We start from the raw sequence: 72,089 nt of genomic DNA on the forward strand, positions 1-72,089 counted from the left end.
ATTTGATTGGATTTAATAGCCCATTGACATTAAAAGAAATGAATTTTACCTTGTCCTCAGCCATCTGTATTTATCTGTCAATGTATCATTGAAATTAGAATAAAACTTAATCGATGTACTCCCTGAACAAATAAGAACCAAGAAACGCAAATAATAACAAAAATGGCAACAAACGTGAGATTCCAAGGCTGAGGTCTCTGGTAGATGACCCTGCGTTGAGCTAGAGGAAATGTCTAGCTGTGAGGGATAACCCCTTGTGAGTTGAGGGCCCCCATTGCAGCATTCATAAAAGTCAGTGAACAAATCCATTACACAGAAAAGACTTCCCTGTGTACTACACACACACACATACATTACATATATATTCTAATTTTGGTGGGGAAAAAGGGGTAAGTGAGTAATTAAAGAAGTAATATAAAATCCACATTATAATACGTATTTCTCGAGATAGGTATATCACCGTCTACTTTTGCTTCCGTTTAGCTTCTCAACACTTTAAAAGTTAGCCAAACCTTACGAGCCGTAAGCTGAAGGGGGTGAGGACTGTCTTTGGGAAACTCCCAGTCTCTTCCTGATATATTTCTCTCAGCCTCCTCCCGTCTCCTGCCTTCTCGATTCTCACACAATTTCCCAAGCGGAGCGGGATAATTTCTCAGTCAGGCTTTCCTTCATTTTGGTCACACTGACGGGCAACCCTCTGGCCTTCATGTCTGTAGTCCCCTCTTCCACTGTCTGGTACAACCGCATCCCGTTGTCATAAAAGTTTAGCAGGGTACGGAGTTTGAAATTTAATCTTTTTTTGCTTTAGTACTCGCTTTACTTCAGAGTATTCTTTGTGTTTCTGCAAGACCATGGGGGGGGGGATAATCTTGGTCAAAATATATTAATTTATCGTCGAAAAACACTCTCTTCTTATCCCAGGCCCTTCGTAGAATCTCCATCTTGGTGCTGTACCGAAGGAATTTAATTATTATTGAGCATGACTTTCTATCCTGGGTAGGTTTCGGGACTAATGTGCGGTGAGCTCTTTTGACTTCCAGCTTCATAGCCGAGGGAATATCCAGCGCGTCCCGCAGTAACTCCGACAAACTCCATCATGGACGAGCCCTCCGCTTCATCGGGAACGTTGTAGATCTTCTGCCTTCTCAATTCGAGTCTCTGCCACTGCTATTTTTTGATTGACACTGGCGAGCTCTGACTTAGTATCCCAGAGCTGCTGCTTTATTTCTTTCTGGACCTCCACTATTTCTTTCAGGATTTCGAAGATATTCACCACTTCGCCTAAACGAGGCCCGACGGCCGCCTCACTAGCACGCGGTCGGGTAGGAGAGCTGCTCGCTGCATTCCTCTCGGACGCAGGCTCCGCATTGTCGCTTTTTTAATTTCCGTTCTTTTTTCCCATTCTTGCTCCTCTTTTCAGTTCAAATATTTTTCAAAAAATATTATATTTGATGGGATAACGGGGCTTAATACGCGTTTTTCCGGAGGAGCTAGTGACTTAAGCTGCCATTCTCGACAATGATGTCACCGGAACCCCAATGACGTAGTTTTTCAAAGTTTGCAGAGAGACTTAGGCCAGTTAGAAGAGTGGGCTGAACGATGGCAGATGGAGTTTAATGCTGATAAATGGTAAATGATTTTGGTAGGACTAATCAAAATAGGACATACATGGTAAATGGTAGGGCACTGAAGAATGCAGTAGAACAGAGTGATCTAGGAATAATGGTGCATAGTTCCCTGAAGGTGGAATCTCATGTGGATAGGGTGGTGAAGAAAGCTTTTGGTATGTTGGCCTTTATAAATCAGAGCATTGAGGAGAGGAGTTGGGATGTAATGTTAAAATTGTACAAGGCATTGGTGAGGCCGAATTTGGAGTATTGTGTACAGTTCTGGTCACCGAATTATAGGAAAGATGTCAACAACATAGAGAGAGTACAGAGGAGATTTACTAGAACGTTACCTGGGTTTCAGCACCTAAGTTACAGAGAAAAGTTGAACAAGTTAGGTCTTTATTCTTCAGAGCCTAGAAGGTTGAGGGGGGACTTGATAGAGGTATTTAAAATTACGAGGGGGATAGATAGAGTTGACGTGGATAGGCTTTTTCCATTGAGAGTAGGGGAGATTCAAACAAGAGGACATGATTTGAGAGTTAGGGGGCAAAAGTTTAAGGGTAACATGAGGGGGAATTTCTTTACTCAGAGAGTGGTAGCTGTGTGGAATGAGCTTCCAGTAGAAGTGGTAGAGGCAGGTTCGGTATTGTCATTTGAAGTAAAATTGTATAGGTATATGGACAGGAAAAGAATGGAGGGTTATGGGCTGAGTGCAGGTTGGTGAGACAAGGTGAGAGTAAGTGTTTGGCACGGACTAGAAGGGCCGAGATTGCCTGTTTCCGTGCTGTAATTGGTATATGGTTATGAACCCTTTGTTCTAGGGAGATACCAATCAATATTTGGGAAATAAAATCTCCAACCGCAACAACTCTGTTATTATTACACCTTTCCAGAATCTCCTCAATGTCCCTGTTACTATTGGGTGGTCTATAAAAAACACCCAGTAGAGTTCTTGACCCCCTCCTGTTTCTAACTTCCAGCCACAGAGACTCCGTAGACAACCCCTCCATGACTTCCTCCTTTTCTGCAGCCGTGACACTATCTCTGATCAGCAGTACCATGTCCCCCACCTCTTATGCCTTCCTCCCTGTCCTTTCTGAAACATCTAAAGCCTGGCATTCGAAGTAACCATTCCTGTCCCTGAGCCATCCAAGTCTCTGTAATGGCCACCACATCATAGCTCCAAGTACTGATCCACACTCTAAGCTCCTCCGCTTTGTTCATGATGCTTCTTGCACTAAAATAGACACTTCCTGTCATCTTACTATGTTTAGAACCACCTCGGTAATTTAAAGTTAAATTTATGTTCCTGTTGTAACATGTAGGACTTTATTATTATGTTTTGGTCTGTACTGCCATTGTAAAACAACAAATTTCATGACACAAGCCGGTGATACGGAAACTGCACTGTGATGAACAAGAAGGCTCTGCAACAGGGTAGTCAAAGCTGCCCAACGCGTCATCGGTACCAGCCTACACACCTTTAAGGACATAGATACAGAAAAGTGCCGGAAAAGAGGAAGTAATGTCAGGAAGGGTCCCACCCGCCCTGCGTCATCAAGAGTTTGTCCCACTCTCATCAGGACTACATATGGCTATGTACAAATGTTTGTTCTATCCATACCAGGACCACCAGACTCAAAAACAGTTCCTTTCCCCAACACCCCCAACCACCACTACTTTATCATTTCCTGTCAGTCACTCTACGTACAGACACTCCTGTGCTTGACATCAGCTTGTGGACCTACAATCAATCCCTGGATATAAGCTATCATATCTTGCAATGCCTATAAAATTTTATCCCCCCCCCCCCAGAAGTTTCCCTGTTTTATTGTTTCACAACATTGAATCACAGTGGATTTAATTTGTCTTTTTTTGACACTGATCAACAGTAAAAGATTCTTTCATGGGTGACTTCAATCTACATATAGATTGGGTGAACCAAATTGGTAAGGGTGCTGAGGAAGAGGATTTCTTGGAATGAATGCGGGATGGTTTTCTGAACCAACATGTGGAGGAACCAACTAGAGAGCAGGCCATTCTAGATTGGGTATTGAGCAATGAGGAAGGGCTAGTTAGCAATCTTGTCGTGCGAGGCCCCTTGGGTAAGAGTGACCATAATATGGTGGAATTCTTCATTAAGATGGAGAGAGACATAGTTAATTCAGAAACAAAGGTTCTGAACTTAAAGAAGGGTGACTTTGAAGGTATGAGACGTGAATTAGCTAAGATAGACTGGCAACTGATACTTAAAGGGTTGACAGTGGATTTGCAATGGCAAGCATTTAAAGATCGCATGGATGAACTACAACAATTGTTCATCCCAGTTTGGCAAAAGAATAAACCTGGGAAGGTAGTGCACCCGTGACTGACAAGAGAAATTAGGGATAGTATCAAGTCCAAAGAAGAAACATACAAATTAGCCAGAAAAAGCGGCACACCTGAGGACTGGGAGAAATTCAGAGACCAGCAGAGGAGGACAAAGGGCTTAATTAGGAAAGGGAAAAAAGATTATGAGAGAAAGCTGGCAGGGAACATAAAAACCGACTGTAAAAAGATTGGTTAAGACAAATGTAGGTCCCTTACAGTCAGAAAAAGGTGAATTGATCATAGGGAACAAAGACATGGCAGACCAATTGAATAACTACTTTGGTTCTGTCTTCACTAAGGAGGACATAAATAATCTTCCGGAAATAGTAGGGGATCGAGGGTCTAGTGAGATGGAGGAACTGAGGGAAATACATGTTAGTAGGGAAGTGGTGTTAGGTAAATTGAAGGGATTAAAGGCAGATAAATCCCCAGGGCCAGATGGTCTGCATCTCAGAGTGCTTAAGGAAGTAGCCCAAGAAATAGTGGATGCATTAGTGATAATTTTTCAAAACTCCTTGGATTCTGGATTAGTCCCTGAGGATTGGAGGGTGGCTAATGTAACCCCACTTTTTAAAAAAAGGAGGGAGAGAGAAACCAGGGAATTATAGACCAGTTAGTCTGACATCGGTGGTGGGGAAAATGCTAGAGTCAGTTATCAAAGATGTGATAACAGTACATTTGGAAAGAGGTGAAATCATCGGACAAAGTCAGCATGGATTTGTGAAAGGAAAATCATGTCTGACGAATCTTATAGAATTTTTTGAAGATGTAACTAGTAGAGTGGATGGGGAGAACCGGTGGATGTGGTATATTTAGATTTTCAAAAGACTTTTGACAAGGTCCCACACAGGAGATTAGTGTGCAAACTTAAAGCACACGGTATTGGGGGTATGGTGTTGATGTGGATAGAGAATTGGTTGGCAGACAGGAAGCAAAGAGTGGGAGTAAACGGGACCTTTTCAGAATGGCAGGCAGTGACTGGTGGGGTACCACAAGGCTCAGTGCTGGGACCCCAGTTGTTTACAATATATATTAATGATTTAGACGAGGGAATTAAAAGCAGCATCTCCAAGTTGGCAGATGACACGAAGCTGGGCGGCGGTGTTAGCTGTGAGGAGGATGCTAAGAGGATGCAGGGTGACTTGGATAGGGTAGGTGAGTGGGCAAATTCATGGCAGATGCAATTTAATGTGGATAAATGTGAGGTTATCTACTTTGGTTGCAAGAACAGGAAAACAGATTATTATCTGAACGGTGGCCGATTAGGAAAAGGGGAGATGCAACGAGACCTGGGTGTCATTGTACATCAGTCATTGAAGGTGGGCATGCAGGTACAGCAGGCAAATGGTATGTTGGCATTCATAGCAAAAGGATTTGAGTACAGGAGCAGGGAGGTTCTACTGCAGTTGTACAAGGCCTTGGTGAGACCGCACCTAGAATATCGTGTGCAGTTTTGGTCCCCTAATCTGAGGAAAGACATTCTTGCCATAGAGGGAGTACAGAGAAGGTTCACCAGATTGATTCCTGGGATGGCAGGACTTTCATATGAAGAAAGACAGGATCACCTAGGCTTATACCGGTACTCACTGGAATTTAGAAGATTAAGGGGGGATCTTATTGAAACATATAAAATTCTAAAGGGGTTGGACAAACTAGATGCAGGAAGATTGTTTCTGATGTTGGGGAAGTCCAGAACGAGGGGTCACAGTTCAAGGATAAAGGGGAAGCCTTTTAGGACCGAGATGAGGAAAAATTTCTTCACACAGAGAGTGGTGAATCTGTGGAATTCTCTGCCACAGGAAACAGTTGAGGCCGGTTCATTGGCTATATTTAAGAGGAAGTTAGATATGGCCCTTGTGGCTAAAGGGATCGGGGGGTATGGAGAGAAAGCAGGTACAGGGTTCTGAGTTGGATGATCAGCCATGATCATACTGAATGGCGGTGCAGGCTTGAAGGGCCGAATGGCCTACTCCTGCACCTATTTTCTATGTTTCTATGTCAAAGTGATCTAAATTAATTAGAAATATAAAACACAAAATAATTGATTGCACAAGTATTCACCCCCCCCCTTTAATCAGCACTGATACGGGCAATTGGTTTTAGAAGCCACAAAACACTCCAAGTAACTCTGTGGAAAGGTTATTGAAAAGCACAAGTCAGGAGATGGATACAAGAAAATTTCTAAGTTACTGAATATCATTTGGAGTACAGTTAAGATCATCAAGAAATGGGAAAAATACAGACCAGCTGTAAATCTGCCTAGAGCAGGCTCTCCTCAAAAACTGTGACCGTGCAAGAAGGGGAGTAGTGAGGTCGGCCACCAAGAGACCTATGACAACTCTGGAGGAGTTACAAACTTCAGTGGCTGAGATGGGAGAGACTGCGCATACAACAACTATTGCCCAGGTGCTTCACTAGTGGCAGCTTTATGGGAGAGTGGCAAAGTGAGAGCCACTGAACTCATATGAACTCAGACTAAACATTGCACATCATCAAAAACACACCATCCCTACCGTGAAGCACGGTGGTGGCTGCATCATGCTGTGGGGGTGCAGGCCCGAGAAGGCTTGTGAAGGAAGAGGGTAAAAAGAATGTAGCAAGGTACAGGGAGATCCTGGAGGAAAACCTGATGCAATCTGCAAGAGAACTGCGACTTGGGGAGATTTGTTTTCTAGCAAGACAATGACCCTAAGCATAAAGCCAAAGCTACGCAGGAATGGCTTAAAACAACAAACTTAATGTCCTGGAGTGGCCAAGTCAGAGTTCAGATCTCAATCCAATTGAAAATGTGTATAGGCTTGAAAAGGGCTGTTCACTGATGATCCCAGGCTGTCTTGTAAAGAAAAATGGGGAAAAATTGCAGTGTTCAGATGTGCAAAGCTGACAGAGAGCTATTCACGCAGCCTCTAGGCTCTCAATGCTGACAAAGGTGCAGCAAGTACCTGACTTGAAAGGGGTGAGTAATTATGCAATTATTTTGCGTTTAATAATTGTAATAAATTTAGACCAATTTGTAGAAATTTGTTTTCACTTTGACACGAAAGAGTCTTCTCTGTTGATCAGTGTCAAAAAAGCCAAATTAAATCCACTGTGACTCAATGTCGTGAAACAATAAAACATGAAAACTTCCAGGGGGGCGGGGGTTTGTGAATACTCTTCATAGGTTCTGTATATTTATTGTGTATTCATGATTGTTGTGTTTTTTTATCTTACTTTGTTTTTTTTGTGCTGTATCGGCTCTGGAGAGCAATTATTTTGTTCTCCTTTACATTTGTTCAAAGTTCAAAAGTAAATATATTTTCAAACTGCACATACATCACCCATATAAAACTCTTAAGATTTGTTTTTTACTTTGGCCACTCGTGTTTTTACCACATACAAGTCCATGTGGCTCTTTGGTTGTCGTATTTCACTGTTATGGATGTCATTCACACTGGAGTTGTTTTGTCCATATGAAGTTCTTAGTTGGATATCTGCAGACTTCAGTTTAGTACCTTTGAAATGTTGTTCAAACTCACTTTGTGGGATGACTGAAACAGCTGAACCAGCGTCCAATTCCTTTTTAATTAATTTGCCGTTCACTTCTGGTGTAAGGCATATTGCTTCTCTCTTTTTAGTTTTCACAACGCAAGTCTCAAGGCTACTTAGTCCTGTGTCAATCATTATCAATTTTTTTAAAATCAGATTAGTGCCCTTTTCAAAACTGCAACTTGACTTTTAAATCTATTTCTCCTCCCTGTGCAGTCTATTTACCTTTGTCAGTCCAGCATGCTCTTTGTATGTGATCTACTTTGTTGCATTTTCTGCAAGTTTTGCTTTTAAGCCTGCATTGGTCTGGTGAATGTGAGCTCCTGCCACAACAGTAACAGAGTTTGTTTGGCCAGGGCAGTTTCTGTTTAGACGTTGCAATTTTGTTCATGTTCCTTTTCATTCCTGACTGCAAATCAACTGCACCTCTGTCTGCTGTTTCCATTGATGCAGCAATTTCAACTGCTCTTTTCAGTGTGAGTTGTATTTCAGTTAGAAGCCATTTCTGAATGCTTTCTTGTAAGATTCAACAAACTAAATTATCTTACAGTGCATCATCTTCAATTCAGCCATGCATGCTGAAATGGGTGCCCCTTCCTTTTGTTCACACTTATAAGACCTAAAGTGTTATACAATTGACAATGGTTTCAATTCTAAATGTCCCTGATATCAGCAATGCTCATTTTGGCTAGTTTGGTTGGAGCAGTGAATCTTTGTACCATTCCATCACACACTCCTAGGGTCAGACACAGAGTGAAGTTTTCTCTACAATATCCCATCAAACACTCCCAGTCTCAGACATAGAATGAAGCCTTCTCCTCACCATCCATTACACATTTCCAAAGACAGGCAGGGGTTAAAACTCCTTTTAATGTCTTGCCACACACACCCCAGGGTTAACCACAGGGTGTTTAGGACTTAGACATTACCCTTCAGCCCACGACATAGTACTGACCTTTTAACCAATCAAGCTCTTCTGTTAAATGCCCCTAATTAATCTGTCGTTACTCTTGGCAGCAAATTCCACGCACCCACCACACTACGTGTGCAAAAACCTACCTGTGACAACCCCTCCAAACTTTCGTCCAATAAATTTAAAATCATTATTAAACAATCCTCGACTCCAGATTCAAGCAACGGTAGGTTCCAGCGCTTTTAATCTGCACGCCCACTTACCAGGCTCCCTGCGACGCTTGAGGGAGATTTTCGGAAAACAGGGCGGCGATGGCGCCATGCACTTCCCAGCAAGCAACGCGCAAGAGAAAGCCTACCATCCTGAATCAGGACGGGCGCTGCGCTTGCGCTTTGGGTGGGAGGGTACGCGCGTGCGCGTTGGAGGCTCGTCCCGCAGGAGCAGGAGGAGGTGAGGTGAGTGCGAGAGGATCGGGAGGGCGACCACCCACTCCCTCACTCCCTCCCTCCCTCCCTCCCTCACTCCCTCCCTCCCCGCCGCCGAGGGACCCCTTCACCCCCTCCACGCCCTCCTCATACACACCTGTCAATCACTTCTCACGAGCGCTTAGCACGGCCACCGTCCAATGGTAAGGAGGGGCGGAGCGTTTCCGTCAATAGGATTGGAGGAGAGCCATTCGGGAGGCGGGATGTTAATGAGGAAGGCCGCTCAGCCCGTCAAGCGGCTATCCCAGATCTGGGAAACAGGTTCAGCCCTCCCCTGGATAGGTTGAGGCAGTTCTACCACACTGGGGATAATTCGGTCCCTCTCGACACGAGGGAGCAGCTCAGCCCTCTGGGCGGGGGCAAGGAGAAAGACAGGGCAGGGAGATCACCGGGTGTCTCACCCACAGCTGTTGCCTCAAGATGGTGAAATGCTGAGGGTCACGGCACAGTTAAAGGCAGGACTCCCACCCCACTGCCCTCCCCCCACTCTCTCTCCCCTGTATCCCTCCCTCTCTCTCGTCTCTCTCCCCCGTGTCCCTCTCGTCCCACTCCCCTCTCTCCAACCACCCAGTCCAGTGTAGCTGATCCCCTGGTAGGCTCAAGAACAAGCTGCTCTAAAAAGTGGTCCATTAGCTGAGAGGGTGGGTAATGACTCTTTTGAATCAGTATGGGTGGAAGTCAGGAACAGGAAGGGAGCAGTTACTATATTGGGAATATTCTATAGGCCCCCTGGTAGCAGCAGAGATTGGGAGACAGATTTTGGAAAGGTGCAAAAATAACAAGGTTGTTATCATGCAAACACGAGGAAATCTGCAGATGCTGGAAATTCAAACAACAACACACACAAAATGCTGGTGGAGCACAGCAGGCCAGGCAGCGTCCATAAGGACCCATTAGTCCTGACGAAGGGTCTCGGCCCGAAACATCAACAGTGCTTCTCCTTATAGATGCTGCCTGGCCTGCTGTGTTCCACCAGCATTTTGTGTGTGAGGGTTGTTATCATGGGTGACTTTAACTTCCCTTATATTGATTGGCACTTGATTAGTTCCAAGGGTTTAGATGGGGCAGAGTTTGTTAAATGTGTCCAGGATGGATTCCTGTCACAGTATGTTGACAGACCAACTAGGGGGAATGCCATACTAGATCTAGTATTAGGTAACAAACCGGGTCAGGTCACAGATCTGTCAGTGGGTGAGCATCTGGGGGACAGTGATCACCGCTCCCTGGCCTTTAGCATTAAAATGGAAAAGGATAGAATCAGAGAGGACAGGAAAATTTTTAATTGGGGAAGGGCAAATTATGAGGCTATAGGGCTAGAACTTGCAGGTGTGAATTGGGATGATGTTTTTGCAGGGAAATGTACTATGGGCATGTGGCTGATGTTTAAGGATCTCTTGCAGGTTGTTAGGGATAAATTTGTCCCGGTGAGGAAGATAAAGAATGGTAGGGTGAAGGAACCATGGGTGACAAGTGAAGTGGAAAATCTAGTCAGGTGGAAGAAGGCAGCACACATGAGGTTTAGGAAGCAAGGATCAGATGGGTCTATTGAGGAATATAGGGTAGCAAGAAAGGAGCTTAAGAAGGGGCTGAGGAGGGCAAGAAGGGGACATGAAAAGGCCTTGGTGAGTAGGGTAAAGGAAAACCCTAGGGCATTCTTCATGTGAAGAACAAAAGGATGACAGGAGTGAAGGTAGGACCGATTAGAGATAAGGTGGGAAGATGTGCCTGGAGGCTGTGGAAGTGAGCGAAGTCCTCGATGAATACTTCTCTTCGGTATTCACCACTGAGAGGGAATGATGATGGTGAGGACAATATGAGTGAGGTTGATGTTCTGGAGCATGTTGTTATTAAGGGAGGGGAGGTGTTGGAGTTGTTAAAATACATCAGGACGGATAAGTCTCTGGGCCTGACGGAATATTCCCCAGGCTGCTCCACGAGGCGAGGGAAGAGATTGCTGAACCTCTGGCTAGGATCTTTATGTCCTCGTTGTCCATGGGAATGGTACCGGAGGATTGGAGGGAGGCAAATGTTGTCCCCTTGTTCAAAAAAGGTAGTAGGGGTAGTCCAGGTAATTATAGACCAGTGAGCCTTACGTCTGTGGTGGGAAAGCTGTTGGAAAAGATTCTTAGAGATAGGATCTATGGGCATTTAGAGAATCATGGCTGATCAGGGACAGTCAGCATGGCTTTATGAAGGGAAGACCATGTCTAACAAGCCTGATAGAGTTCTTTGAGGAGGTGACCAGGCATATAGATGAGGGTAGTGCAGTGGATGTGATCTACATGGATTTTAGTAAGGCATTTGAAAAGGTTCCACACAGTAGGCTTATTCAGAAAGTCAGAAGGCACGGGATCCAGGGACGTTTGGATTGGCTTGCCTGCAGAAAGCAGAGGGTCATGGTGGAGGGAGTACATTCAGATTGGAGGGTTGTGACTAGTGGTGTCCCACAAGGATCTGTTCTGGGACCTCTATTTTTCATGATTTTTATTAACAACCTGGATATGGGGGTAGAAGGGTGGGTTGGCAAGTTTGCAGACGACACAAAGGTTGGTGGTGTTGTAGATAGTGTAGAGGATTGTCGAAGATTGCAGAGAGACATTGATAGGATGCAGAAGTGGGCTGAGAAGTGGCAGATGGAGTTTAACCCAGAGAAGTGTGAGGTGGTACACTTTGGAAGGACAAACTCCCAAGGCAGAGTACAAAGTAAATGGTAGGATACTTGGTAGTGTGGAGGAGCAGAGGGATCTGGGGGTACATGTCCACAGATCTCTGAAAGTTGCCTCACAGGTAGATAGGGTAGTTAAGAAAGCTTATGAAGTGTTAGCTTTCATAAGTGGAGGGATAGAGTTTAAGAGATGCGATGTAATGATGCAGCTCTGTAAAACTCTGGTTAGGCCACACTTGGAGTACTGTGTCCAGTTCTGGCCGCCTCACTATAGGAAGGATGTGGAAGTATTGGAAAGGGTACAGAGGAGATTTACCAGGATGCTGCCTGGTTTAGAGAGTATGCATTATGATCAGAGATTAAGGGAGCTAGGATTTTACTCTCTGGAGAGAAGGAGGATGAGAGGAGACATGATAGAGGTGTACAAGATATTAAGAGGAATAGACAGAGTGGACAGCCAGCGCCTCTTCCCCAGGGCACCACTGCTCAGTACAAGAGGACATGGCTTTAAGGTAAGGGGAGGGAAGTTCAAGGGGGATATTAGAGGAAGGTTTTTCACTCAGAGTGGTTGGTGCGTGGAATGCACTGCCTGAGTCAGTGGTGGAGGCAGATACACTAGTGAAGTTTAAGAGACTACCAGACAGGTATATGAAGGAATTTAAGGTAAGGGGTTATATGGGAGGCAGGGTTTGAGGGTCGGCACAACATTGTGGGCCGAAGGGTCTGTAATGTGCTGTACTATTCTATGTTCTATGTATTCAATAAACTCGCTCTCAAGATCCTGATTTTCCCAGTCGACCTGCTGCAGCATCTTTGTGCTTTGCTTAGATTTCCAGCGTCTGCAGATTCTCTCTTCTGTGTGATAAGACCACAAAATTTAGGAGCAGAATTACACAATTTGGCCCGGCATTGCATTATGGCTGACCCATTTTCCCTCTCATCCTTAGTCCTAAGCCTTCTCCCTGTATCTCTTCTTGGCCTGACTAATCAGGAATCTATCAACCTGTCTTACGTACACCCAAAGGTTTGACCTCCACAGCCGCCTGTGGTAACAAATCCCACAGATTCACCTCCCTCTGACTAAAGAAATTTCTTCACATCTCTGTTTTAAATGAATAACTCTCTATCCTGAGGCTGTGCCCCCTTGTCCTAGACTATTCCACCATGGGAAACATCTTTTCCACATCTACACTGTCTAGGCCTTTCAACATTTGAAAGGTTTCAATGAATTCCCCTCTCATCCTTCTAAATTTCAATGAGTACAGACCCAGAGCCATCAAACTTTCCTCGTATGATAACCCTTTCATTCCCAGAATCATCCTTGTGAACCTCCTCTGAACCCTCTCCAATGCCAGCACATCTTTTCTTAGATGAGAAACTCAAAACTGTTCACAAAACTCAAGGTGAGGCCTCACCAGGGCCTTATAAAGCCTCAGCATCACATCCCCGCTCTTGTATTCTAATCCTCTTGAAATGAATACTAACATTGCATTTGCCTTCCTCACCACTGACTTATCTGCAAGTGTTCAACCTTTAGGATGTTCTTCACAAGGACTCCCAAGTCCCTCTGCGTCTCAGATTTTTGGATTTTCTCCCTGTTTGGAAAATAGTCTGCACATTTATTTCTACTACCAAAGTGCATGACCATGCATATCCCAACATTGTATTTCATTTGCCACTTTCTTGCCCATTGTCCTCATTTGTCACAGTCTTTCTGCAGCCTACCTGTTTCCTCAATACTACCTACCCCTCCACCAATCTTTGTATTATCTGCAAACTTGGCAACAAAGCCATCTATTCCATCATCTAAATCATTGATATACAGCATAAAAAGCAGTGGTCCCGACATTGACCCCTGCAGAACTCCACCAGTCACTGGCAAAATGGATTCTTTTATTCCCACTCGCTGTCTGCTACCAATCAGCCAATGCTCTAACATGTTAGTAACTTTCCTGTAATACCATGGGCTCTTAACTTGGTGAGCAGCCTCACGTGTGGCACCTTGTCAAAGGCCTTCTGAAAGTCCAAATATGCAACATCCACTGCATCCCCTTTATCTATCCTCCTTGTAATTTCCTGGAAGAATTTGAAAGGTTTGTCAGGCAGGAAATTCCCTTCTGGAAACCACGCTGACTTTGTCCCATCTTGTTCTGTGGCATGAAGTACTCTATCACTTCATCCATAATCATTGACTCCAATATCTTCCCAACCACTGAGGTCAGGCTAACTGGTCTGTAATTTTCTTTCTGCTGCCTTCCTCCTTTCTTAAGTGATATTTGCAATTTTCCAGTCTTTTGGCACCACTTTTGAAAGATCATTACTAATGCCTCCACAATCTCTGCCACGACCATGGAGGAATTATCTACTGAGTCAGTGTGGGTGGAAGTCAGAAACAGGAAAGGGGCAATAATTCTACTGGGTGTTTTTATAGACCCCCCAATAGTAACAGGGATGTCGAGGAGCAGGTGAGGAGGCAGATTCTGGAACAGGGCAACAATAACAGGGTTGTTGAGATGGGAATTTTTAACTTTCCTCACATTGACCGGCATCTCCTTAAAGCCAGGGGCTTAGATGGGGTGGAGGGGTTTGTCAGGTGTGTTCAGGAAGGTTTCCTAACACAGTATGTAGATAAGCCAGCTAGAGGACAGGCTGCACTTGATCTGGTGTTGGGAAATGAACCTGGTCAGGGGTCAGATCTCTTGGTGCGAGAGCATTTTGGAGATAGTGATCCCAACTTTATCTCCTTTACATGGCATTGAAGAGGGTTGGGAGCCGACAATTTGGGAAAACCTTTAATTGGGGTGAGGGAAATATGATGCTATTAGGCAGGAACTTGGGAGCAGATGGTCTCAGGGAAATGCACATCAGAAATGTGGCAAACGTTCAGGGAACATTTGCATGGCGTTCTGCATAGGTATGTTCCATTGAGGCAAGGGAAGGACGGTAGGTAAAGAACCATGGTGTAGAAAGGCAGTGGAAAGTCTAGTTAAGAAGAAAAGCTTACAAAAGGTTCAAAGGTACTGATGGAGTTCTGGAAAATTACAGAGTTGCCAGGAAGGAGCTTAAGAATGGAATTACGAGAGCCGGAAGGGGTCATGAGAAGGCCTTGGCGGGCAGGATTAAGGAAAACCCCAAGGCATTCTCCAAGTACGTGAAGAGAAAGAGGATAAGCCGAGTGAGAATAGGACCGATCGTGCAATAGTGGAAGCTTGTGCATGGCGACGGAGGAGGTAGTGGAGATACTTAATGAATACTTAACTTGTATTCACCAGGGAAAAAGACCTTGGCAATTATGGGGACGACTTACAGCAGACTGAAATGCTTGAGCATGTAGACATTAGGAAAGAGGATGTGCTGGAGCTTTTGAAAGTATTAAGTTAGATAAGTCGCCAGGACCAGACGAGATATACTCCAGGCTACTCTGGAAAGTGAGGGAGGAGATTGCTGAGCCTCTGGGGATGTTCCTTGCGTCATCAATAAGGATGGGGGAAGTACCAGAGGATTGGAGGGTTGCAAATGTTGTTCCCTTGTTCAAGAAAGTGAGTAGAGATAACCCAGGAAATTATAGACCAGTGAGACTTACTTCAGTAAGTTGTTGGAGAAGATCCTGAGGCAGGATTTATGAGCATTTGGAGAGACATAATCTGATTAGGGACAGTCAGCACGGTTTATCAAGGGCAGGTCGTGCCTTATGAACCTGATTGAATTATTTGAGGATGTAACATTAAGGTAGAGCAGTGGATGTAGTGTATATGGATTTCAGTAAGGTATTTAATAAGGTTCCCCATGCAAGGCTCAGTCAGAAAGTAAGGAGGCATGGGGTCCAAGGAGACCTTGCTTTGTAGATCCAGAATTGGCTTGTCCACAGAAGGCAAAGGGTGGTTGTAGATGGATTGTATTCCACTTGGAGGACGGTGACCAGTGGCGTTCTGCAGGAATCTGTTCTGGGACCCCTCCTCTTTGATTTTTATAAATGACCTGGATGTAGAAGTAGAAGAGTGGATTAGTAAGTTGCTGATGACACAAAAGTTGGGGATGTTGTGGATAGTCTTGAGGGTTATCAGAAGTTACAGCGGGACAGCTATAGGATGCAGAACTGGGCTGAGAGGTGTAAGATGGAGTTCAACCCAGATGTGAATGTCAGCTATCTCATTGGCTTTCAACAAACTCACTCTCTTGAGATGTGTTACCAGCCTGATTTTCCCAAACAACCTGCATGTTGAAATCTTTCATGACTATCATAACATTGCCCTTTTGACTCGCCTTTTCTATTTCCTGTTGTAATCTGTGAACCACATCTCAGTTACTGTTGGGAGGCCTGTGTATAACTGCCATCAGGGTTCGTTTACCCTTGCAGTTTCTTAACTCAACCCCCAAGGATTCAACATTATCCAATCCTATGTCACATCCTTCGACTGATTTGATGCCACACCACGCCCTCTGCCTACCTTCCTATCCCTCTGATACAACGTGTAGCCTTGGACATTCAGCTCCCAACTACGAAAATCCTTCAGCCTTAATTCAGTGACAGCCACAACATCAGACCTGACAATCTGTAATAGCACAAGAAGATCATCCACCTTATTCCTTACACTCCGTGCACTGAGATAATACACATTGAGTTCTGTATTTGCTGCCCTTTTTCATTCTGAAACCCTAACGCACCTTGCTGGCTGCAATTATGCCCTATCATCTGTCTGCCCTTTCTAATAGTCTGACTGCACGGTATCTTTGCTTTTTTACCATCTGTCCTATCCTGAGTCCCTTCACTCCAGTTCCCACCACCCCTGCCAAATTAGGTTAAACCCTAACCCTAACAAACCTGCCCGTGAGAATATTGGTCCCACTCAGGTTCAGGTGCAAGCTGTCATGCCTCCCCCAGAAAAGATCCCAATGATCCAAGAGCCTGAAGCCCTGTCTCTGCACCAGCTTCTCAGCCATGCACTAATTTGCCAAATCATCCTGTTTCCACCCTGGCTGGTGTGTGGCAGGGGCAGCAGTCAAGAAATTACTACCCTGGAGGTCCTGCTCCTCAGCTTTCTACCTGGCTCTCCAAATTCTCTTCTCAGGACCTCTCTACTTTCCTTTCTATGTCATTGGTACCAATAGCCAGACATCTGGCTACTCCCCTCCCTCTACAAAATGTTGTGGATGTGATCCAAGACATCCCTGACCCTGGCACCTGGGAGGCATCGTACCATTCAGGTGACACATTCACATCTACAAAATCTCCTGACTCTTCCCGTGACTATTGAGCCCCCTATTGCTACCACCCATTGTCTCCCTTCTGCACCACGGGCCCTCACTCAGTGCCAGTAACCCGGTCTCTGGGAGGTCGTCCCACACGATGGGATACTTATTACTGAGGGGAATGTCTACGGTATTCAATGCAGTATACTTATTACTGAGGGGAATGACAAGGGTATTCAATGCGGTATACTTATTACTGAGGGGAATGTCTACGGTATTCAATGCAGTATACTTATTACTGAGGGGAATGACAAGGGTATTCAATGCGGTATACTTATTACTGAGGGGAATGACAAGGGTATTCAATGCGGTATACTTATTACTGAGGGGAATGACAAGGGTATTCAATGCGGTATACTTATTACTGAGGGGAATGTCTACGGTATTCAATGCAGTATACTTATTACTGAGGGGAATGACAAGGGTATTCAATGCGGTATACTTATTACTGAGGGGAATGTCTACGGTATTAGACAATAGACAATAGGTGCAGAAGTAGACCATTCGGCCCCTCGAGTCTGCACCGCCATTCTGTGAACATGGCTGATCATTCACTATCAATACCCAGTCCCTGCCTTGTCCCCATATCCCTTGATTCCCCTATCCATCAGATATCTATCTAGCTCCTTCTTGAAAGCATCCAGAGAATTGGCCTCCACCGTCTTCTGAGGCAGTGCATTCCACACCTCCACAACTCTCTGGGAGAAGAAGTTCTTCCTCAACTCTGTTTTAAATAACTGACCTCTTATTCTCAATCCATGCCCTCTGGTACTGGACTCTCCCAACATCTGGAACATATTTCCTGCCTCAATCCTATCAAATCCTTTAATTATCTTAAACGTTTCAATCAGATCCCCTCTCAATCTCCTCAATTCCAGCGTGTACAAGCCCAATCTCTCTAATCTCTCTGCGTAAGACAGCCCTGCCATCCCAGGAATCAACCTAGTGAATCTACGCTGCACTTCCTCAATTGCCAGAATGTCCTTCCTTAAACCTGGAGACCAAAACTGTACACAATATTCCAGGTGTGGTCTCACCAGGGCCCTGTACAAATGCAAAAGGACATCCTTGCTCTTGTATTCAATTCCCTTTGTAATAAAGGCCAACATTCCATTTGCCCTCTTCACTGCCTGTTGCACTTGCTCATTCACCTTCATTGACTGATGAACTAGGACTCCTAGGTCTCTTTGCATTTCTCCCTTACCTAACTCGACACCGTTCAGACAATACTCTGCCCTCTTGTTCCTGCTTCCAAAGTGGATAACTTCACATTCAATGCAGTATACTTATTACTGAGGGGAATGTCTACGGTATTCAGTGCGGTATACTTATTACTGAGGGGAATGTCTACGGTATTCAGTGCGGTATACTTATTACTGAGGGGAATGTCTACGGTATTCAGTGCGGTATACTTATTACTGAGGGGAATGTCTACGGTATTCAGTGCGGTATACTTATTACTGAGGGGAATGTCTACGGTATTCAGTGCGGTATACTTATTACTGAGGGGAATGTCTACGGTATTCAGTGCGGTATACTTATTACTGAGGGGAATGTCTACGGTATTCAGTGCGGTATACTTATTACTGAGGGGAATGTCTACGGTATTCAGTGCGGTATACTTATTACTGAGGGGAATGTCTACGGTATTCAGTGCGGTATACTTATTACTGAGGGGAATGTCTACGGTATTCAGTGCGGTATACTTATTACTGAGGGGAATGTCTACGGTATTCAATGCGGTATACTTATTACTGAGGGGAATGTCTACGGTATTCAGTGCGGTATACTTATTACTGAGGGGAATGTCTACGGTATTCAATGCGGTATACTTATTACTGAGGGGAATGTCTACGGTATTCAGTGCGGTATACTTATTACTGAGGGGAATGTCTACGGTATTCAGTGCGGTATACTTATTACTGAGGGGAATGTCTACGGTATTCAATGCGGTATACTTATTACTGAGGGGAATGTCTACGGTATTCAATGCGGTATACTTATTACTGAGGGGAATGTCTACGGTATTCAGTGCGTTATACTTATTACTGAGGGGAATGTCTACGGTATTCAATGCGGTATACTTATTACTGAGGGGAATATCTACGGTATTCAATGCGGTATACTTATTACTGAGGGGAATGTCTACGGTATTCAATGCGGTATACTTATTACTGAGGGGAATGTCTACGGTATTCAGTGCGGTATACTTATTACTGAGGGGAATGTCTACGGTATTCAGTGCGGTATACTTATTACTGAGGGGAATGTCTACGGTATTCAGTGCGGTATACTTGTTACTGAGGGGAATGTCTACGGTATTCAGTGCGGTATACTTATTACTGAGGGGAATGTCTACGGTATTCAGTGCGGTATACTTATTACTGAGGGGAATGTCTACGGTATTCAGTGCGGTATACATTACTGAGGGGAATGTCTACGGTATTCAGTGCGGTATACTTATTACTGAGGGGAATGTCTACGGTATTCAATGCGGTATACTTATTACTGAGGGGAATGTCTACGGTATTCAGTGCGGTATACTTATTACTGAGGGGAATGTCTACGGTATTCAGTGCGGTATACTTATTACTGAGGGGAATGTCTACGGTATTCAGTGCGGTATACTTATTACTGAGGGGAATGTCTACGGTATTCAGTGCGGTATACTTATTACTGAGGGGAATGTCTACGGTATTCAGTGCGGTATACTTATTACTGAGGGGAATGTCTACGGTATTCAGTGCGGTATACTTATTACTGAGGGGAATGTCTACGGTATTCAGTGCGGTATACTTATTACTGAGGGGAATGTCTACGGTATTCAGTGCGGTATACTTATTACTGAGGGGAATGTCTACGGTATTCAGTGCGGTATACTTATTACTGAGGGGAATGTCTACGGTATTCAGTGCGGTATACTTATTACTGAGGGGAATGTCTACGGTATTCAGTGCGGTATACTTATTACTGAGGGGAATGTCTACGGTATTCAGTGCGGTATACTTATTACTGAGGGGAATGTCTACGGTATTCAGTGCGGTATACTTATTACTGAGGGGAATGTCTACGGTATTCAGTGCGGTATACTTATTACTGAGGGGAATGTCTACGGTATTCAGTGCGGTATACTTATTACTGAGGGGAATGCTCGACACATTTCCGTTTCTCCTAACAGTCACCTGACTCCTGCTACTTCCCGGTAACCCCCATTGATGGTCTCCTCGCTGTTCTGTTCAAGCCGAAAGTCATCCAGCTGCTGCAGCTGGAAACCTTCACGCAGATGTAGTTCCGTCGGAGACTCTGGGCCTCCCAGTACTCCAACCGCCACTATGAAGAACACACAACTTAACTAGGAACAGTGAGAGGAAAAGGGAACCTTAACAGAAGCTTGCACAGAGCCAATGCTTCTTTTATACCAAAGCTTGACGCTCCTACTCCCAACAATGGCCGCCCTGCTTGTCCCTTCTGTACCTTTAAACCAACATTGCTGGCCTGCAGGAAACCTTATCTCTGTGACCTGCCTTTGCTGCTGATGGTGCTGTCTCCCTCCCCACCTCCTGCCCCTCCGCCTGTCTCTGTCTGATGGAGTGTCCGGAGATTGACCTCCTTCTCCCTTCTCTCTGGTGTTGGGGGGAAAGGCAGAAATCTCTCCCCCGCCCCTCCCGCCTGCTGCAGACTGATCAATCCCTACCCCCCCACCCAACCGCATTCCTGCTGACGTCTCCTCCCATTGCCACAGACAAAAGATCTGGAAATGTCGAGCCACAAGGTGGGCAAGCTGGTGGCGAGGACGTGCGCCCTCTTCCTCTGTGACATGCAGGAGAAATTCCGTCAGAGCGTGGTGTATTTCCCGCAGATAGTCTCTGTGGCTGCCAGGATGCTCGAGGTGAGGAGGAGGCGGATGGAGGGAAGGAGGGAATAGAGGGAAGGTGGAAGACCATAATACATAGGAGCAGAATTAGGCCATTCAGTCCCTGGAATCTGCTCCACCATTTCCACATGCGCAACCCTATACACCTGCCTTCTCGCCATATCCTTTAATGTCCTGCCCGATCAGGATATTATCAACTTCCGATTTAAATATACCCACCGACTCAGCTGTGGCAGAGCATTCCACCACTCTCCAGCTAAAACAAAATCCTCTTTATCTCTGTTCAAAAAGGCCGCCCCTCAATTCTGAGGCTGTGCCTTCTAGTTCTGGATACCCCACCATAGGAAACATCCTCTCCACATCTACTCTATCTAGTTCTTTCAACATCCGGTAGGTTTCAATGAGATCTCCCCGCATTCTTCTCAATTCCAGTGAGTACAGACCCAAAGCTGACAAACGCTCCTCATATGTTAACCCCTTCGTTCCCAGAATCATCCTTGTGAACCTCCGCTGGACCCTCTCCAACGACAACACAGGCTTTCTGAGATATGTTGACGATTCTCTAAGTGCAGCCTGACTGGCGTCTGATAAAGCCTCAGCATTATCTCCTTGCTTTTATATTCTATTCCCCTTGAAGTAAATGCTGACATTGAATTTGCCTTCTTTACCACAGACTCAACCTGATGTTTGAATTTCTCCCCATTTAGATAACAGTTCGCACTATTGTTCCTTTTACTGAAATGCATTATCATACATTTCCCACACTGTATTCCATCTGCCACTTTTTTGCCCATTCTTCCAACTTGACGAAGTCCTGCTTCAATCACATTGCTTCCTCAGCACTGCCTACCCCTCCACCTATCTTCGTATCATCTGCAAACTTTGCCACAAAGCCATCAATTCCATTATCCAAATCATTGACAAACAATGTGAAAAGTAGTGGTCCCAATACTGACCCCTGAGGAACACCACGAGTCACTGGCAGCCTCCTGCCTGTCAGCCATTCCTCTATCCATGCCAGTATCTTTCCTGCAACACCACAGGATTTTATCTTGTTAAGCAGCCTCATGTGTGGCATCTTATCAAATGCTTCTGAAAGTCCAAGTGAATGACATCCAGTCCCTCTCAAATGTCCGCCCTGCTTGTTACTTCCTCGAAGAACTCGATAACAGATTTGCCAGACAAGATTTCCCTTACAGACACCATGCTGACTTTGACATTTTATTTTTGGTCTCTTAAGTACCCCAAAAAGTCATCCTTCATAATAGACTCCCGACACTTTCCCAACCACTGAGATCCGGCTAACTGGCCTATAATTTTCTTTCTTTTGGCCATCCTCCCTTTTTAAAGAGTGCAGTGACATTTGCAATCTTCCAGTCCTCCAGGACCGTGCCAGAATCAAGTGATTCTTGAAAGATCATGACCAATGAATGCATTATCCCTTCTCAGGACTCTGGAATATAATCCACCTGGTCCAGGCGACTTATCCTCCTTAAGACCTTACGGTTTGCCCAGCACTTTCCCCTTGTAATAGCAATGACACTGGCTCCTACTATCTGACACTCACAGACCTCTGGCACACTGCTAGTGTCTTGCTCAGTGAAAACAGATGTGAAACACCCACTAAGCTCATCTGCCACACATACAACACACTGGAGGAACTCAGCAGGTCGGGCAACATCCATGGAAACGAGCAGACAACGTTTCGGGCCGAGACCCTTCGTCAGGACTGAAGAGGGAGGGGGCAGGGGCCCTATAAAGAAGGTGGGGGGGGTGGTAGGTGCCAGGTGAACAACCAATCCGAGGGAAGGTCAAGGGGTGGGGGAGGGGAAGCAGGGAGGGGATAGGCAGGAGAGGTGAAGAAGGAACGTAAGGGGGGAAGCACTATGGGTGGTAGAAGGCGGAATCATGAGAGAGGTGTTCACTCTGCCTCCTCCTCCAGCCGCCTATCACCTCGCTCATGATTCCCTTATGCAGTCCCTTATGAGCTACGGTTGTCTGTCCCTGCTATTTGAGAACAACTTCTGTGGGACATATCTATCCTGTGCCTTGTGAACTATTGCCAGAAACTTCAGCCACCTCTGCTGTGCCGTCATTCCCACCAATACCCTCCTGGGCAAGCTCCTCTCTCATGCCTCTGCATGTCATTCCCTTTGTTCCAATGTGATACAGATACATGTGACTTGTGCTTTTCCCTCTCAAACTGCAGTATGTATTCACTCATATTCTGATCACACTGTCTCCTAGGGGTTCCTTCACATTGAGCTCCCTAATAAGATCTGGGTAATTACACAACACCCAGTCTAAGATGGCCTTTCCCCGAGATGGCTCAAACACAAGCTGCTCTAAAATGCCATCGCGAGGGCATTCAACAAGATCTCTCTCTTGCGATCCAACACTAATCTGATTTTTGCAGTCCCCTTGCATATTGAAGACCCCCATTACAATTGAGACATTGCCCTTATTACAGGCCTTTTCCAGCTCCCTTTGCAATCTCAACCCCACATCTTGGCTACTATCTGGAGCCTGTATATGATTCCCATGTTTTTTTTTACCTGCAGTTTCTTAACTCCACCCACAAAAGATTCAACATTCTCTGACCCTATGTCTCCTCTTTCCATCTCCTACCGACAGAGCCACACCCCCGCCTGTGTCTTCCAATATGTCGTTTCGATAGAAGCTCCCAACTATCGCCTTCTTTCAGGCATGGCGCAGTGATGCCTGCAACGTTGTACCGGCCGATCTCTAATTGTGCCTCATTCCAAATGCTATATACACTTAAATACAACACCTTCAGTCCTGCATTCTTCGCCCTTTGAAATTTGCCTCTGTGGTACAACTTAACTCGTTGCTCTGTCTGCATTTGTACCCAGTCATTGGCTTGTCCTTCCGTACATTCATGTTACACCCATGATCTACTTGTAAACCTGCTGGCTCATCCTCAACTCTGTCACACTGGAAGGGAGGGATGGAGTGAATGAAGGGAAGGTGGGAAAGAGGGGGATGGTAGGAAAAAGGGAGGGATGGAGGGGTGGGAAAGAGGAGTTGGAGGAGGGTTGGTGAGGGAGAGGTGAGGGGAGGAGGGAAGGTGAAAGAAGGCAGAGAAATGGAGGGACAGTGAGAAAGAAGGTCTGTAGGATGGGTGAGGAGGAAGGGAGGAGATGGAGGGAAAGAGAGAAGAGAGGAAGATGGAAGAGGAGATGGAGATGGAGCGAGGAGAGATTTGATGGAGCAAAGGTGAAAGAGAGGAGAGGAAAGATGGAGCTGTTGCCTCTCTCTTTACTTCCTGATGCTCCGGGAGGCAAGAATGGCTGTTAGTTTTAGAGTACATACAAACATAAATACTCAGCAAACTAAATAAAGAGCTGAGAAACAATGGAACGGGTGTGAATACAAAAGGAATAAAGAAGCCAAGATGGTACCTCTGAAAAATCCATCACTTTTATAATAAAATAAGAATAAAAGATAATAGGGTACATAACTGAAACAGTGACATCACGTGGGTGTTTAGCCAATGAAAAATGAGGACGGTGATAAACCGTTAGTTTAGCTGCTGTACCACTTTCTGGCAGTGAGTGTGAAAAATACGTGAGTTTATTAAAAAGCACAAGTCATAAAAATATTATTAAAAAATACTGGTTTGCAATGGAGGGAACAGGAGATGGAGGGAGAGAGGGATGGAGGGGAAGTGAGAAAAAAGCAGCCAGTGATAACAGACAGTCTGATTTAGGAACTGTCTCTCCTACTCTCTCCCCCCTTTAACAGGGTGCCAGAGCCCTGGAAATCCCCACCATCGTCACGGAACAGTACCCTCAGGGACTGGGACCCACTGTTCCCGAGCTAGGAGCTCAAGACCTGAGGAAGATCAGCAAGACCTGCTTTAGTATGCTGTGTCCCGAGGTGGAGAGAGAGCTTGATGCCCTGCCACGGCTACAGTCAGTCCTTCTGTGCGGCATCGAGACGCAGGCCTGTATAATGGTCAGTGTTGAGGGGGCTTCACTCTGTATCTGACCCCAGGAGTGTGTGATGGGACGGTGTGGAGGGAGCTTCACTCTGTATCTGACCCCAGGAATGTGTGATGGGACGGTGTGGAGGGAGATTCATTCTGTATCTGACCCCAGGAGTGTGTGATGGGACGGTGTGGAGGGAGATTCACTCTGTATCTGACCCCGGGAGTGTGTGATGGGACGGTGTGGAGGGAGCTTCACTCTGTATCTGACCCCAGGAGTGTGTGATGGGACGGTGTGGAGGGAGATTCACTCTGTATCTGACCCCAGGAGTGTGTGATGGGACGGTGTGGAGGGAGATTCACTCTGTATCTGACCCCGGGAGTGTGTGATGGGACGGTGTGGAGGGAGATTCACTCTGTATCTGACCCCAGGAGTGTGTGATGGGACGGTGTGGAGGGAGATTCACTCTGTGTCTGACCTCGGGAGTGTGTGATGGGACGGTGTGGAGGGAGCTTCACTCTGTATCTGACCCCAGGAGTGTGTGATGGGACGGTGTGGAGGGAGATTCACTCTGTATCTGACCCCAGGAGTGTGTGATGGGACGGTGTGGAGGGAGATTCACTCTGTATCTGACCCCCGGAGTGTGTGATGGGACGGTGTGGAAGGAGATTCACACTGTGTCTGACCCTGGTAGTGTGTGATGGGACGGTGTGGAGGGAGATTTACTCTGTGTCTGACCCCGGGAGTGTGTGATGGGACGGTCTGGAGGGAGATTCAATCTGTATCTGACCCCAGGAGTGTGTGATGGGACGGTGTGGAAGGAGATTCACACTGTGTCTGACCCTGGGAGTGTGTGATGGGACGGTGTGGAGGGAGATTCACTCTGTGTCTGACCCCGGGAGTGTGTGATGGGACGGTGTGGAGGGAGATTCACTCTGTGTCTGACCCCGGGAGTGTGTGATGGGACGGTGTGGAGGGAGATTAACTCTGTGTCTGACCCCGGGAATGTGTGATGGGACGGTGTGGAGGGAGAGTCACTCTGTGTCTGACCCCGGGAGTGTGTGATGGGACGGTGTGGAGGGAGATTAACTCTGTGTCTGACCCCGGGAATGTGTGATGGGACGGTGTGGAGGGAGAGTCACTCTGTGTCTGACCCCGGGAGTGTGTGATGGGACGGAGTGGAGGGAGATTCACTCTGTGTCTGACCCCGGGAGTGTGTGATGGGACGGTGTGGAGGGAGATTCACTCTGTGTCTGACTCTGGGAGTGTGTGATGGGACGGTGTGGAGGGAGCTTCTGTGTCTGACCCCAGGAGTGTGTGATGGAACGGTGTGGAGGGAGATTCACTCTGTGTCTGACCCCGGGGGTGTGTGATGGGACGGTGTGGAGGGAGATTCACTCTGTGTCTGACCCGGGGAGTGTGTGATGGGACGGTGTGGATGGAGCTTCACTCTGTGTCTGACCCTGAGAGTGTGTGATGGGACGGTGTGGAGGGAGATTCACTCTGTGTCTGACCCAAGGAGTGTGTGATGGGACGGTGTGGAGGGAGCTTCTGTGTCTGACCCCAGGAGTGTGTGATGGGACAGTGTGGATGGAGATTCACTCTGTGTCTGACCCCGGGAGTGTGTGATGGGACGGTGTGGAGGGAGATTCACTCTTTGTCTGACCCCGGGAGTGTGTAATGGGACGGTGTGGAGGGAGAGTCACTCTGTGTCTCACCACGGGAGTCTGTGATGGGACGGTGTGGATGGAGCTTCACTCTGTGTCTGACCCTGAGAGTGTGTGATGGGACGGCGTGGAGGGAGATTCACTCTGTGTCTGACCCAAGGAGTGTGTGATGGGACGGTGTGGAGGGAGAGTCACTCTGTGTCTGACCCCGAGAGTGTGTGATGGGACGGAGTGGAGGGAGATTCACTCTGTGTCTGACCCCGGGAGTGTGTGATGGGACGGTGTGGAGGGAGATTCACTCTGTGTCTGACTCTGGGAGTGTGTGATGGGACGGTGTGGAGGGAGATTCACTCTGTGTCTGACCCCGGGAGTGTGTGATGGGACGGTGTGGAGGGAGATTCAATCTGTGTCTGATCCCGGGAGTGTGTGATGGGACGGTGTGGAGGGAGAGTCACTCTGTGTCTGACCCCGGGAGTGTGTAATGGGACGGTGTGGAGGGAGAGTCACTCTGTGTCTCACCCCGGGAGTGTGTGATGGGACGGTGTGGATGGAGCTTCACTCTGTGTCTGACCCTGAGAGTGTGTGATGGGACGGTGTGGAGGGAGATTCACTCTGTGTCTGACCCAAGGAGTGTGTGATGGGACGGTGTGGAGGGAGATTCACTCTGTGTCTGACCCCGGGAGTCTGTGATGGGACAGTGTGGAGGGAGATTCACTCTGTGTCTGACCCCAGGAGTGTGTGATGGGACAGTGTGGAGGGGGCTTCACACCCTGTCTGACCCCGGGAGTGTGTGATGGGACAGTGTGGAGGGAGATTCACTCGATTGTGTCTGACCCCGGGAGTGTGTGATGGGACGGTGTGGATGGAGCTTCACTCTGTGTCTGACCCTGAGAGTGTGTGATGGGACGGTGTGGAGGGAGATTCACTCTGTGTCTGACCCAAGGAGTGTGTGATGGAACGGTGTGGAGGGAGATTCACTCTGCGTCTGACTCTGGGAGTGTGTGATGGGATGGTGTGGAGGGAGATTCACTCTGTGTCTGACCCCAGGAGTGTGTGATGGAACGGTGTGGAGGGAGATTCACTCTGTGTCTGACCCCGGGAGTGTGTGATGGGACGGTGTGGAGGGAGATTCACTCTGTGTCTGACCCCGGGAGTGTGTGATGGGACGGTGTGGAGGGAGATTCAATCTGTATCTGATCCCGGGAGTGTGTGATGGGACGGTGTGGAGGGAGATTCACTCAGTGTCTGATCCCGGGAGTGTGTGATGGGACGGTGTGGAGGGAGCTTCACTCTGTGTCTGACCCGGGAGTGTGTGATGGGACAGTGTGGAGGGAGCTTTACTCTGTGTCTGACCTGAGAGTGTGGGAAGAGGGAGTCACTGTGTCCGACCCTGGGAGTGTGCGATGGGACGGTGTGAAGGGAGATTCACTCTGTGTCTGACTCCGGGGGTGTGTGATGGGTCCGTGTGCAGGGAGATTCACTCTGTGTCTGACCCCGGGAGTGTGTGATGGAACGGTGTGGAGGGAAATTCACTCTGTGTCTGACTGGGAGTGTGTGATGGGACTGTGTGGAGGGAGCTTCACTCTTTGTCTGACCCCGGGAGTGTGTGATGGGACAGGTTGGAGGGAGCTTTACTGTGTCTGACCCCAGGAGTATATGATGGGATGGGGCAGAGGGAGCCTCACCTTGTATCTGACCCCTCTTTTTTATTACAAAATCCTTTATTACAAATATTGGCGCTATACAATATATACAAAACAGTGGCAAACACAATTATTTCACTACAAATAGAGAATAGACATTACACCAGAATGTTGCCATCTCTATCCACGACGGCATTTACACCCCGCGGAGCCCAACGGTCTCGAAACTCCTCCAAGGCCGCTGTGGACTGCGCGTGTTCTTTTTCAATAGTTACCCGGGCACGAACCTACCCCCTAAACATTGCCAGGCAGTCTGCCCAGGGAGATCCTCCCGCCACCCGTTTCCAAGACCCTCGCATGGCGGATTTCGCCAGCCCCAGGAGCAAGTTGACTAGGACATCCTCATCCCTCCATGCCCCCTTCCTTACTGGTTGACCATATATAAATATGCAACCAGAAGGCGAGAAGCAGCCCACGCAAATACGCAAAAAGAGGTTGCAGCCTCGCACACTCCATGTACATGTGGTACACGGTTTCCTCCAGCCCGCAGAAGTGGCATGCGGGTGGGAGATCCATGTACAAACTGAAGAACTTATTGCAGGGCACTGCTCTATGCAGTACCCTGCAGCCGAGATCCCCCAGGTGCATGGGAAGAACCCCGGCATAAAGGGACTTCCAGTGGGGACCCTCCTCACCTCTGGGTGGAAGGACCGACCGCCATGGCGTGTCGGGACGGTGGACAAGGGCAAGGAAGTGGAGGATGTGGAGTAGCAGCCCATACAGATACCTCCTACTTGCATCCCTGAATGGGACTGTGGGTATCGATGAGTGACGGCTCAAGTTGTGTGGACACGGCTCCCGGAGAAGATTGCGGGGTCTGGGCCCGACCAGCAGCTCGGCCTGAGTCGGTCCACACAACTGAGCCGCACCGACAGCCACTGAGGTAGGGCAAGGGCCGGCCAGGACCCCGCCCTCCGCCTGAGGAGGGGATTCCCGGCCTGAGGCGACCATGTTCCAGACTCTCAGTAGGTCCTGATAGAAGCCGGGCAGACTCCGCAAAGCCGTACGGCTGACGCCCGCCGGTGGTAGCCGCGTGTCTTCATGAAGACAGCAACCCCTCCGGAGGGAGAAAGTTGCCAACACGTGCCACCTGGGAGGGTGCTCGGCATACAGGAATCTCTGCAGAGTCCTGAGGCGGAGAGCCACCAGTCGCATTCGAACGCACACCAGCGACTTCCACCCTCTCCCACTGGGAGACTCAAGACCGCAGAGACCCAGTGTTTCCTGTTGCCCCAGAAGAAGTCCACTAACTTCCTCTGCAGTCTTGCAACAAACGGGGCAGGAGGGGCCAAGGTGACCATCCGATACCACAACATGGAGGCCACCAGCTGGTTTATGACCACCACCCTGCCTCGATAGGAAAGCACCCTGAGAAGGCCTGACCAGCGTCTCCAGGTCCTGCCAGTTCGCCAGCCAGGTCTCCCCAGAAGGACTCAGGTAGACTCCCAGATAGAGGAGACGCCTAGTACTCCACTCAAAAGCTCTCATCTCCTCCGGCAGGGAGTTCACCTGCCACTGACCCACTAAGAGTCCGGAACATTTCGCCCGGTTGATCCTGGCGGAGGATACCGCCGAGAAAACGTCTTGGCACTCGCGCATCTTCCGCAGGTCATTGGGATCTGTCACCATGAGGAGTACATCATCGGCGTGGGCCGAGAGGACGACCTCCATGTCTGGTTCACGCAGAACCAGACCTGTCAGTCTTCGCCGTAGGAGGCTCAGGAATGGCTCGACACAGATCGCATACAATTGACCGGACATGGGGCATCCCTGACGTACTCCTCTCCTGAAGGGAATGGGCGCTGCCAGTGATCCATTGACCTTAACAAGGCACTCTGCGGCAGAGTAGAGGAGCCGAACTCGGGCCACAAAGTGTGGTCCGAGCCCAAAGGCCTGCAGAGTGCCCACCAGGAAACTGTGGTCTACCCGGTCAAACGCCTTCTCCTGGTCAAGAGAAAGAAACGCTGTCGGGGACCCAGTCTCCTGATGCAGGTGGATCAGGTCCCGTACTAGGTGGACATTGTCCTGGATGGAGCGGCCCGGGACCCAGTCTCCTGGTGCAGGTGGATCAGGTCCCGTACTAGGTGGACATTGTCCTGGATGGAGCGGCCCGGGACCCAGTCTCCTGGTGCAGGTGGATCAGGTCCCGTACTAGGTGGACATTGTCCTGGATGGAGCGGCCCGGGACCCAGTCTCCTGGTGCAGGTGGATCAGGTCCCGTACTAGGTGGACATTGTCCTGGATGGAGCGGCCCAGGACCCAGTCTCCTGGTGCAGGTGGATCAGGTCCCGTACTAGGTGGACATTGTCCTGGATGGAGCAGCCCGGGACCCAGTCTCCTGGTGCAGGTGGATCAGGTCCCGTACTAGGTGGACATTGTCCTGGATGGAGCGGCCCGGGACCCAGTCTCCTGCTGCAGGTGGATCAGGTCCCGTACTAGGTGGACATTGTCCTGGATGGAGCGGCCCGGGACCCAGTCTCCTGCTGCAGGAGGATCAGGTCCCGTACTAGGTGGACATTGTCCTGGATGGAGCGGCCCGGGACCCAGTCTCCTGGTGCAGGTGGATCAGGTCCCGTACTAGGTGGACATTGTCCTGGATGGAGCGGCCCGGGACCCAGTCTCCTGGTGCAGGTGGATCAGGTCCCGTACTAGGTGGACATTGTCCTGGATGGAGCGGCCCGGGACCCAGTCTCCTGGTGCAGGTGGATCAGGTCCCGTACTAGGTGGACATTGTCCTGGATGGAGCGGCCCGGGACCCAGTCTCCTGGTGCAGGTGGATCAGGTCCCGTACTAGGTGGACATTGTCCTGGATGGAGCGGCCCGGGACCCAGTCTCCTGGTGCAGGTGGATCAGGTCCCGTACTAGGTGGACATTGTCCTGGATGGAGCGGCCCGGGACCCAGTCTCCTGCTGCAGGAGGATCAGGTCCCGTACTAGGTGGACATTGTCCTGGATGGAGCGGCCCGGGACCCAGTCTCCTGGTGCAGGTGGATCAGGTCCCGTACTAGGTGGACATTGTCCTGGATGGAGCGGCCCGGGACCCAGTCTCCTGGTGCAGGTGGATCAGGTCCCATACTAGGTGGACATTGTCCTGGATGGAGCGGACCGGGACCCAGTCTCCTGGTGCAGGTGGATCAGGTCCCGTACTAGGTGGACATTGTCCTGGATGGAGCGGACCGGGACCCAGTCTCCTGCTGCAGGTGGATCAGGTCCCGTACTAGGTGGACATTGTCCTGGATGGAGCGGCCCGGGACCCAGTCTCCTGCTGCAGGAGGATCAGGTCCCGTACTAGGTGGACATTGTCCTGGATGGAGCGGCCCGGGACCCAGTCTCCTGGTGCAGGTGGATCAGGTCCCGTACTAGGTGGACATTGTCCTGGATGGAGCGGCCCGGGACCCAGTCTCCTGGTGCAGGTGGATCAGGTCCCGTACTAGGTGGACATTGTCCTGGATGGAGCGGCCCGGGACCCAGTCTCCTGGTGCAGGTGGATCAGGTCCCGTACTAGGTGGACATTGTCCTGGATGGAGCGGCCCGGGACTGTGTAAGATTGGTCAGGGTGGATCACCTGTCTCAGTACTGAACCAAGATGGTTGGCCATTGCCCGGGCGAAGATCTTGTAGTCCGCGCACAAGAGGGAGACCGGGCGCCAGTTCTTTAGCAGGCGGAGGTCTCCCTTCTTGGGCAGCAGGACCACAACAGCTCTCCGCCATGAGAGGGGCATTTCCCCGGTGGCTAGGCTCTCCCCTAGAACAAGGCTGTAATCAACCCCCAGGACATCCCAAGAAGCCTGATAAAACTCCACACTCAGATCATCTGAGCCAGGGGATTTACCCCTCCAGAGTTGCCGAAGGGCAGCAAACAGCTCCTCCTGAGCCAGGGGAGCGTCCAGACACACTGCATCCTCTGGGCTGACCTTTGGCAAATCTTCCCAGACCTCATTACATGCCTCTGCATTTGATGGATCTGGTGAGAATAAGGACCGATAGAAAGTGCGGACTTCTTTGATAATTTCGCCGGGGTCCATGATGGAGGAGCCATCAGCAGCCAGTAGCTCCACCAGCTGCTTTTGAACTCCCCGCCACTTCTCCAATAAGTAGAAGAAGGGTGAGCCGCGGTCCAAATCTTGCAGCATTTGGATCCGCGACCTCACATATGCACCTCGGGACTGCTGAAGCTGCAGATTCCTTAGTGAGTCTTTCTCCTGGTATTCCTGCCACAGCTGTTAGTCTCCACCTGTCGGACCAAGATGGGACTCTAGGTCAAGCAACGCTCTCTCAAGCCACTCAATCTCAGAGTCCTGCCTCTGTCGATCCCCTAGTGTACTCCCGACATAAAAACCAGATGTGGGACTTGCCCACATCCCACCACAGCCGTAGGGAGCAGAACTCTCTCCGTCTCTCTCTCTCCAGGTGGTCCAGAACGCTCGGAATGAATCCCGGAATCGGCTGTCCTCCAGCAGCCGGTTGTTAAAGTGCCAATACCCGGATCCCACCCTAGGGTGCAGAGGAGTATATTCCATCCACACAAGGTGATGATCCGGGCACCACACCGGCCGCATGGAGGAAGCCGACACGCGGGAGACATAAGCCCGAGAGATATACAGGCGGTCTATCCGGGAACCCCCCTCTCTAGATCTTCTGGAGAAGGCGCTAGAGTTGGGGTGAAGATTCCGCCAGCTGTCCACCAAGTCAAAGGAGCCGACTAGCTCCTTTAACTTTTTTGCCGATACTGGGTCGCGTTGGAGGCCCGAGTGGTCCTCCACCTCGAGGGTACAGTTGAAGTCTCCCGCGAGGACGACGCAGTCCCCCGGGTCGATGGAACTCAGCAAGAATAGGCGCGTCTGCATCACCCCGCGCCTCGGAGCGTACACGTTGATAAAATGTAACGGTACACCATCCAGGCGCACAGCCAGGTGGAGCAGATGGCCGGGCACAACATCTTGGACTCCTACGATTTCTGGCCGGAAGGTTGGGGCCAACAGGATCGCCACCCCGGTAGAGTTGGAGCTAAGGTGACTCATGTAGACCCCGCCCTGCCACTCCAGGAGCCAAGCGGACTCGTCCCCCGGGGTGGTATGGGTTTCCTGCAGGAAACTCACCGCGTATCTCCCGTCCCTGAGGACTGAGAGATTGTTATACCTGCGGAGAGAGCCCCTGCTACCGTTTACATTGAGACTAGCTATGGTAAGTTTCATGTTGGGAGCACACTAGGCCTTAGCATCAGTCCCCTTCCCACTGAGAGCGGAGGCGCCCTCAGCCGCACTGTCCCGAAGAAAACCGAGAATATCCTTTGCTTTCCGGGCCCGACTGCTACCATCGCTACCCTGTGACCCACCATCTCCCGAAGGAGCGAGGCTGCTTTCCATCCTGATGTCCCGCACCAGGTCATCCAGGAAGGATTTCAGCAGCCGCCTGTCATTCCCTGACACAGCATTCCTCTTCCCCTTCCCCTTCCGTCTGAGGATGACCCTCAGGGACTTCACCAGCCTCGGCATGCTAGGCCAGCGAAGCGAGGCTAGTTTAGGCTGATGCTTTGCACCAACGGAGGAGTGAATAAACTCTCTGATCTCCTCCACAGATATCAATGGGGACTTCTCTGGAGGGGTGAGGATGTCCATTGTCTCGCTATCAAATGAATCCCCCTCCAACCCCTCACTGCAGACAGATCCCCCACCGTCCTCCTCATTTGGTGTATAAGGTGGCTGCACTTGCAACCTACACTGCACAGCGGGTACCTCCCCTATACCTTCCCGCTCCACCGTCACACCAGTCTTATCCACAGTTGCGACGATGGAGGGAAAATCCCCAGGGACTCCCTGCAGGCCATTAGTTGATGGGGTCGGCATGCAGGTTACATCACCCTCCCCAGGAGACAGGCATGAAGGGGACCCCAGCAGCTCTGGCCCAATGGATTCACTGTCAGCCTGATGCTGACTGTGAGAGAGCCTGGTCTCCGCTCCACCTGTACTACTTAATACATTTGCCTCCAGGGAGGCGCTGACTGCCAAGTCCTGGGTGGAGGGCTCCAGGTCTGTTTTAGGCGTGCAAACAGGCCCAGCACTAGCTTCATGCACAACCACACCACCCACCACAGGACTGGTGGCTACATCTGGGGATTCAGGGTTAGACACAACTTCCACCCGGATTCCCACCCCTTTCTGGGACTCCCCCGCATCTACATTCCCTGCCCGCTTGGGGGAACAATCCCATCTCCTCTTCAAGCCGAAGGAGCACACAGGTGCGGAATTCACCGACGGAGCGGTACTCTCAGCTCAACCGTACGCTTCCCCGAGCCTCCCTCTCCACCTCAGGGCAAATGGGCGTGAGCTCTACGGTCTCGGGGGCCGACTTCTTCACGTGTTTCGACTTCTTCCTCGCTTTCTTGCCCCGCCCGGACACCACCCCGTCCCTCGCCTGAACCTCCCTGCATGTAGCCCCAGGAACACTCGCCTGAACCACAGGGGTAGGAGCAGAGACTGGAACAGACATAGGAATAGGGACAGGGTTAGAGACAGGGTCGGGGCAGGAGCAGGGGTCGGCACAGATGTAGGAGCAGGGATGGGATCAGGGGCAGAGGTAGCTGGGGCACTGGTTCCCGAAGTGGACTCTCTGGGTTTTCGGGTGCTAGGACAGTCCCTCCGAAAGTGCCCCACCTCCCCGCACGCATGGCACCGTGGGCACTCAGAGCTCCAATACACCTGATAATCTACCCCCCCGTGCCGGACAGTAAACTGGCCCTCAACTTCATCCTCCCGTTCCAGTTTCATGAATACCTGTCGCCGGAAAGAGATTACGGTACGGAGGGTGCGTCTCTGTCTGATGGCAGTTATTTCTGACCTTACTTGCCCCAAGCGTGCTAGTGCGGGAAGCAGGTCCTCGTTGGGGATGAAAGGCTGTACGTGACCGAGGACGATGCGTTGTGTGGGAGCTGTCACTAGCTCCATCTGTAAAAAGATGTTCTGCACCGTGATCCCCCTACTGAGGGTCCGATGCACCAACTCATCATTCCTCAGATAAAACACTGCCTTCCCGAACTCCTTCTCAGCGGCCAAAACACCATCTCTCCCCAACAAGTCCTCCATAGCCTCCGCGCACTTTTCCAGGGTAGTTCCAGGACGCAAAATACATTGCACCCCGCGTTCGACTTTCACCGTCCGAAACAGGGCGTTGTCCGAGGCTGGAGAGGCAGCCGCCTTTGCATAACTCCCCGCAGGCCTGCGACTCCCTGTAGACCGGTCCGGCATGTTGGTTCAATGTCCGAATGGAGAATGATACGGTGGTGCTGCTTATTAAGTCCTGGAGCGAGTTAAGTAACTGGCTGGAAAAGTTTGTACTCGACAGTACCTTGCTGGCTCAGTGCCAGAAATTCCAATGCCAGGGAAGTCCTGTTAGTCCTGCAGAACTTCCAGGCCGTGAGAGGTCGAGACGTCTCAAACGATGTTTTGGCTGCTACATCGAACGTGAGTTACACCGATAAAGATGGAAGGAGGTTGTCCCAATGTCAGTGGGGGAACAATGGTGTTTCTCTCCGGTTTTTGGAGTGACCCGGCTTCCTGGCGAGTTGCCAGCGGCCACAGCAGGGTGCTACGCAGTTCACAGCTGTCAACGAACCCTGTCCAAACTGTCAGAAAAACTCCAAACGAAGCTTCCACTCTAAACCAGCCGCTCACTTAGATGTCCAAGAGACGTTTCAAACCAATTCCAAGTAACTCACGACCTTCAGAACAGCTCCACTCTGTGTCTGACCCCGGGAGTGTGTGATCGGGCGGGGTGGAGGGAGATTCACTCTGTATCTGACCCCGGGAGTGTGTGATGGGACGGTGTGGAGGGAGATTCACTCTCTGTCTGACCCCGGGAGTGTGTGATGGGACAGTGTAGGAGTTTTGCTCTGTAACTCCCACCAGTCCCTACACTCGACATTCCCCTGTTCAGACCTCTCTTTCCTTCACCTCCTCATCCCAGAGGACTGAAGAAATTGAGCATGTCTCCATCGACCTGTGCCAATTATTTATCGATACACTACAGCAGGTTTCAGAATCAGAATCGGGTTTATTATGTGTTGTGAAATTTGTTAACTTAGCAGCAGCAGTCCAGTGTAATACAGGATAATTTAGAGAGAAAAATATCCATTCAGAAATTGGATGGCAGAGTGGAAGAAGCTGTTCCTGAATTGTTGAGTGTGTGCTTTCAGGTGTCTGTACCTTCTCCCTGACATTAACAATGAGAAGAGGGCATGTTCTGGGTGATGGGGGTCCACAGTCATGGATGTAGAGGGAGTAGAGCAGTGGGCTCAGCACGCCTGCCTGAGTTATGCCGGTGTTGATCGTCAGCAAGGAGGAGATATTACCACCAGATTGTGGTCTTCTGGTTAGGAAGTTGAAGATCCAATTGCAGAGGGAGCTTATCAATCAGGACTGTGAGAATGAGGGTGTTAAATGCTGATCAAAAGTCAATGAACAGCATCCTGACATAGTTGTTTGTGTTGTCCAGATGATCTAAGGCGGTGTGAAGAGCCATTGAGATTGCATCTGCCATTGACCTATTGTGGCAATAGGCAAATTGTAGTTGGTCCTGGTCCTTGTTGAGGCTGGAGTTCATTCTAGCTATGACCAACCTCTGAAAGCATTTCATCACCATAGATGTGAAAGTGCCTGGGTGACCGTCATTAAGGCAGCTCACATTACTCTTCTTAGGTAATTTTTGCCTTTTGGAACTTCTGACCGTATCAGTGAGAGGTTAAAAACGTCCAGTTGGTTGGCACAGCTTTTCAGAGCCTTACCTGGTACTCCATTGGTCCCTGTTACCTTGTGAGGGCTCACCTTCCTTAAAGACAATTGGCAGATGTCACAGAGTCACTGGGTGCATCAGGGATCTTCTCAGCTGTAGTTAAGTTCTCCCTTTCAAAGCGTGCATCGAAGGCATTGAGTTCATCTGGTAGTGAAGCATCGCTGCCATTCATGCTATTGGGTTTCGCTCTGTAGGAAGTAATGTCTTGCAGACCCTGTCAGGGTTGTCGTGCATCAGATATCACTTCCAACCTCGTTTGAAATTGTCGCTTCGCCCTTGAAATAGCCCTCTGCAAATCATACCTGGTTTTCTGGTACAGACCTGGGTTGCCGGACTTGAATGCCACAGATCTGGCCTTCAGTAGATGACGTACTTCCTGGTTCATCCACGGCTTTTGGTTTGGGAACGTACAGTAAGTCTTTGTAGGCACACACTCATCCACACAGGTTTTAATGAAGTCAGTAACAACTGCAGCATACTCATCCAGATTCAAAGATGAATCCCTGAATACGGTCCAGTCCACTGATTCAAAGCAGTCCTGTAGGTGCTCCTGGGCTTCCCTTGTCCAAACCTTCTTGGTCCTCACTGCTGATGTTGCAGTCGTCAGTCTCTGTCTGTACTCAGGGAGTAGAAGTACAGCCGGGTGATCAGACTGCCCGAAGTGAGGGTGAGGAATAGCACGGTAGGTGCTCTTGATGGTGGTGTGTTGTTTCCTCTGGTATTGCAAGTGATCTATTGATGATAATTATTTAGTGACAGTTTTGAGATGTCGTGCACACTGCTCAGATCAACTCCAGCCTGTTTGACATTGGCCTGAGGCTCAATAAGGCAAAGGCTCTGCCTGAGACCACAAGAAACCACAATTCAGCACATCACAGAAATCAGTCTCTGTGGACTTCCTGCAGACCTTACTTACCCCAGAGATTCTTTCTTCTCCCCTCTCCATCAGGCAAAAAATACAAAAGCCTGAAATATGCCCCACCAGGCTTGAGGACTGCTTCTACCCCGCTGTTATCGGACTATCGTACGGTCCCCCAGTACAATAAGACAGCTGCTACCCCGCTGTTATCAGACTATTGAACGGTCCCCCAGTACGATAAGACAGCTTCTACCCCGCTGTTATCAGACTATTGAACGGTCCCCCAGTACGATAAGACAGCTTCTACCCCGCTATTATCAGGCTATTGAACGGACCCCCAGAACGATAAGACAGCTTCTACCCCGCTGTTATCAGGCTATTGAACGGACCCCCAGTACGATAAGACAGCTTCTACCCCGCTGTTATCAGACTATTGAACGGTCCCCCAGTACGATAAGACAGCTTCTACCCCGCTGTTATCAGACTATTGAACAGTCCCCCAGTACGATAAGACAGCTTCTACCCCGCTGTTATCAGACTATTGAACGGTCCCCCAGTACGATAAGACAGCTTCTACCCCGCTGTTATCAGGCTATTGAACGGTCCCCCAGAACGATAAGACAGCTTCTACCCCGCTGTAATCAGACTATTGAACGGTCCCCCAGTACGATAAGACAGCTTCTACCCCGCTGTTATCAGACTATTGAACGGTCCCCCAGTACGATAAGACAGCTGCTACCCCGCTGTTATCAGACTATTGAACGGTCCCCCAGTACGATAAGACAGCTTCTACCCCGCTGTTATCAGACTATTGAACGGTACCCCAGTACGATAAGACAGCTTCTACCCGCTGTTATCGGACTATCGTACGGTCCCCCAGTACGATAAGACAGCTTCTACCCCACTGTTATCGGACTATCGTACGGTCCCCCAGTACGATAAGACAGTTTCTACCCCACTGTTATCAGACTATTGAGCGGTCCCCCAGTACGATAAGACAGCTTCTACCCCACTGTTATCAGACTATTGAACGGTCCCCCAGTACGATAAGACAGCTTCTACCCCGCTGTTATCAGACTATTGAATGGTCCCCCAGTACGATAAGACAGCTTCTACCCCGCTGTTATCAGACTATTGAACGGTACCCCAGTACAATAAGACAGATTCTACCCCACTGTTATCAGACTATTGAACGGTCCCCCAGTACAATAAGACAGCTTCTACCTCGCTGTTATCAGACTATTGAACGGTCCCCCAGTACGATAAGACAGCTTCTACCCCGCTGTTATCAGGCTATTGAACGGTCCCCCAGAACGATAAGACAGCTTCTACCCCGCTGTAATCAGACTATTGAACGGTCCCCCAGTACGATAAGACAGCTTCTACCCCGCTGTTATCAGACTATTGAACGGTCCCCCAGTACGATAAGACAGCTGCTACCCCGCTGTTATCAGACTATTGAACGGTCCCCCAGTACGATAAGACAGCTTCTACCCCGCTGTTATCAGACTATTGAACGGTACCCCAGTACGATAAGACAGCTTCTACCCGCTGTTATCGGACTATCGTACGGTCCCCCAGTACGATAAGACAGCTTCTACCCCACTGTTATCGGACTATCGTACGGTCCCCCAGTACGATAAGACAGTTTCTACCCCACTGTTATCAGACTATTGAACGGTCCCCCAGTACGATAAGACAGCTTCTACCCCACTGTTATCAGACTATTGAACGGTCCCCCAGTACGATAAGACAGCTTCTACCCCGCTGTTATCAGACTATTGAATGGTCCCCCAGTACGATAAGACAGCTTCTACCCCGCTGTTATCAGACTATTGAACGGTACCCCAGTACAATAAGACAGATTCTACCCCACTGTTATCAGACTATTGAACGGTCCCCCAGTACAATAAGACAGCTTCTACCTCGCTGTTATCAGACTATTGAACGGTCCCCCAGTACGATAAGACAGCTTCTACCCCGCTGTTATCAGACTATTGAACGGTCCCCACTACGATAAGACAGTTTCTACCCCGCTGTTATCAGGCTATTGAACGGACCCCCAGAACGATAAGACAGCTTCTACCCCGCTGTTATCAGGCTATTGAACGGACCCCCAGTACGATAAGACAGCTGCTACCCCGCTGTTATCAGACTATTGAACGGTCTCACCAGTACGATAAGACAGTTTCTACCCCACTGTTATCAGACTATTGAACAGTCCCCCAGTACGATAAGACAGCTTCTACCCCGCTGTTATCAGACTATTGAACAGTCCCCCAGTACGATAAGACAGCTTCTACCCCGCTGTTATCAGACTATTGAACGGTCCCCCAGTACGATAAGACAGCTTCTACCCCGCTGTTATCAGGCTATTGAACGGTCCCCCAGAACGATAAGACAGCTTCTACCCCGCTGTAATCAGACTATTGAACGGTCCCCCAGTACGATAAGACAGCTTCTACCCCGCTGTTATCAGACTATTGAACGGTCCCCCAGTACGATAAGACAGCTGCTACCCCGCTGTTATCAGACTATTGAACGGTCCCCCAGTACGATAAGACAGCTTCTACCCCGCTGTTATCAGACTATTGAACGGTCCCCCAGTACGATAAGACGGCTTCTACCCGCTGTTATCGGACTATCGTACGGTCCCCCAGTACGATAAGACAGCTTCTACCCCACTGTTATCGGACTATCGTACGGTCCCCCAGTACGATAAGACAGTTTCTACCCCACTGTTATCAGACTATTGAACGGTCCCCCAGTACGATAAGACAGCTTCTACCCCACTCTTATCAGACTATTGAACGGTCCCCCAGTACGATAAGACAGCTTCTACCCCGCTGTTATCAGACTATTGAATGGTCCCCCAGTACGATAAGACAGCTTCTACCCCGCTGTTATCAGACTATTGAACGGTCCCCACTACGATAAGACAGCTTCTAGCCCGCTGTTATCAGGCTATCGAATGGTCCCCCAGTACGATAAAACAGCTTCTAGCCCGCTGTTATCAGAGTATTGAACGGTCCTCCAGTACGATAAGACAGCTTATACCCCGCTGTTATCAGACTATTGAACGGTCCCCCAGAACGATAAGACAGCTTCTACCCCGCTGTTATCAGACTATTGAACGGTCCCCCAGTACAATAAGACAGATTCTACCCCACTGTTATCAGACTATTGAACGGTCCCCCAGAACGATAAGACAGCTTCTACCCCGCTGTTATCAGACTATTGAACGGTCCCCACTACGATAAGACAGTTTCTACCCCGCTGTTATCAGACTATTGAACGGTCCCCCAGTACGATAAGACATCTTCTAGCCCGCTGTTATCAGGCTATCGAATGGTCCCCCAGTACGATAAAACAGCTTCTAGCCCGCTGTTATCAGAGTATTGAACGGTCCTCCAGTACGATAAGACAGCTTATACCCCGCTGTTATCAGACTATTGAACGGTCCCCCAGAACGATAAGACAGCTTCTAGCCCGCTATTATCAGGCTATCGAATGGTCCCCCAGTACGATAAAACAGCTTCTAGCCCGCTGTTATCAGAGTATTGAACGGTCCTCCAGTACGATAAGACAGCTTATACCCCGCTGTTATCAGACTATTGAACGGTCCCCCAGAACGATAAGACAGCTTCTACCCCGCTGTTATCAGAGTATTGAACGGTCCTCCAGTACGATAAGACAGCTTATACCCCGCTGTTATCAGACTATTGAACGGTCCCCCAGAACGATAAGACAGCTTATACCCCGCTGTTATCAGACTATTGAACGGTCCCCCAGAACGATAAGACAGTTTCTACCCCGCTGTTATCAGACTATTGAACAGTCCCCCAGTACAATAAGACAGATTCTACCCCGCTGTTATCAGACTATTGAACGGTCCCCCAGTACAATAAGACAGCTTCTACCTCGCTGTTATCAGACTATTGAACGGTCCCCCAGTACGATAAGACAGATTCTACCCCGCTGTTATCAGACTATTGAACGGTCCCCCAGTATGATAAGACAGCTTCTACCCCGCTGTTATCAGACTATTGAACGATCCCCAGTACGATAAGACAGCTTCTACCCCGCTGTTATCGGACTATTGAACGGTCCCCATTACGATAAGAGTTTCTACCCCGCTGTTATCAGACTATTGAATGGTCCCCCAGTACGATAAGACAGCTTCTACCCCGCTGTTATCAGACTATTGAATGGTCCCCCAGTACGATAAGACAGCTTCTACCCCGCTGTTATCAGACTATTGAATGGTCCCCCAGTACGATAAGACAGCTTCTACCCCGCTGTTATCAGACTATTGAATGGTCCCCCAGTACGATAAGACAGCTTCTACCCCGCTGTTATCAGACTATTGAATGGTCCCCCAGTATGATAAGACAGCTTCTACCCCGCTGTTATCAGACTATTGAACAGTCCCCCAGTACGATAAGACAGCTTCTACCCCGCTGTTATCAGACTATTGAACGGTCCCCAGTACGATAAGATGGACTCTTGACCTCACGATCTATCTTGTTGTGACCCTTGCACCTTATTGTCTGCCTGCCCTTTCTCTGGAACTAAAACACTTTATTCTGCATTCTGTTATTGTTTTCCCTTGTTCTACCTCGATGCACTGTGTAATGATCTGATCTGTATGCAAGACAAGATTTTCACTGTATCTCTGTACGTGTGACAATGATAAACCAGTTCTAGTAATACCCAATACTAAACTCTCTTCCAGAGTACAGCATTGGACCTCCTGGAGAAAGGCCTTGATGTCCATGTGATTGCAGATGCCTGCTCCTCACGTAGGTGAGAACCGAGGACCACTGGGGAGTCAAAGCATCCCAACCCATAGCACAGAAACAGGCCCTTAAGCCCAACATGCCCATCTGAGCTAGTCTCCCTCTAACCGTTTCATATTCATGTGCTTGTCTGAGGACCCTCATGTTGTTAAAATGTTCTTAAATGTTCCTGCCTCAACCACTTCTTCTGGCAGCTCGTTCCATAGACAGACCATCCTCTGGATGAAAAAGTTGCCCCTCGGATCCCTATTAAATATTTCTCCCCTCTCACCTTAACCCTGCGCCCTCTGGTTCTTGATTGCCCAACCCTGGGGAAAAAGACTGTCACGTTCACCCTATCTGTGCCCCTCATGGTTTTATATGCCTCTCTCCACACTTTTGTAAGATCCGCGCTGTTTCCTCCACTTGAAGGTTTAAAATTCCAACCTGTCTCTCTCAAACTCAGTCTCACAAGTCCCATCCTCATAAATCTCCTCTGCACTCTTTCCAGTTCAGTAGCACCTTTCCTACAGCAGGGCGACCAGAACAAAACACAATACACCAACGTCTTGTACAACTGCAACATAACGTCCCAACACCTGTACTCAGTGCCCCGACTGATGAAGGGCAGTGTGGCAATCACCTTCTTCACTGCCCTGTCTACCTGTGACTCCACCTTCAGGGAACCATGTCCTTGTACCCCACCGCCTTATTTCCACCATGGACATCCAGTCCCTATATACCTCCATCCCCCACCTGGACGGTCTCAAAGCTCTTCGCTTCTTTTTCGATTCCAGACCTAACCAATTCCCCTCTACCACCACTCTCCTCCGTCTGGCGGAATTTCTCCTTTGGCTCCTCCCACTTCCTCCAAACCAAGGGTGTCGCCATGGGCACCCGTACGGGTCCCAGTTATGCCTGCCTTTTTGTTGGCTTTGTGGAATGGTTCATGTTCCAAGTCTATACAGGTATCCGTTCCCCCTCTTTTCCTTGAGCTACATTGACGATGGCATTGGCTCTGCCTGCTGCACGCATGCTGAGCTCGTTGACTTCATTAACTTTGCCTCCAACTTTCACCCTGCCCTCAAATTTACCTGGTCTATTTCTGACACCTCCCTCCCCTTTCTTGATCTTTCTGTCTCCATCTCTGGAGACAGCCGATCTACCAATATCTACTATAAGCCTACAGACTCTCACAGCTACCTGGACTATTCCGCTTCCCACCCAGTGTCTTGCAAAAATGCCATCCCCTTCTCACAATTCCTCCATCTCTGCTGCATCTGCTGTCAGGACGAAGGAGATGGCTTCCTTTTTTAAACAAAGGGGCTTCCCGTCTCCCACCATCAACTCTGCTCTCAAACTCATTTCTCCCATTTCCTGCACATCTGCCCTCATCCCATCCGCCCACCACCCCATCGGGATAGGGTTCCCCTTGTCCTTACCTACCACCCCACCAGCCTCCGGGTCCAACGTATAATTCTCTGTAACTTCCACCACCTCCAACGGGATCCCACTACCAAGCACATCTTTCCCTCCCCCCCCTTTCTGCTTTCCACAGGGATCGCTCCCTACGTGACTCCCTTGTCCACTCGTCCGTCCCCCCCATCCCTTCCCACCGATCCCCCTCCTGGCACTCATCCTTGTAAGCGGAACAAGTGCTACACCTGCCCTTACACCTCCTCCCTCACCACCATTCAGGGCCCCAGACAGTCCTTCCAGGTGAGGCGACACTTCACCTGTGAGTCGGCTGGTGTGGTATACTGTGTCCGGTGCTCCCGGTGTGGCCTTTTATATATTGGTGAGACCCGACGCAGACTGGAAGACCGTTTCACTGAACACCCACGCTGTGTCCGCCAGAGAAAGCAGGATCTCCCAGTGGCCACACATTTTAATTCCACGTCCCATTCCCATTCTGATATGTCTATCCACGGCCTCCTCTACTGTCAAAATGAATCCACACTCAGGTTGGAGGAACAACACCTTATATACCGGCTGGGTAGCCTCCAACCTGATGGCATGAACATTGACTTCTCTAACTTCCGTTAATGCCCCTCCTCCCCTTCTTACCCCATCCCTGACATATTTAGTTTTTTTCTCTCTCTCTCCCCATCACTCTGCCTGTTCTCCATCTCCCTCTGGTGCTCCCCTCCCCCTTTCTTTCTCCCTAGGCCTCCCGTCCCATGATCCTCTCCCTTCTCCAGCTCTGTATCCCTTTTGCCAATCACCTGTCTGGCTCTCAGCTTCATCCCACCCTCTCCGGTCTTCTCCTATCATTTCGCATTTCCCCCTCCCCCTCTTACTATCTTTCCTTTCAGTTAGTCCTGACGAAGGGTCTCAGCCCGAAACGTCGACAGTGCTTCTCCCTATAGATGCTGCCTGGCCTGCTGTGTTCCACCAGCATTTTGTGTGTGTTGTCTGTCCTGACGAAGGGTCTCGGCCCGAAACGTCGACAGTGCTTCTCCCTATAGATGCTGCCTGGCCTGCTGTGTTCCACCAGCGTTTTGTGTTTGTTGCTTGAATTTCCAGCATCTGCAGATTTCCTGATATTTGCCCTGTAGCCCTGAATTGTCAATCCTGGTTGGACAAACCCTGGTTTGAGTTCTCAGAACACAATACCTTGCGCTGAGCTGAATTAAACTGCATTTAAACAGCTCACTTCCCTACTGGATGGAAACTCCTCCAATGATTTTCGACAATATTCTTCACTGACTCGTGAGTCCTTCGCTCTCCTCTCCCTCAGATCTCTCAAACTTTGGGACCTGTTTACGGCAGGGAGCAGCTTCCTTGAGTGAGCAGTGGGTGTAGTCAGAGCTTGTCAAACAGGAAGGGGGAGTGGCCCTAAATTGATACCACTACTAGTGGGGATGAGGAAGGATCTGGTCCGGAAAGATCCTGTCCTGAAATTGATGAAGATGAGAATTGCAATCTGGGCAAGACCGGGGGGTGGGGGAGGTTCACGGTGTGGGAGCCTGGGAGACGATGACAATGAAGGAGTGCAAAAGGGTTGCATTAGAATCAGGATTAAACTCTGAAGTGAAGGGGTGGTGGTGGGACCGAGACCCAGATTGAATTCCTGCACAACGCCATCTCTTCCAGCCAAGTAGACCGACTCCTGGCGTTTTCCAGAATGCGGCAGAGTGGAGCCTTCATCACCACAAGCGAGGCAGCTCTCCTACAGCTCCTGTCCGGTGCAAAGCACCCAAAATTCCGGGAGGTAAGGAACCCTGTGTACTCCCCACCTGGGTCAGATCTACGCCAGGACATCGTGCACAGTTCCCGTCTCTGTATCCCTGAGTCAGACCCACACCGGGAGCACCGTGCACAGTTCCCATCTCCATATCCCTGGGTCAGACCCACACCGGGAGCACCGTGCACAGTTCCCATCTCCATATCCCCCTGGGTCAGACCCACACTGGGATCACCGTGCACAAGTTCCTGTCTCCATATTCCTGGGTCAGACCCACACCGGGAGCACCGTGCACAGTTCCCATCTCCATAACCCCCTGGGTCAGACCCACACCGGGAGCACCGTGCACAGTTCCTGTCTCCATATCCCCCTGGGTCAGACACACACCAGGATCACCGTGCACAGTTCCTGTCTCCCTATCCTCCTGGGTCAGACCCACACTGGGAGCACCGTGCACAGTTCCTGTCTCCATATTCCTGGGTCAGACCCACACCGGGAGCACCGTCCACAGTTCCCATCTCCATATCCCCCTGGGTCAGACCCACACCGGGATCACCGTGCTCAGTTCCAGTCTCTGTATCCCTGGGTAAGACCCACACCAGGATCACCGTGCACAGTTCCCATCTCCATATCCCCCTGGGTCAGACCCACACTGGGAGCACCGTGCACAGTTCCTGTCTCCATATCCCCCTGGGTCAGACCCACACCGGGAGCACCGTGCACAGTTCCCATCTCCCTATCCCCCTGGGTCAGACCCACACCAGGAGCACTGTGCACAGTTCCCATCTCCCTATCCCCCTGGGGCAGACCCACACTGGGAGCACCGTGCAAAGTTCCCGTCTCCGTATCCCCCTGGGTCAGACCCACACCGGGAGCACCGTGCACAGTTCCCATCTCCCTATCCCCCTGGGGCAGACCCACACCGGGAGCACCGTGCACAGTTCCCATCTCCCTATCCCCCTGGGGCAGACCCACACTGGGAGCACCGTGCAAAGTTCCCGTCTCCGTATCCCCCTGGGTCAGACCCACACCGGGAGCACCGTGCACAGTTCCCATCTCCCTATCCCCCTGGGTCAGACCCACACCGGGATCACCGTGCACAGTTCCCGTCTCTGTATCCCTGGGTCAGACCCACACTGGGAGCACCGTGCACAGTTCCCGTCTCTGTAACCCCCTGGGTCAGACACACACCGGGAGCACCGTGCACAGTTCCCATCTCCGTATCCCTGGGTCAGACCCACACTGTTGATCAGTGATAATTTCACTATGCTGACAGTGGATTGGGGTGGGTGGGGCTCTATCACCTGTGTAACCACTGTTAATTAATTTGCAGGTTCAGAAAATCATTATGGAACCAGCCCCTGATAGTAATCTCATTGGGCTCTTCAGGGATGGAGTGATGCCTTTTGGATGAGTTCTCCCCCACCCTGTCCCATCCCTCCCTCAGCCCACAGACAATTTCCCCGTCACTGACTCTTCTCACCCACTGAAACCCATCCCTCAACCCATGGACACTGTCCCCATCATTGATTCACCCCCATCACTCACTGGATCCCTTCCCTCAGCCCACTCTCCCTTGCCACACCCACAGGATGTGGGATGAGACTGGAACATGCAGGAAGCCGTGCCTGAGGCTGGGATAAAACTTGGCTGTCCAGCAGAGAACCTGTGCCCTCCTGTCCTGCTGCAGCGACTGCGACGTCCTTTCGACGTGCTCTCCTTCTGACTGGTGAAGCAGGCCAAGCGACATGGGAAATAAAATCATTTTGTCATGTGCTTCTTGTCTGTTGTTTTAGTCATGTCGTATGAATGCTTACGCATACAAACCCGACCTACCATTTGGGATATATACACAGAAAGGTGCCAGGAACATCAGGAAGGATCCCACGCACCCTGCTCATGGACTGTTTGTCCCACTCCCATCAGGGAGGAGGCTATGCAGCATTCACACCAAAAAACAGTTCCTTTCCTCAAGCAGTAAGGCTGATCAACACCTCTACCTAGTAAATCACATCTCCACACCCCTTTATCATTACTTGTCAGTCCATACAACTTAGGAACAGAATTTGACCCATCGAGGCTGCTCCGTCATTCAATCATAGCAAATCCTTTTCTCTCCTCAGCCCCATTCCACGGTATTCTCCCCGTAACCTTTGATGCCGTGTCCAATCAATCTCTGTCTTAAATACACACAATGACCTGGTCTCCATAGCTGCCTGTGGTAATAAATTCCACAAATTCACCACCCTCTGGCTAATGAAATGTCCCTGAATCTCTGTTTTAAATAAATGCCCCCTATCCTGAGGCTGTGCTCTCTTGTCTGAGACCCCCCCCCCCCCAGCACGGGAAACATCCTTTCCACATCTACTCCCAGGGTTCTACAGGTTTCAATGAGATATACCAATTACAGCACGGAAACAAGCTATCTCGGCCCTTCAAGTCCGTGCCAAACGCTTACTCTCACCTAGTCCCACCAACATGCACTCAGCCCACAACCCTCCATTCCTTTCCTGTCCATGTACCTATCCAATTTTACTTTAAATGACAAAATCGAACCTGCCTCTACCACTTCGACTGGAAGCTCGTTCCACACAGCTACCACTCTCTGAGTAAATAAATTCCCCCTCATGTTACCCCTAAACTTTTGCCCCTTAACTCAACTCATCCTCTTGTTTGAATCTCCCCTACTCTCAATGGGAAAAGCCTATCCACGTCAACTCTATCTATCCCTCTCATAGTTTTAAATACCTCTCCTGAGTTCCCCGTTACGTCACGTGACTGGGGTTGCAGCTATACTGGACTTGAGGTCATGGTCTTGTGATGGTGGAGTGACGTCATTTCCCGCCAGTAGAGGTCATGTGACAGGGTGTAAGAAGGACCTCTCCCTGTGAGAAGGGGCAGTTCGTGGCTGGTTTTGCCATTTTGACTTCATGCCACTGCGTGATCTAATATTATGATGCAGTGTGGTTGAAAGATGGAGTTTTATCTAATGCCTAAAGTTTAAAAGGTCATTGCCAGCAGTTCCTTTATAATACTGCTAGTTGAGAATCAGTGGAGATTGGAGTTCGGGAGTTAAACAATCGAGGAAAGTCGATTTCGAGGTGAAACAGGTGCGACCTTGTTTGATCCTCATTCGGAAGGAATTCGTTCACTGTTCCCGTGTTAATCCCTGTGAATAGCAGAAAGGATTGGGAACAGTTTTGTAAAGGAAGGGTCAGTGCCTTTAAGCCGTTTCATTTCATCTTCGTAAATTCTCCGTGGGAAAAGTAGTTCGACTGGGAATCGCAGCAAGATGACATGAAAGAGAATTTAAATCGTCTTAAAAAGTCTCTCCCTTAAATGGACTGTAAGAATTTTGAACTTCTGCAATACTACTTTGAAGAACTGTTTTTGCAACATCGCTTTAAGAACTGTTTAAGCTGCTGCACAGCAGCTGATTTCCGGTTACAATAGTGATTTGTTTACCTTTGGGGGTTTGTTTTTCAGTGTTTTAATAAACGTTTTATTTGTTATCAAAACCCTGCCTCACTCATATATTTATTGTTGCTGAGTCCATTACACCACCCCCACCCAACCTTCTACGCTCCAAAGAATAAAGTCCTAACTTGTTCAACCTTCCCCTGTAACTTAGGTGCTGAAACCCAGGTAACATTCTAGTAAATCTCTGTACTCTCTCTATTTTGTTGACATCTTTCCTATAATTCGGTGACCAGAACTGTACATAATACTCCAAATTTGTCCTCACCAATGCCTTGTACAATTTTAACATTATATCCCAACTCCTATATTTAATGCTCTGATTTATGCTCTGAAGGCTAATAAATCCCCGGGTCCAGATGGTCTGCATCCGAGGGTTCTAAAAGAGGTGGCTCAGGAAATTGCGGATGCATTGGTAATCATTTTCCAATGTTCCTTAGATTCAGGATCAGTTCCTGAAGATTGGAGAGTGGCTAATGTTATCCCACTTTTCAAGAAGGGAGGGAAGGAGAAAATGGAGAACTATCGCCCTGTTAGCCTAACGTCAGTCGTGGGGAAGATGCTTGAGTCCATTATTAAGGACGAAATAGTGGCACATCTAGATGGCAGAAATAGGATTAGGCCGAGCCAGCATGGATTTACCAAGGGCAAATCATGCTTGACTAATCTGTTGGAGTTTTTTGAGGGTGTAACAAGGATGTTAGACGAGGGTAAGCCAGTGGATGTTGTGTACCTAGATTTTCAGAAGGCATTCGATAAGGTGCCACATAGGAGATTGGTGAGTCAAATCAGAGCTCATGGCATTGGGGGCAGGGTTTCAACATGGATAGAAAACTGGTTGGCAGATAGAAAGCAAAGGGTAGCAGTGAATGGGTGTTTCTCGGACTGGCTGGAGGTGACTAATGGGGTACCACAGGGCTCTGTATTGGGACCACAGCTCTTTATGATTTATGTCAACGATTTAGATGAGGGCATTGAAAACTATATCAGCAAGTTTGCTGACGATACTAAACTGGGTGGCAGTGTGACATGCGAAGAGGACGTTAGGAGAATACAGGGAAACTTGGATAGGTGGGGTGAGTGGGCAGATACTTGGCAGATGTCATTCAATGTGAATAAATGTGAAGTTATCCACTTCGGAAGCAGGAACAAGAGGGCAGAGTATTGTCTGAATGGTGTAGAGTTAGGTAAGGGAGAAATGCAAAGAGACCTAGGAGTCCTAGTTCATCAGTCAATGAAGGTGAATGAGCAAGTGCAACAGGCAGTGAAGAGGGCAAATAGAATGTTGGCCTTTATTACAAGGGGAATTGAGTACAAGAGCAAGGATGTCCTTTTGCATTTGTACAGGGCCCTGGTGAGACAACACGTGGAATATTGTGTACAGTTTTGGTCTCCAGGTTTAAGGAAGGACATTCTGGCAATTGAGGAAGTGCAGCGTAGATTCACTAGGTTGATTCCTGGGATGGCAGGGCTGTCTTACGCAGAGAGATTGGAGAGATTGGGCTTGTACACGCTGGAATTGAGGAGATTGAGAGGGGATCTGATTGAAACGTTTAAGATAATTAAAGGATTTGATAGGAATGAGGCAGGAAATATGTTCCAGATGTTGGGAGAGTCCAGTACCAGAGGGCATGGATTGAGAATAAGAGGTCAGTTATTTAAAACAGAGTTGAGGAAAAGCTTCTTCTCCCAGAGGGTTGTGGAGATGTGGAATGCACTGCCTCGGAAGACGGTGGAGGCCAATTCTCTGGATGCTTTCAAAAAGGAGCTAGATAGATATCTGATGGATAGGGGAATCAAGGGATATGGGGACAAGGCAGGGACTGGGTATTGATAGTGAATGATCAGCCATGATCTCAGAATGGCGGTGCAGACTCGAGGGGCCGAATGGTCTACTTCTGCACCTATTGTCTATTATAAAGGCCAGCATACCAAAAGCTTTCTTCACCACCCTATCCACATGAGATTCCACCTTCAGGGAACTATGCACCATCATTCCTAGATCACTCTGTTCTACTGCATTCTTCAATGCCCTACCATTTACCGTGTATGTCCTATTTGGATTATTTTTGGATTATTTGTACCAAAATGTAGCACCTCACACTTATCAGCATTAAACTCCATCTGCCATCGTTCAGCCCACTCTTCTAAGTGGCCTAAATCTCTCGCAAGCTTTGAAAACCTACTTCATTATCCACAACGCCATCTACCTTAGTATCATCTGCATACTTACTAATCCAATTTACCACCCCATCATCCAGATCATTAATGTATATGACAAACAACACTGGACCCAGTACAGATCCCTGAGGCACACCACTAGTCACCGGCCTCCAACCTGACAAACAGTTATCCACCACTACTCTCTGGTATCTCCCATCCAGCCACTGTTGAATCCATTTCACTACTTCGATATTAATTCCTAACAATTGAAACTTCCTAACTAACCTTCCATGTGGAACTTTGTCAAAAGCTTTACCGATGTCCATATAGACAACATCCACTGCTTTACTCTTGTCAACTTTCCTCGTAACCTCTTCAAAAAATTCAATAAGATTTGTCAAACATCCACGCACAAATCCATGTTGACAGCTCCTAATCAGACCCTGTCTATCCAGATAATTATATATAACATCTCTAAGAATACTTCCCATTAAATTACCCACCACTGACGTCAAACTTACAGATCCCCTTCTCATCCTCCTAGTTCCAGCAAATGTTTGGTACCTTATGTACAGACACTCCTATGTATAGCGCCTCCTTATGGACATACAACCAATTTGTGTAAAGAAGCTACCTTACTCTTTTTATTGTTATTCAATCATAGAAAACTACAGCACAGATTTAAGCCCTTTGGCCCATCTATTATGCTGAACCATTTAAACTGCCTACTCCCATTGACCCTCACCAACACCATAGCCCTCCGTACCCCTTCCATCCCAACTTTACTCAAATTGAGCCTGCACACACAACTTGCGCTGGCAACTCATTTCACACCCTCACCACCCTCTGAGTGTAAAAGTTTCCCTCATGTTCTCCTTAAACATTTCACTTTTCATCCTTAGCCTCTAGTCATCATAGCTCCCAACCTCAGTGGAGAAAAGCCTGTTTGCATTTACTGAATATAAACCCCTCGATTTTATATTTCTCTGTCAAGTCTTCCCTCAATCTTCGACATTCCAAGGAATAATCTCCTTTTAGACTCGATGACTTTCGTCTGGTCAGGGGAAGTGAGGAGTTATAGGGAAGTAATCACACTGGGGCTTTGGGAGACAGAGAATTGGGTAACAGGAGAGGGAAGGGCAAGAGTCAGATACCAGTGGGTACCCCTGTAGCTGTCCCCCTTGACAATAAGTACTCCAGCTGGGGGGAATGACCTACCTGGGGGAAGCAACAGTGGTCCCTCCCTGTCTCCACTCTCTCCTCCCTCCCCTCACTCCCTGCCCCAGTGGCTCAGAAGGGTAGGGAAAGGAAGCGAATGGCAGCAGTGATAGGGGGACTCTATAGTTAGGGGGTCAGACAGGCGATTCTGTGGACGCATGAAAGAAATGCAGATGGTAGTTTGCCTCCCAGGTGCCGGGGTCCGGGATGTTTCTGATCACATTCACAATATCCTAAAGTGAGAAGATTAACAGTCAGAAGTCGTGGTACATAATTGGTACCAATGACATGGGAAGGAAAAGGGAAGAGGTCCTGAAAGGAGAATATGGAGAGTTAGGAAGGCAGTTGAGAAGATGGACTGCAAAGGTAGTAATCTCAGGATTTCTGCCTGTGCCACGTGACAGTGAGAGTAGGAATGGAATTAGGTGGAGGATAAATGAGTGGCTGAGGGATTGGAGCAGGCGTCAGGGATTCAAGTTTCTGGATCATTGGGACCTCTTTTGGGACAGGTGTGACCTGTACAAAAAGGACGGGTTACACTTGAATCCCAGGGGGACCAATAGCCTGGCAGGGAGATTTGCTGAGGCTACTGGGGAGACTTTTAACTAGAATGGTTGGGGGGTGGGAATCAATTTGAAGAGACGAGGAGAGAGGAAGTTAGTTCACAAATAGAGAAAGCTGGTAAACAGTGTGTGAGGGAGGTTAGGCAGGTGATAGAGAAGGGGAGCACTTAGTCCGAAGATGTAGGGGAGAAGGAAGAAAACGATAAAAGATAATAAAGTTCTTAAATGCATCTATTTTAATGCTAGGACCATTGTAAGAAAGGTGGATGAGCTTAGAGCATGGATTGATACCTGAAAATATGATGTTGTAGATATTAGTGAAACATGGTTGCAGGAGGGATTGGCAACTAAATATTCCTGGATTTCGTTGCTTCAGGTGTGATAGAATTGGAGGGGCAAGAGGAAGAGGTGTTGCATTGCTTGTCCGAGAAAATATTACAGCGGTGCTTTGGCAGTATAGATTAGAGGGCTCATCTAGAGAGGCTATTTGGGTGGAATTGAGGAATGGGAAAGGTGTAGTAACACTTATATGGGTGTATTATAGACCACCTAATGGGGAGCGAGAATTGGAGGAACAAATTTGTAAGGAGATAGCAGATATTTGCAGTAAGCCCAAGTCCCACATTGATAGTGGGAGATTTTAATTTTTCACACAAAGACTGGGAAGCCCATTCTGTAAAAGGGCTGGATGGTTTGGAGTTTGTAAAATGTGTGCAAGATAGTTTTTTGCAGCAATACATAGAGGTACTGACTGGAGAAGGGGCAGTGTTGGATCTTCTGTTAGGGAATGAGATAGGTCAGGTGACGGACATTTGTGTTGGGGAGCACTTCGGGTCCAGTGATCACAATGCCATTAGTTTCAATATAATTATGGAGAAGGATAGGACTGGACCCAGGGTTGAGATTTTTGATTGGAGAAAGGCTAACTTTGAGGAAATGTGAAAGGACTTAGAAGGAGTGGATTGGGACAATTTGTTTTATGGGAAGGATGTAATAGAGAAATGGAGGTCATTTGAAAGTGAAATTTTGAGGGTACAGAATCTTTATGTTCCTGTTAGGTTGAAAGGAAAGGTTAAGAGTTTGAGAGCGCCATGGTTTTCAAGGGATATTGGAAACTTGGTTCGGAAAAAGAGGGAGATCTACAATAAGCAGCATGGAGTAAATGAGGTGCTCGAGGAATATAAAGAATGTAAAAAGAATCTTAAGAAAGAAATTAGAAAAGCTAAAACAAGATATAAATCCGAAGGGTTTCTACAGTTATATTAATAGCAAAAGGATGGTGAGGGATAAAATTGGTCCCTTAGAGAATCAGAGTGGACAGCTATGTGTGGAGCCGAAAGAGATGGGGGAGATTTTGAACAATTTCTTTTCTTTGGTATTCACTAAGGAGAAGGATATTGAATTGTGTAAGGTAAGGGAAACAAGTAAGGAAGTTAAGGAAACTATGACAATTAAAGAGGAGGAAGTACTGGCACTTTTAAGGAATATAAAAGTGGATAAATCTCCGGGTCCTGACACGATATTCCCTAGGACCTCAAGGGAAGTTGGTGTAGAAATAGCAGGGGCTCTGACAGAAATATTTCAAATGTCATTAGAAACGGGGATGGTGCCGGAGGATTGGCATATTGCTCATGTGGTTCCATTGTTTAAAAAGGGTTCTAAGAGTAAACCTAGCAATTTTAGGCCTGTCAGTTTGATGTCAGTGGTGGGTAAATTAATGGAAAGTATTCTTAGAGATGGTATATATAATTATTTGGATAGACAGGGTCTGGTTAGGAATAATCAGCATGGATTTGTGCGTGGAAGGTCATGTTTGACAAACCTTATTGAATTTTTTGAAGAGGTTATGATTAAAGTTGATGAGGGTAAAGCCGTGGATGTTGTCTGTATGGACTTCAGTAAGGCCTTTGACAAGGTTCCGCATGGAAGGTTAGTTAGGAAGGTTCAATCTTTAGCTGTTAATATTGAATTAGTAAAATTGATTGAACAGTGGGAGATGCCAGAGAGTAGTGGTGGATAAGTGTTTGTCAGGTTGGAGGCCGGTGACTAGTGGTGTGCCTCAGGGATCCAGTGTTATTTGTCATATACATTAATGATCTGGATGATGGGGTGGTAAATTGGATTAGTAAGTATGCAGATGATACTAAGGCAGGTGGCATTGTGGATAATGAAGTAGGTTTTCAAAGTTTGCAGAGAGATTTAGGCCAGTTAGAAGAGTGGGCTGAGCGATGGCAGATGGAGTTTAATGCTGATAAGTGTGAGGTGCTACATTTTGGTAGGACTAATCAAAATAGGACATACATGGTAAATGGTAGAGCATTGAAGAATGCAGTAGAACAGAGTGATCTAGGAATAATGGTGCATAGTTCCCTGAAGGTGGAATCTCATGTGGATAGGGTGGTGAAGAAAGCTTTTGGTATGCTGGCCTTTATAAATCAGAGCATTGAGTATAGGAGTTGGGATGTAATGTTAAAATTGTACAAGGCATTGGTATGGCCGAATTTGGAGTATTGTGTATAGTTCTGGTCACCGAATTATAGGAAAGATATCAACAAAATAGAGAGAGTACAGAGATTTACTAGAATGTTACCTGGGTTTCAGCACCTAAGTTACAGGGAAAGGCTGAACAAGTTAGGTCTTTATTCTTTGGAGCATAGAAGGTTGAGGGGAGACTTGATAGAAGTATTTAAAATAATGAGGGGGATAGATCAAGCTGATGTGGATAGGCTTTTTCCATTGAAAGTAGGGGAGAATCAAACAAGAGGACATGATTTGAGAGTTAGGGGGCAAAAGTTTAAGGGTAACATGAGGGGGAATTTCTTTACTCAGAGAGTGGTAGCTGTGTGGAATGAACTTCCAGTAGAAGTGGTAGAGGCAGGTTCGGTATTGTCATTTAAAGTAAAATTGGATAGGTATATGGACAGGGAAGGAATGGAGGGTTATGGGCTGAGTGCAGGTTGGTGGGACTAGGTGAGTGTAAGCGTCAGCGCGGACTAGAAGGGCCAAGATGGCCTGTTTCCGTGCTGTAATTGTTATATATGATTGATAATTTCAACAACGTCACTCAATACACTGTTAAGATCAGGTGACATTTTCCAGCCAGCCGGCATTTCCCTGTGTAGACTGGCGTTCAGGAGCAACCTCTGACTCGGGTAGTGAAACCAGACAGCCGTCCAGTCATAGCTGCAGCCCCATCTGTGCATATTCCAACCCAGAATGACCAGCCCAGTTTGCCTGACATGTAGTCATTCAAAGACTTGAATAGTTTGGCCCCAGTTGTGTTAGTTGGCAGCCGCAGTGCACACAACACATCCTCGTGCACATCATCCTGAAACATTTATCACACATAAACACATAAAAAGATGCCTTGTTGTCGACATCGGTAGACTCGTTGACCTGGATAGCGCACCGTGGTGACTCGTTAACCCGTTCCAACAGCTGTGCTTCGATCTCCTCCACTGTGTCATCGATTCTCCTCGAAACTGTGGGAGCTACCTGTGCCATCTTGTTAGCTGCAGCTTCTCCCACAGTTCACGGCACATGCCCTTGGCAGCAGGCAGCATCAATTCTTCACCAACAGTGAAAGGCTTCTTCGCCTTAGCAACACGGCCAACCTCTGAGTACGACGCTCCCGGAGCAGCAGCATTTGTGGAGCTGGTGGCTCTCGGCACTTGCTTCTGTCCCGCTTGCTCACGTTTTTTCCACTCAAAAAACTCAGCGGGTTTGTCTTTAAGTGCAGGGTGCTTGGACTCAGGGTGCCGAAGCAGTTTTGAGAGCTTCATTGCCTCATTAGACAGCTTGTCTCCACCTATCACACACAGGCGGCTTGGAGTGTGCGAGTCACATTAAAGCCATATTTTATGTACGACTCGTCGTACTTTCTGTTGAAGCTTTATTTTTGCAGTCTCGGCCTCAGCTGTCTCTGCGTTATCATCATCGTTAGGCCTTTTATGTTCCCTACCACCTCTTCCAAAGAAACTCCCAAGCAATGTTTGTTTTTCACTCGTCGAGTGACCGACTGATGACCTCGCTTGCGTTCAGGTTCAACAGTCGGCGTGACAGGGAAAGAGGAAAGGTACAGCTTTGCAGCCCAGTGGTTGGGGACGACTGCCTTAAGTGTTCCTGATGCATCTACAATTATCACCACCCCTGGTAGGGTGCTCCACACCCCAACCACCCTCTGTGTAAAACAATCTACCCCTGACAAACCACCTTAGACTTTCTACCAATTGCCTTAAAATTACAAGGCTCACCAGCATCTTTACTCTCTCAGCAAGTCAAGGTTTGTCTTGTCACTGAACACTTACAGATGTCCTGTTCAAAGTAATAGGACTGGTTGGAGCACAGTCTGGTACAGCAATTCAAACACACAGGGACATGGCACCAAGGGTTGGCAGTAGGTTGTTGTGTTACAATGGGACATTGACAAGATGCACAGCTGGGCTGACAAGTGGCAGATAGAGTTTAACCCAGAAAAGTATGAAGTAATTTACTTTGGAAAGTCAAACTTGAAGGCAGAATACAGAGTTAATGGTAGGATTCTTAGCAGTGTGGAGGAAAGAGGGATCTTTTAGCAGCCACAGTTAACAGGGTGGCCCTTTGTTATTTTGGGGATTGAGTTCATGAGCTGCAAAGTAAAGTTGTAGCTCTGTAAATCCCTGGTTAGACCACACTTGGAAATCAGTGTTCGGTTCTCATCACCTCATTACAGGAAGGATGTGAGAGATTTACCGGGGTACTGCCAGGATGGGAAAAGGTTGAGTGAGCTTGGACTTTTCTCTCTGGAGTGAAGGAGGCTTAGAGAGGGTGGACAGCCGGAGACGGTTTCCCAGGGTGGAAATGGCCAATATGACGGGGGATAATTTTAAGGTGATTGGAGGAAAGTATGGGGGGGGGGTGGAAAACCAAGGTGTTTATTTTTACAGTGTGTGGAGCACACTACCAGGAAGGGGGAGATAATTAGGGACAATCCAGATAGACATATGGGTGATAGAAAAATGGAGGCTTACAGAGGAGAGGAGGATGAAGCTGATCTTGGAGTGGGGTAAAGGTCAGTACAACTGAAGGGCCTGTATATCAGTGATGTTCACGATCCAGTTGATGATGGGTAAAGCCCTTCTCATCTCTGAGCACATCTACATAGAGTGCTGCTGCATCCATCCATCAGGAGCCTCAGGACTCCCTCCACCAGATCAGGAACAGTTACCAACCATCGGTCTTCTGAACCAGCGTGGATAACTTCACTAAAATGATTCTATGACCTACAGCCTCTATTTCAAGGAATCATGTTGTAATTCTGTGTGAATAGGAATTCTGCCAGCTGTGTCTGGCCAAATGGCCTGTTCTAATGTTCCCACTGTTATTATTTTGCACAATTTGCTTTCTTTTGCACATTGGTGGGTTGTCAGTCTTGGTTAATGTAGAGATTTTAATGTAATGAGGTTAATGTAAATTCTATTGTTTTTATTTCCCTATAAATGTCTGCAAACAACCCCAGCAACAATATATACTTCAACATTAAATTTACTTTCAACACGAGTGTAGTAACAGCAGGATTTGAGCCTAAGAGAAGGGAGAAGAGAGAACGTCCGGTGTGGGTGGGGTATTTGATCACGCTGGCTGTTTTACTGAGTCAGTGGGAAGTGTGGACGGAGTCCATGGAGGGGAGACTGGTTTCCCTGCTGTGCTGAGCTGTGTGTCCACAACTCTCTGCGGTCCCGGGCGGGGCAGTTGCCGTTCCGAGCTGTGATGATCCGGATCAGATGCTTTCTGTGGGGCATCGGTGAGGGTCAACGGGGACGTGCTGAATTTTTTTCGCCTCCTGAGGAAGTAGAGGAGTTGATGGGCTTTCCTAGCCAAAAAGTCTGGACCAGGACAGGCTGTTGGTGATGTTCACACTTGGGAATTTGAAGATCTACATCCTCTTCGCCTCAGCACCGGAGATGTAAACAGGAGTGCGTACAGTGTTCCCACCCCCCACCCTCAGTGAAGTCAATGAAGTCTTTTGTTTAGTGAACATTCAGAAATGGCCTGAAGACTCCTACACCAGCAGTAAGACTCTACGTTAAAAAGGAATCACCTCTTTCCTGCTGAGATGGGAATGGGGAGGAGAGCATAGGTGAAAATGGAAGGCACAACACGGATACACACGCAGTGGGATTCAGATATGCAGTATTATTAGGGAGACTTCCAGAGAAAGGGGAGGAGATGCATGACTGACTGGATCCAGCTGTCAGATCACTCCGTCTGGGCTCACAGGGAAATGACAAGGTGCAAAGAGACTGGGCACAAAGGGACACTGCAGGGTGGATTATCGTCTGAGCATACGGGGACACTGCAGGGTGCATTATAGTCTGTGCACACAGGGAGACTGCAGGGTGCAGAGAGTCTGGGTACACGGGGAGACTGCAGGGTGCATTATAGTCTGGGCACACGGGGAGACTGCAGGGTGCATTATCGTCTGGGTACACGGGGAGACTGCAGGGTGCAACGAGACTGGGCACAAGGGGACACTGCAGGGTGCATTATCATCTGAGCATATGGGGAGACTGCAGGCTGCATTATTGTCTGGGCACATGGAGACTGACGGATGCAAAGAAACTGGGCACACGGGGAGACTGCAGGATGCAACGAGACTGGGCACACAGGGAGACTGCAGGATGCAACGAGACTGGGCACACAGGGAGACTGCAGGATGCAGAGAGTCTGGGTACACGGGGAGACTGCAGGGTGCAGAGAGTCTGGGTACACGGGGAGACTGCAGGATGCAAAGAAACTGGGCACACGGGGAGACTGCAGTATGCAGAGAGACAGGGCACATTGAGAGACTGTAGGGAGCAATATTGTCTGGGCACACGGGGAGACTGCAGGATGCAAAGAGACTGGGCACAAGGGGACACTGCAGGGCGCATTATCGTCTGAACATATGGGGAGACTGCAGGGTGCATTATAGTCTGGGTACACGGGGAGACTGCAGGGTGCAGAGAGACTGGTCACAAAGGGGACACTGCAGGGTGCATTATAGTCTGGGCAGTCGGGGAGACTGCAGGGTGTGTAGAGACTGGGTACAAGGGGAGACTACAGGATGCAAAGACACAGGGCACAAGGGGACACTGCAGGGTGCAGAGAGTCTGGGCACACGGGGAGACTGCAGGGTGCAGAGAGTCTGGGTACACGGGGAGACTGCAGGGTGCAGAGTCTGGGTACACGGGGAGACTGCAGGGTGCAGAGAGTCTGGGTACACGGGGAGACTGCAGGGTGCAGAGAGTCTGGGTACACGGGGAGACTGCAGGGTGCAGAGAGTCTGGGCACACGGGGAGACTGCAGGGTGTAGAGAGTCTGGGTACACGGGGAGACTGCAGGGTGCAGAGAGTCTGGGTACACGGGGAGACTGCAGGGTGCAGAGAGTCTGGGTACACGGGGAGACTGCAGGGTGCAGAGAGTCTGGGCACACGGGGAGACTGCAGGGTGCAGAGAGTCTGGGCACACGGGGAGACTGCAGGGTGCAGAGAGACAGGGCACACAGGGAGACTGCAGGATGCATTATAGTCTGGGCACACGGAGACACTGCAGGGTGCATTATCGTCTGAGCATACGGGGAGACTGCAGGGCACATTATCGTCTGGGCACACGGGGAGACTGCAGTGTGCAGACAGACAGGAAACATGGGGAGACTGTAGGGAGCACTACAGTCTGGGCACACGTAGACACTGCAGGGTGCATTATCGTCTGAGCACACGGGGAGACTGCAGGGTGCATTATCGTCTGGGCACTCAGGAAGACTGCAGGGTGCACAGAGACAGGGCACATGAGGAAACTGCAAGGTATATTATCGTCCGGGCACACGGGGAGACTCAGAGTGCAACGAGACTGGGCTCACGGGGAGACTGCAGGGTGCAAAGAGACAGGGCACAAAGGGACATTGCAGGATGCATTATTGTCTGAACATTTGGGGAGACTGCAGGGTGCAGAGAGACAGGGCACACGGGGAGACTGCAGTATGCAGAGAGACAGGGCACATGGGGAGACTGTAGGGAGCAATATTGTCTGGGAACACGGGGAGACTGCAGGGTGCATTATAGTCTGGGCACACAGGGAGACTTAAGGGTGCATTATACTCTGGGCACACGGAGAGACTGCAGGATGCAAAGAGACAGGGCACAAGTGGACTCTGCAGGGTGCACTATCGTCTGGACAAACGGGGAGCCAGGAAGGTGCAAGGAGACTTTGTACACGTGGAGACTGAAGGGTGAAAGGAGATTGGGCACACGGGGAGACTGCAGGGTGCATTATAGTGTGGTCACCCAGGGAGACTGCAGGGTGCAGAGAGACAGGACACATGTGGAGACTGTAGGGTGTATTATCGTCAGGGCACACGGAGAGACTCAGGGTGCAGAGAAACAGGGCACAAGTGGACACTGCAGGGTGCATTATCATCTGGACACATGGGGAGACTGCAGGGTGCATTACAGTTTGGGCACATGGGGAGACTGCAGGGTGCAGAGAGTCTGGGTACACGGGGAGACTGCAGGGTGTATTATCGTTAGGGCACACGGGGAGACTGCAGCATGCATTATCGTCTGGGCACACAGAGAGACTGCAGTGTGCAGAGAGACAGGGCACATGGAGAGACTGTAGGGAGCATTATTGTCTGGGAAACGGGGCGACTACAGGGTGCATTACAGTCTGGGCAGACGGGGAGACTGCAGGGTGCATTATAATCTGGGCATACAGGGAGACTGCAGGGTGCATTATCGTCTGGGCACACGGGGAGACTGCAGAGAGTGTAGTGACTGGGCATACGGGGAGACTACAGGATGCAAAGAGTGAGCACAAGGGAACACTGCAGGGTGCATTATCGTCTGGGAACACGGGGAGACTGCAGGTTGCAAAGAAACTGGGCACACGGGGAGACTGCAGGATGCAGAGAGTCTGGGTACATTGGGAGACTGCAGGGTGCAGAGAGACAGGGCACACGGAGACGCTGCAGGGTGCATTATCGTCTGAGCATATGGGGAGACTGCAGGGTGCATTATAGTCTGGGCATACAGGGAGACTGCAGGGTGCAATATTGTCTGGGCACACGGGGAGACTGCAGGGTGCATTATCGTCTGGGCACACAGGGAGACTGCAGGGTGCATTATTGTCTGGGCACACGGAGAGACTGCAGTGTGCAGAGAGACAGGGCACATGGAGAGACTGTAGGGAGCAATATTGTCTGGGCACACGGGGAGACTGCAGGGTGCATTACAGTCTGGGCAGACGGGGACACTGCAGGGTGCATTATCATCTGAGCATATGGGGAGACTGCAGGTTGCATTATTGTCTGGGCACATGGAGACTGACGGATGCAACGAGACTGGGCACACGGGGAGACTGCAGGATGCAAAGAGACAGGGCACAAGGGGACACTGCAGGGCGCATTATCGTCTGAACATATGGGGAGACTGCAGGGTGTATTATAGTCTGGGCACACAGGGAGACTGCAGGGTGCAGAGAGTCTGGGTACACGGGGAGACTGTAGGGTGCAGAGAGTCTGGGTACACGGGGAGACTGCAGGATGCAAAGAAACTGGGCACACGAGGAGACTGCAGTATGCAGAGAGACAGGGCACATGGGGAGACTGTAGGGAGCAATATTGTCTGGGCACACGGGGAGACTGCAGGATGCAAAGAGACTGGGCACAAGGGGACACTGCAGGGCGCATTATCGTCTGAACATATGGGGAGACTGCAGGGTGTATTATAGTCTGGGTACACGGAGAGACAGCAGGGTGCAGAGAGACTGGTCACAAGGGGACACTGCAGGGTGCATTATAGTCTGGGCAGTCGGGGAGACTGCAGGGTGTGTACAGACTGGGTACAAGGGGAGACTACAGGATGCAAAGAGACTGGGCACAAGGGGACACTGCAGGGCGCTTTATCGTCTGAACATACGGGGAGACTGCAGGGTGTATTATAGTCTGGGCACACAGGGAGACTGCAGGGTGCAGAGAGTCTGGGTACACGGGGAGGCTGCAGGATGCAAAGAAACTGGGCACACGGGGAGACTGCAGTATGCAGAGAGACAGGGCACATGGAGAGACTGTAGGGAGCAATATTGTCTGGGCACACTGGGAGACTGCAGGATGCAAAGAGACAGGGCACAAGTGGACACTGCAGGGTGCATTATCGTCTGGACACATAGGGAGACTTTGTACATGGGGAGCCTGCAGGGTGCATTATACTGTGGGCACCCAGGGAGACTGCAGGGTGCAGAGAAACAGGGCACATGGGGAGACTGCAGGGTGCAGAGAGACAGGGCACATGGGGACACTGCAGGGCGCAGAGAGTCTGGGTACACGGGGAGACTGCAGGGTGCAGAGAGTCTGGGTACACGGGGAGACTGCAGGGTGCAGAGAGTCTGGGTACACGGGGAGACTGCAGGATGCAAAGAAACTGGGCACACGAGGAGACTGCAGTATGCAGAGAGACAGGGCACATGGGGAGACTGTAGGGAGCAATGTTGTCTGGGCACATGGGGAGACTGCAGGATGCAAAGAGACTGGGCACAAGGGGACACTGCAGGGCGCATTATCGTCTGAACATATGGGGAGACTGCAGGGTGTATTATAGTCTGGGTACACGGAGAGACAGCAGGGTGCAGAGAGACAGGGCACATGGGGACACTGCAGGGTGCAGAGAGACAGGGCACACGGAGACGCTGCAGGGTGCATTATCGTCTGAGCATATGGGGAGACTGCAGGGTGCATTATAGTCTGGGCATACAGGGAGACTGCAGGGTGCATTATCGTCTGGGCACACAGGGAGACTGCAGGGTGCATTATTGTCTGGGCACACGGAGAGACTGCAGTGTGCAGAGAGACAGGGCACATGGAGAGACTGTAGGGAGCAATATTGTCTGGGCACACGGGGAGACTGCAGGGTGCATTACAGTCTGGGCAGACGGGGACACTGCAGGGTGCATTATCATCTGAGCATATGGGGAGACTGCAGGTTGCATTATTGTCTGGGCACATGGAGACTGACGGATGCAACGAGACTGGGCACACGGGGAGACTGCAGGATGCAAAGAGACAGGGCACAAGGGGACACTGCAGGGCGCATTATCGTCTGAACATATGGGGAGACTGCAGGGTGTATTATAGTCTGGGCACACAGGGAGACTGCAGGGTGCAGAGAGTCTGGGTACACGGGGAGACTGTAGGGTGCAGAGAGTCTGGGTACATGGGGAGACTGCAGGATGCAAAGAAACTGGGCACACGAGGAGACTGCAGTATGCAGAGAGACAGGGCACATGGGGAGACTGTAGGGAGCAATATTGTCTGGGCACACGGGGAGACTGCAGGATGCAAAGAGACTGGGCACAAGGGGACACTGCAGGGCGCATTATCGTCTGAACATATGGGGAGACTGCAGGGTGTATTATAGTCTGGGTACACGGAGAGACAGCAGGGTGCAGAGAGACTGGTCACAAGGGGACACTGCAGGGTGCATTATAGTCTGGGCAGTCGGGGAGACTGCAGGGTGTGTAGAGACTGGGTACAAGGGGAGACTACAGGATGCAAAGAGACTGGGCACAAGGGGACACTGCAGGGCGCATTATCGTCTGAACATACGGGGAGACTGCAGGGTGTATTATAGTCTGGGCACACAGGGAGACTGCAGGGTGCAGAGAGTCTGGGTACACGGGGAGGCTGCAGGATGCAAAGAAACTGGGCACACGGGGAGACTGCAGTATGCAGAGAGACAGGGCACATTGAGAGACTGTAGGGAGCAATATAGTCTGGGCACACTGGGAGACTGCAGGATGCAAAGAGACAGGGCACAAGTGGACACTGCAGGGTGCATTATCGTCTGGACACATAGGGAGACTTTGTACATGGGGAGACTGCAGGGTGCATTATACTGTGGGCACCCAGGGAGACTGCAGGGTGCAGAGAAACAGGGCACATGGGGAGACTGCAGGGTGCAGAGAGACAGGGCACATGGGGACACTGCAGGGCGCAGAGAGTCTGGGTACACGGGGAGACTGCAGGGTGCAGAGAGTCTGGGTACACGGGGAGACTGCAGGGTGCAGAGAGTCTGGGTACACGGGGAGACTGCAGGATGCAAAGAAACTGGGCACACGGGGAGACTGCAGTATGCAGAGAGACAGGGCACATGGGGAGACTGTAGGGAGCAATATTGTCTGGGCACACGGGGAGACTGCAGAGAGACAGGGCACACAGGGAGACTGCAGGATGCATTATAGTCTGGGCACACGGAGACGCTGCAGGGTGCATTATCGTCTGAGCATACGGGGAGACTGCAGGGTGCATTACAATCTGGGCACACGGGGAGACTGCAGGGTGCGTAGTGACTGGGTACACGGGGAGACTACAGGATGCAAAGAGTGAGCACAAGGGAACACTGCAGGATGCATTATAGTCTGGGAACACGGTGAGACAGCAGGGTGCAAAGAGACTGGGCACACAGGGAGACTGCAGGGTGCAGAGAGTCTGGGTACATGGGGAGACTGTAGGGAGCAATATTGTCTGGGCACACGGGGAGACTGCAGGATGCAAAGAGACAGGGCACAAGGGGACACTGCAGGGCGCATTATCGTCTGAACATATGGGGAGACTGCAGGGTGTATTATAGTCTGGGTACACGGGGAGACTGCAGGGTGCAGAGAGTCTGGGTACACGGGGAGACTGCAGGATGCAAAGAAACTGGGCACACGGGGAGACTGCAGTATGCAGAGAGACAGGGCACACAGGGAGACTGCAGGATGCATTATAGTCTGGGCACATGGAGACGCTGCAGGGTGCATTATTGTCTGAGCATACGGGGAGACTGCAGGGTGCATTATTGTCTGGGCACACAGGGAGACTGCAGGATGCACAGAGTCTGGGTAAATGGGGAGACTGCAGGATGCAAAGAGACAGGGCACACAGAGAGACTGCAGGAGGCATTATAGTCTGGGCACACGGAGAGACTGCAGTGTGCAGAGAGAAAGGGCACATGGAGAGACTGTAGGGAGCATTATTGTCTGGGAAACGGGGCGACTGCAGGGTGCATTACAGTCTGGGCAGACGGGGACACTGCAGGGTGCATTATCATCTGAGCATACGGGGAGACTGCAGGGTGCATTACAGTCTGGGCACACGGGGAGACTGCAGGGTGCGTAGTGACTGGGTACACGGGGAGACTACAGGATGCAAAGAGTGAGCACAAGGGAACACTGCAGGGTGCATTATAGTCTGGGTACACGGGGACACTGCAGGGTGCAAAGAGACAGGGCACAAGGGGAGACTGTAGGGTGTATTATCGTCTGGGCACAGGGAGAGACAGCAGGGTGCATTATAGTGTGGTCACCCAGGGAGACTGCAGGGTGCAAAGAGACTGGGCACACAGGGAGACTGCAGGGTGCAGAAAGTCTGGGTACACGGGGAGACTGCAGGGTGCAGAGAGTCTGGGCACAAGGGGACACTGCAGGGCGCATTATCGTCTGAACATATGGGGAGACTGCAGGGTGTATTATAGTCTGGGTACACGGGGAGACTGCAGGGTGCAGAGAGTCTGGGTACACGGGGAGACTGCAGGATGCAAAGAAACTGGGCACACAGGGAGACTGCAGTATGCAGAGAGACAGGGCACACAGGGAGACTGCAGGATGCATTATAGTCTGGGCACATGGAGACGCTGCAGGGTGCATTATTGTCTGAGCATACGGGGAGACTGCAGGGTGCATTATTGTCTGGGCACACAGGGAGACTGCAGGATGCACAGAGTCTGGGTAAATGGGGAGACTGCAGGATGCAAAGAGACAGGGCACACAGAGAGACTGCAGGAGGCATTATAGTCTGGGCACACGGAGAGACTGCAGTGTGCAGAGAGAAAGGGCACATGGAGAGACTGTAGGGAGCATTATTGTCTGGGAAACGGGGCGACTGCAGGGTGCATTACAGTCTGGGCACACGGGGAGACTGCAGGGTGCGTAGTGACTGGGTACACGGGGAGACTACAGGATGCAAAGAGTGAGCACAAGGGAACACTGCAGGGTGCATTATAGTCTGGGTACACGGGGACACTGCAGGGTGCAAAGAGACAGGGCACAAGGGGAGACTGTAGCGTGTATTATCGTCAGGGCACACGGAGAGACTCAGGGTGCATTATCGTCTGGCCACAGGGAGACTGCAGTATGCAGAGAGACAGGGTACAAGTGGACACTGCAGGGTGCATTATCGTCTGGACACATGGGGAGACTGCAGGGTGCATTACAGTTTGGGCACATGGGGAGACTGCAGGGTGCAGAGAGTCTGGGTACACGGGGAGACTGCAGGGTGTATTATCGTCAGGGCACACGGAGAGACTCAGGGTGCATTATCATCTGGACACACGGGGAGACTGCAGGGTGCAGAGAGTCTGGGTACACGGGGAGACTGCAGGGTGAAAAGAGACAGGGCACACGGGGAGACTGCAGTATGCAGAGAGACAGGGCACATGGGGAGACTGTAGGGAGCAATATTGTCTGGGAACACGGGGAGACTGCAGGGTGCATTATAGTCTGGGCACACAGGGAGACTTAAGGGTGCATTATCGTCTGGGCACACAGGGAGACTGCAGGGTGCAGAGAGACAAGGCACACAGAGAGACTGCAGGATGCACTATCGTCTGGGCATACAGGGAGACTGCAGGGTGCAGAGAGACAAGGCACACAGAGAGACTGCAGGATGCATTATAGTCTGGGCATACAGGGAGACTGCAGGGTGCATTATCGTCTGGGCACACGGGGAGACTGCAGGGTGCATTACAGTCTGGGCACACGGGGAGACTGCAGGGTGCGTAGTGACTGGGTACACGGGGAGACTACAGGATGCAAAGAGTGAGCACAAGGGAACACTGCAGGGTGCATTATAGTCTGGGTACACGGAGAGACAGCAGGGTGCAAAGAAACTGGGCACATGGGGAGACTGCAGGGTGCAGAGAGTCTGGGTACACGGGGAGACTGCAGGGTGCAGAGAGTCTGGGTACACGGGGAGGCTGCAGGATGCAAAGAAACTGGGCACACGGGGAGACTGCAGTATGCAGAGAGACAGGGCACATGGGGAGACTGTAGGGAGCAATATTGTCTGGGCACACGGAGACTGCAGAGAGACAGGGCACACAGGGAGACTGCAGGATGCATTATAGTCTGGGCACATGGAGACGCTGCAGGGTGCATTATTGTCTGAGCATACGGGGAGACGGCAGGGTGCATTATCGTCTGGGCACACAGGGAGACTGCAGGGTGCATTATTGTCTGGGCACACAGGGAGACTGCAGGATGCACAGAGTCTGGGTAAACGGGGAGACTGCAGGATGCAAAGAGACAGGGCACACAGAGAGTCTGCAGGATGCAGAGAGTCTGGGTAAACGGGGAGACTGCAGGATGCAAAGAGACAGGGCACACAGAGAGACTGCAGGATGCATTATAGTCTGGGCACACAGGGAGACTGCAGGATGCAGAGAGACAGGGCACATGGGGAGACTGTAGCGTGTATTATCGTCAGGGCACACGGAGAGACAGCAGGATGCAAAGAGACAGGGCACAAGTGGACACTGCAGGGTGCATTATCGTCTGAACATACGGGGAGACTGCAGGGTGTATTATAGTCTGGGCACACAGGGAGACTGCAGGGTGCAGAGAGTCTGGGTACACGGGGAGGCTGCAGGATGCAAAAAAACTGGGCACACGGGGAGACTGCAGTATGCAGAGAGACAGGGCACATGGAGAGACTGTAGGGAGCAATATTGTCTGGGAACACGGGGAGACTGCAGGGTGTATTATAGTCTGGGCACACGGGGAGACTGCAGGATGCAAAGAGACAGGGCACAAGTGGACACTGCAGGGTGCATTATCGTCTGGACACACAGGGAGACTTTGTACACGGGGTGACTGCAGGGTGCATTATACTGTGGGCACCCAGGGAGACTGCAGGGTGCAGAGAAACAGGGCACATGGGGAGACTGCAGGATGCAGAGAGTCTCGGTACACGAGGACACTGCAAGGTGCATTATTGTCTGAGCATATGGGGAGACTGCAGGATGCAAAGAGACAGGGCACACAGAGAGATTGCAGGATGCATTATCGTCTGCGCACACGTGGAGACTGCAGTGTGCAGAGAGACAGGGCACATGGAGAGACTCTAGGGAGCATTATTGGCTGGGAAACGGGGAGACTGCAGGGTGCATTACAGTCTGGGCAGACGGGGAGACTGCAGGGTGCATTACAGTCTGGGCAGACGGGGAGACTGCAGGACGCAAAGAGACAGGGCACACGGGGAGACTGCAGGATGCAGAGAGTCTGGGTAAACGGGGAGACTGCAGGATGCAAAGAGACAGGGCACACAGAGAGACTGCAGGATGCATTATCGTCTGGGCACACAGAGAGACTGCAGGATGCAGAGAGACAGGGCACATGGAGAGACTGTAGGGAGCATTATTGTCTGGGAAACGGGGCGACTGCAGGGTGCATTATCGTCTGGGCACACGGGGAGACTGCAGAGTGCATAGTGACTGGGTACATGGGGAGACTACAGGATGCAAAGAGTGAGCACAAGGGAACACTGCAGGGTGCATTATAGTCTGGGCACACGGGGACACTGCAGGGTGCAAAGAGACAGGGCACAAGGGGAGACTGTAGCGTGTATTATCGTCAGGGCACACGGAGAGACTCAGGGTGCATTATCGTCTGGCCACAGGGAGACTGCAGTATGCAGAGAGACAGGGTACAAGTGGACACTGCAGGGTGCATTATCGTCTGGACACATGGGGAGACTGCAGGGTGCATTACAGTTTGGGCACATGGGGAGACTGCAGGGTGCAGAGAGTCTGGGTACACGGGGAGACTGCAGGGTGTATTATCGTCAGGGCACACGGAGAGACTCAGGGTGCATTATCATCTGGACACACGGGGAGACTGCAGGGTGCAGAGAGTCTGGGTACACGGGGAGACTGCAGGGTGTATTATCGTCAGGGCACACAGAGAGACTGCAGGGTGAAAAGAGACAGGGCACACGGGGAGACTGCAGTATGCAGAGAGACAGGGCACATGGGGAGACTGTAGGGAGCAATATTGTCTGGGCACACAGGGAGACTGCAGGATGCACAGAGTCTGGGTAAATGGGGAGACTGCAGGATGCAAAGAGACAGGGCACACAGAGAGACTGCAGGAGGCATTATAGTCTGGGCACACGGAGAGACTGCAGTGTGCAGAGAGAAAGGGCACATGGAGAGACTGTAGGGAGCATTATTGTCTGGGAAACGGGGCGACTGCAGGGTGCATTACAGTCTGGGCAGACGGGGACACTGCAGGGTGCATTATCATCTGAGCATACGGGGAGACTGCAGGGTGCATTACAGTCTGGGCACACGGGGAGACTGCAGGGTGCGTAGTGACTGGGTACACGGGGAGACTACAGGATGCAAAGAGTGAGCACAAGGGAACACTGCAGGGTGCATTATAGTCTGGGTACACGGGGACACTGCAGGGTGCAAAGAGACAGGGCACAAGGGGAGACTGTAGGGTGTATTATCGTCTGGGCACAGGGAGAGACAGCAGGGTGCATTATAGTGTGGTCACCCAGGGAGACTGCAGGGTGCAAAGAGACTGGGCACACAGGGAGACTGCAGGGTGCAGAAAGTCTGGGTACACGGGGAGACTGCAGGGTGCAGAGAGTCTGGGCACAAGGGGACACTGCAGGGCGCATTATCGTCTGAACATATGGGGAGACTGCAGGGTGTATTATAGTCTGGGTACACGGGGAGACTGCAGGGTGCAGAGAGTCTGGGTACACGGGGAGACTGCAGGATGCAAAGAAACTGGGCACACAGGGAGACTGCAGTATGCAGAGAGACAGGGCACACAGGGAGACTGCAGGATGCATTATAGTCTGGGCACATGGAGACGCTGCAGGGTGCATTATTGTCTGAGCATACGGGGAGACTGCAGGGTGCATTATTGTCTGGGCACACAGGGAGACTGCAGGATGCACAGAGTCTGGGTAAATGGGGAGACTGCAGGATGCAAAGAGACAGGGCACACAGAGAGACTGCAGGAGGCATTATAGTCTGGGCACACGGAGAGACTGCAGTGTGCAGAGAGAAAGGGCACATGGAGAGACTGTAGGGAGCATTATTGTCTGGGAAACGGGGCGACTGCAGGGTGCATTACAGTCTGGGCACACGGGGAGACTGCAGGGTGCGTAGTGACTGGGTACACGGGGAGACTACAGGATGCAAAGAGTGAGCACAAGGGAACACTGCAGGGTGCATTATAGTCTGGGTACACGGGGACACTGCAGGGTGCAAAGAGACAGGGCACAAGGGGAGACTGTAGCGTGTATTATCGTCAGGGCACACGGAGAGACTCAGGGTGCATTATCGTCTGGCCACAGGGAGACTGCAGTATGCAGAGAGACAGGGTACAAGTGGACACTGCAGGGTGCATTATCGTCTGGACACATGGGGAGACTGCAGGGTGCAGAGAGTCTGGGTACACGGGGAGACTGCAGGGTGTATTATCGTCAGGGCACACGGAGAGACTCAGGGTGCATTATCATCTGGACACACGGGGAGACTGCAGGGTGCAGAGAGTCTGGGTACACGGGGAGACTGCAGGGTGAAAAGAGACAGGGCACACGGGGAGACTGCAGTATGCAGAGAGACAGGGCACATGGGGAGACTGTAGGGAGCAATATTGTCTGGGAACACGGGGAGACTGCAGGGTGCATTATAGTCTGGGCACACAGGGAGACTTAAGGGTGCATTATCGTCTGGGCACACAGGGAGACTGCAGGGTGCAGAGAGACAAGGCACACAGAGAGACTGCAGGATGCACTATCGTCTGGGCATACAGGGAGACTGCAGGGTGCAGAGAGACAAGGCACACAGAGAGACTGCAGGATGCATTATAGTCTGGGCATACAGGGAGACTGCAGGGTGCATTATCGTCTGGGCACACGGGGAGACTGCAGGGTGCATTACAGTCTGGGCACACGGGGAGACTGCAGGGTGCGTA

General features: G+C 49.9%; 1 protein-coding gene across 1 annotated transcript; it reads left to right on the forward strand.

The window, feature by feature from the left end:
* The first annotated feature begins 8,817 nt into the window (after positions 1–8,817).
* On the forward strand, positions 8,818–47,400 carry isoc2 (isochorismatase domain containing 2). Its single transcript, XM_059957661.1, has 6 exons — positions 8,818–8,876; positions 20,564–20,710; positions 24,461–24,673; positions 42,395–42,465; positions 45,534–45,651; positions 46,958–47,400. Exons 2-6 carry the CDS (start codon positions 20,579–20,581, stop codon positions 47,036–47,038), a joined length of 615 nt encoding a protein of 204 aa, XP_059813644.1. The 5' UTR covers positions 8,818–8,876; positions 20,564–20,578; the 3' UTR covers positions 47,039–47,400.
* Positions 47,401–72,089: the final 24,689 nt, after the last annotated feature.

The sequence above is a fragment of the Hypanus sabinus genome (assembly GCF_030144855.1).
Source record: "Hypanus sabinus isolate sHypSab1 chromosome 24 unlocalized genomic scaffold, sHypSab1.hap1 SUPER_24_unloc_7, whole genome shotgun sequence".
NCBI lineage: Eukaryota > Metazoa > Chordata > Chondrichthyes > Myliobatiformes > Dasyatidae > Hypanus > Hypanus sabinus.

Bases quoted from the DNA above. Each gene is read 5' to 3' on its own strand.
- isoc2 (XM_059957661.1), top strand. From the start codon at position 20,579: ATGTCGAGCCACAAGGTGGGCAAGCTGGTGGCGAGGACGTGCGCCCTC. The intron at 20,711-24,460 runs GTGAGGAGGAGG...CCCCTTTAACAG, and splicing joins TGGCTGCCAGGATGCTCGAG to GGTGCCAGAGCCCTGGAAAT. The intron at 24,674-42,394 runs GTCAGTGTTGAG...ACTCTCTTCCAG, and splicing joins AGACGCAGGCCTGTATAATG to AGTACAGCATTGGACCTCCT.